Source organism: Lathyrus oleraceus, chromosome 1 (genome assembly GCF_024323335.1).
Source record: "Lathyrus oleraceus cultivar Zhongwan6 chromosome 1, CAAS_Psat_ZW6_1.0, whole genome shotgun sequence".
Classification (NCBI taxonomy): Eukaryota; Viridiplantae; Streptophyta; class Magnoliopsida; order Fabales; family Fabaceae; genus Lathyrus; species Lathyrus oleraceus.
Window position 1 is genome coordinate 236,504,849 of NC_066579.1, and position 72,089 is coordinate 236,576,937.

General features: G+C 37.2%; 1 protein-coding gene and 2 pseudogenes across 1 annotated transcript; all 3 read left to right on the top strand.

Moving 5' to 3' along the window:
* The first annotated feature begins 30,158 nt into the window (after nt 1-30,158).
* On the top strand, nt 30,159-31,557 carry LOC127101428 (pentatricopeptide repeat-containing protein At2g03380, mitochondrial-like; annotated as a pseudogene).
* Nucleotides 31,558-38,808: 7,251 nt separating this feature from the next.
* On the top strand, nt 38,809-39,984 carry LOC127101436 (uncharacterized). The gene has a single exon (XM_051038870.1). It carries the CDS (start codon nt 38,809-38,811, stop codon nt 39,982-39,984), a length of 1,176 nt encoding a protein of 391 aa, XP_050894827.1.
* A 1,780-nt stretch (nt 39,985-41,764) lies between these two features.
* LOC127101446 (pentatricopeptide repeat-containing protein At2g03380, mitochondrial-like) lies at nt 41,765-51,374 on the top strand (annotated as a pseudogene).
* The last annotated feature ends 20,715 nt before the right edge of the window (nt 51,375-72,089 follow it).

Sequence of the window (72,089 nt, forward strand, 5' to 3'; positions counted from 1 at the left end):
CTTTTTTTTCACCTCAGGTGCATTGGATGGGCCTTCGATATTGGTCTCGTTTTTTGTTTTCGTTTCACCTACAACAAAAATATAGATGAAGTCGAAGGGATAAAGAAAGGGGGAGGTATGAAAATAGTAATTGATTGATATGTACTTTCTTTCTTCTTAGGATTTCCTTTTAAGTTGGAGAAGGCGGTCGATAGTCTCTTTCGAAAGTTTTCTTCAAAGAGGCTACTTTGAAAATGGTTCGACCACCAATTATCAAACTCCACCATGGAGTAAAAGGAAGGTTTGAATTGGAAGGTGGACAGTTCAAGAGTTTCTTGGCGAACGAACACCATGCAATCTTTGTATTTTTTAGAATAAAACTTCCTTTCCAACCAACAAATATCGTTCTCCCAGGTATAAAGAGAAGTTGGCAGCATTTAGCTGAAACCAAATTGCCTTGCCACTAGATTGGGTTGGTAGCCGATGAATCCAAAGCTAACAATCCCCATCTCGATACGTGTGGAAAGGAGTTTAGGAGTTAGAAACGATGCCCAACAAAATTCGACATTGCATCTGCAATGGGAGTCACGCCAGGAAACCTGTTTCGAAACCAGGTTGGGCCAACACATCTATCCACAAAGGGGACCATGGTCAAAATAAAGGTTTTTTATTTAAGGAGCAGGTTAAGATGCTTCATGAAATTTATTTCAAAAGAAGCATCATATGGGGGTAGTTAGGGAAAATATAGTGCCTTAGATGCTCCTATAATCATCCTCTATCGTCAAATCTTTTGACATGGTTATCTATAACTTTGGTTTGAATGTGGCATTCAACCAAAGCTATAAAAGCCACAAAGGGCCAGAAAGAAGGTATTTTTTGTTGATTTTGATGACGTGTTTCAGTTTATAAGAAGCATTACCTATAGATTGATATAAAGTGGCTAAGAGTAACTTTCCAAGAGAGATATTTCGACCTTCATGGAGTTAGACCACTAAGGGGACATATTGTTTTGGCTATTTGTAAAGAACTAGAACAAAAGAAAAATTAAGAAAGCCAAAGAGTCAGAAACGCTATAATTTCTTGGTCGGAGACCTCTTCGGGTTTTTTCTTATGATGGTCGGTGATGTAGTTTCTAAAGCTGAGATGTTTGAAGTCAAACTCGTTTACAGTTTCCATTATGGGGGTGAAGGTTTCACATGTAGGTCAAAGTCCTGTGATGGCTGCTACATCGAACAATGTGGCACAGGCATTCCACAAGGAAATTTAAATGTGTTGGTCGAACCTTCCCAAAAGAATATCAACGCAAATAACATGGCAGGGTTATACCTAAGGCCAATTCTAGATAATTGGATTACGTCAAAGATACCTAGGCTTTCCCATTGTTTTTTCCTACTGTTTTGGACCTTGTTGAGTCAGGTTATATACTCCTTAATTTGAGATGGGGGGGGGGGGGGGGCTGATCGCAAAACACGCATAGGAGTTTCCATGAAGTTTAGGTCTAGGGAGCGTTCTTTGAATGCAAAAGGCATAGCGACAAGATATCATGGGAAAAAGTTTGTCACCTTTCCAGTGTGTGACTTGGTCGTTGGAAATGGACCTTAGAATGCCAAGAGTTTATCAGAGAGGGACACATGAATGAGTACCACTTTAGCCCAGATAACAACTTTTTCTTCGGCCAGTGATGGTTCAGGTATGAACTTTCTCCCCTTGTCATCTTTTGATGATAGAATCATGAAAACCAAATGATTTTTTCCAGTATCCATTTTGAGAGTTGAAGTGGAAATTGCCACTTTTTAGTTTTGGTAAGCTTGACGCAAGAGAGAAAGAGTTCTTCTGTGTGTAATTTTTTTTTACTGTGAAGCAAGAGTGAAGAAGATTGAAAGAGAGTGTAAAATGGGTATTTATAGAAGTGGTTTCCCTCCAAGGGTGAAACACATGGCGACTGCCTGTTGGACTGAGACGCTTCACTTTCTCAGGAAGGGGGAGAGTTGATGGAAGTTAATGAATTCGTGCAAACCCACGATCTCCAAGAAAATAGGAGTAATGATGAATTTTTGAAGAAATCCACGGGAAATGACAATTTGCATTAAAGTTGTAATCATGACACTGATGTCAGCGGAAAGATTTGAACAGTGTCAAAAATAATGTAAAAAATGCCACTTTCTCCTTTTGATGAAAAAGAAAGTCAAAACATGGATTTTTTTTTGGGGGGGGGGGGGGGGGGGGGGGAGGGGGTAAAAATGCCACTTTCCCCTGCAGATGTTCCTTTTATTCTCTGGCTGAGTCTTTCCATTGATTTATTTTCATGGAATCCCTCGTGTCCCCCAACAGTTTTAAAGTCGTAGCCTGGCCTACGCACGACCTTTTTATCCCCTAGAGTCTCTGTCTCCCTAGTGACTTTTCTTTACGGAATGCATTACACTCCTGCGGACTTTCATTCTCTTCAGATTCTTTTCCTTTGTGGCAACATTTTCCCCACGAATATTATTTTTACATTCATATCATATGCATTATGAGGTCTCTTAGGGACCAAAATTTGTTTCTATATGTTGTTATTTAAGTCCATTCTACTGAGTCGATACAAAGATTTTAACATTCATCTCCTCAATTAGAACGTCCTTAAATAGGGGTACCTGTAAGACCCTAATTTTGACCCTAAGATCCCTCATGTTATTTCTCATCATATGCATTAGAATTGAGATCACACCTTGGTATCCTCCTTACCCCTCATCCATTTGGTTTGCATTGGGAGAGATCACCAAGCATCATTTGACTGTATCATACTTCATTTTTCATTGTTTACTAACCAAAATACCAAAAATATGCCATTGTATAGTTTAACTCTTTTGTAGGTAGTGCACATGCTCACCTATGCTCTATCAAGCTCACATCTAAGGTTTAAGACCCTCATTGCAAGGATCTCAATAAATAAGTGGTTTACTATGGCTCTAAGTATCATATATTAATACCCAAGATCTTCACATGTTATTTTGATCAAGAAATCATCAAGAGTTTGGAGTTGGTTTGCCTTGGAAACCCTAATTCATCTGGGTATTTTGTGTGACTTCTTCAACAATTTTTCTTCACCAATTGATCAAATATTTCAAGGGATAGTTCACATTTCATCATATTATGCATATATAATCCTCCATGAGTCCCAAAAGTCAAGAGAATGTAAAGCTAGCAAGTTGGTTCATGGGGGTTGACCAAAAGAAGTCAACTGATCAAAATTGGGGTTCCCTAGACCCTGTCTCCTACAATTTTTGTCATATGAAAATGATTCCAAGAGAACAAATTCTCTAAATTACATTCCAAACAACTTTCATGTTTAGGTCTAAAGCTAGTTTTGCTTGTAAAGTCATATTTTATGGTGAAAGATTATAGGTCATTTTGTCTAAACCCTAATTTGGAGGTCAACTTGTCAAGACCATAACTTTCTCAATTTTAATGAGATGAAATCTATTCCAGTTTCATGATCAAATTCAAGATGTCTACTTAAACTTTTATGTTTGGAGGAATTTCAAATTCAACTTTTAAATGCATGTGATATGAGGAAACATTATAGGTCATTTTGGGCCAATACCATTGAACAAGTGATTTTCATGAACTTATAAAATGCATAACTCCTTCTTTCTAAATCCAAATGAGGTCAAATTTGTGACCAATTTGAAGGAATTTGAGAGAGATACAACTTTGGTGAAGGAACGTTTCTCATTTGAAATCCATAGAAAAAGTTACTCAAGGTGGAAGAAGTGAACATATGGCTTGATACTTATAATTTTTTTTTATATGTTTGATTTTCCAAACTTCCACCTCAAAATTCATCATGATCCAAGCTTCAAATGAAAAAGTGATAAACATGAAAGTTGTTCCTCTTGATCTAACCTTTCCAAAAAGTCCAAATTCATCCCATTTGGACAAATAATGAATGATTTGCACATGGCTTAAAGTTGAAGGACCATTTGGAAGATTTGAAGTTCCATTTCTCACACACAAACGCATGGACTTTCCACATGACTTCAATATTGCTTATACTAATTTTTAGACCTGAATGCATCATTACATGGGCCTATCACACGCCCATGCATCCATGTAAAGGCAAATTTCTATTTTTGGAATTTTGAAAGAAGTGTGCAATTATCAACCACTTGTCCTATAAATAGAACCCTCCATGCTCAAAATTATGGACCCTGGCGCGCAAGCTTTGAATCAGCAACCCTAAACCCTCACATTCAAAGGGTAAGCTTGGTGATTTTCATTAAAAATCGTGTTTGAAATCTCCCATTGTTTTGAGATTCAAACTCCAAGAGTCCTTCTTCTTCCTTGATCCATTTCCACTCCATCAAGCATCTGAAGCAAGGCCAAGCCTAATTAAGAGCAAGATCGTGTCCATTTGAATCTGCATTAAAGGTGAATTTCTGAATTTTTCATCTCTTAGATTCTCACTCAACTCTCCACTATTCTTGTTGATTTTTGTTTGTCTGAAGTCCTACCAATGTAGGCAACAAGATCGAGTTGCTTAGAGGTCAAATCGAAGCAACTCAGATCATGATCCTCAAAATTCAACTCCCTGTATCTTCCTATATACTTGGACTTAGGACTTAGGTAAAATTGAGGCCAGATTCGAGCTCCTGAGCATTTTTACTTTAAATTCATGTCCTCTTTTTTTATTTTTGGGGATGGTTGAAGGTGGACCAGTCCGGTGAGGTCCACCGGAGAAGAAGACCGGAGCTCTGGCTCCGACGATGTGTTGGCATGTCTTCAGACCACATGATCCTTCTATTTTGTTTTAATCTTGAGCATCCAAATTGATTACCACGCGTGTGGAACATTGACTAAGGTTCACCATGGATAGCGCGCTCTAATCCACTTGATCTACCACCTCAATTAATGGGGGAGATCAAGTGGTCCACGTTTTTTTGTATTTTCTGATTTATGTTTTAATTGCTTTATTTTCATTAATTCATATTAATTTTAATATTGATCCAAAAAATATGGGACTTTCACGAAAAAAATTCAAATATTTTTCTCTTTCATTTTCTGAATTAAAATTATTTTTTGAATCAATATTAATATTTGTCATGATTTAATTGTTTTTGTGCATATTTTTAGTTGTTTAAAAATACTTTTAGGTTTCCAAAAATTATGAATTTTTTCTCCAAGGTCCTATGACCTTGTTTGACCTATGATAAATCTCTTGGTCATTTATTTGGTGTTTTGAAGAGGCTTTAGGATTTTGATTAACCATAATTTAATTTAATGCATTTTAATTGATTTTTAATTGTTTAATTGTAAATAAATTGTGTTGAGCCATTTGTGTTGACTTATTGAGTTTGAGTATGTTGTTTGGGCCTTGGTCAAGGTTGATTTGACTTTGTTAGATTAAAATCATTGGATTTAGGGGATTGATGAAATGTATATTTCATCTCCCAAAATGAATGAATGATTTTAATTTGATAAAAGTCCTCCCATGACCAATTTGTGTTTGTCTCATTTCCCCTCCCTCTTCACCTTCAATCCCTTTCTATCCCATCCATTTCATTGACCTATGATATCTCTATATCCTAAGGCAAATTAGTTCATAAACCAAAATAAGTATGAATGAGATTAGGTCCACCCTTTTGCCATTTTCTTTTAAGTGTGGTATGTTTTAGTAGTATGGTTCATTATACTATATCTCTAATACACATTAACACTAAAATTTCTATTGCCCGACCTCAAATAGTTGTGACTTCTGCATAAGTCCAATTACGATTGCTTAATATAGCGCTAAATTTTGACCCAAAAGCATAGAATTCTAGTAAGTGAGATTGTAAGTCTCCCCCCTTTCATGGTATTGTGTGGAAACTTGGACTTTTTTCCTTCCTTTGGAAGATGTCTTGGTTCAAGGATCCATGCTTGTGAATAGAGGGTTGAGTGTTCTCCAAAGAATGACTTAAATTATTGAAAAGCAAAAGCAATACTAACTTCTAATTATCTAACATTTGACTAACTTTTAATTTCAAGTTATTTACTTTATGCACTTTAAATTAATGTTTTTATCATTTACCATTATTCATACCATTTAACTTGTTTATTTTAACGCCATTTTCACTTTGCTCACTTGAGCCATATCTTGTGATTATGTTGTGATTGTATATACTTGTTTGTGTATTTTATTTGTGTTTGTGCTCTTTTGACCTTAATGTACATAATAACAACAAAAACCCTAAAAAAGAATTTGTATGGACTGTTGGATTTGATCTGAGACATTGGACTTAGAATTAGGCAACATTCCCTATGCAAAAAGGACTTGGCCAATGCCAACTTTTCTAAAGCCAGTCATTATGAATTGAATTTTCATCTGAAGCAAGTATTGAGATCCCACTTGAGTTCATCTGCTACATGGTCTTGATGCAAATGTTATTTTGAACCTGTGTTTAATGCCTTATTCTGAGCCATTTAAGGAGTATGTCATCTGATGCATGGGAGATTATGAAGAAAACTATGAAGTTGCTAGCTTGGATGAGGCTATCTTTATTTGATGGCCTGCTCTTCACCTTGCTGTTTGTGTATTGATATTGCTTGATTTCTAAAGTCCAAGGGAAAATTAGGTTTCTATATGACATTCTTGTCTATTGGATTGCATCCCATTGGTCATATCTTTTCAACTCTTAACTTTTAAATTTTTTCTTAGGACTAGTCTCTTCATCTCCTCCCACTTCTTTAATTTCAAATCCCTCCTTCCTTTTCAAAATCTTATTTGCTTGTGATTTCTAAACTTAGACTCTTTATTGCAAATTAGAAACGTTGCCCTTATGCCATTTCATTTTCAAACTCTTTTTCTTAATCAAATTTATAAATGAACTTAACCATACGTGACTTAAAATTTCAAAAGTAAAAAAGAACTAACACTCATTCAAACTCTTTTAGGCCTTTTGTGCCTCTTTTAAACTCAATTTTTTGTTAAAAGCAATCCACTCACTTTGAAATTGTTACCACGAACTACGAGGTTTTGATCCCTCATTTCATGTTGGTACGTAGGCACAAGTCCGAAGGTATTGTCAAACACAAATATATAATTAATGAATTCTTTTCTCATCCCCACACTCTATTTATTGCAAACATCTTTTTTGCCAAAACACATACACACATAAAAAAGGGCTCCATAGGAGTACCTAGGACACTTTGGGTGCTAACACCTTCCCTCTGTGTAACAAACCCCCTTACCTGTAATCTCTGGCATTTTATTAGTTTTGATTTGGAAACTTCTTATCTTTGGGTTTTGTTCGTACTTTTCCCTTTTTCCTTGGAAACAATAAAAGCGCGGTGGCGACTCTGGTTTTATTGACGTTAAGTTTATCCATAGCTTAATGGTCATGAATTTACCGCTACAACATGTAACAATGCAATAACAACAACATAACAAATGAATACAACCCCCTACTTGAATTTAAACAATCATGTAATAACAACATCATAACAATGAATACAACCCTAATTCTGATTGTAACCAATCATGCATTTAATGTATCTCCAGTAGTCATCACTCTGAACTACTCATCTTATCAATTCATCAGCAAGCATGTACAATAATTAAAATAATTATACATGAATTTCACTCATATATTCACACATTGAACATAAATCCACGCATCAATCTATCCCATAAGGCACTACGAAAAGGTAGCTATGCATGTTAGATTTCCAACGCTTCAAACGACATCTCATTTAGACTTAAGGAACTAAAGTTATGGCAAAAAATAATCGGGTAAAAATATGACTCAGTTTCAGCAATTTTTCAAAAATTTACTAGCATCAACTGATTAACATAGGATGTCAATCGATTGACATAGGATGTCAATCGATTTACATCAATCCCTTTCACATTCCGCCTGTCCAAATTTTCAAGATTTGGCTGCAATCAATCAATTGATTTATGGAATAAATCGATCGTCATAGTTCAATTTTTTCACTTTTTTTCACGCGTGCAATCGATTGACACAAGTTGTCAATCATTTGACATCAGCTCGAAATCCAAAAATCCTAATTTTCATAATAACTTCACCTTCCCCATTCCTTATCCCTCATGCGTAATGCCAACTCTCATTATAACATTCAAATACATCAAATAATATCACCAAACAACATCACCACATATTAGCATGTTATTTCTCATCAGTTTAACATGTTATTCCATCAATGATTTACAAAAATCAAATTTATAATACTACCATAAATTCCCTCAATTTCAACACAAACATCATCTTTATACCAATCTCTTCATGAACAACAAATCACACACAAATTAAGTACAAATTTTCTATTAATTCATGGCATAAAAGAAGATGCACATCCATTTAACTCATCAAACAATCAATCAAAAGAGAAGGAAGTAAACCCTATTGGAGGTTAAGGGAAACCTCTATACTCTTTCATGATTAAGGCACCCTTAGATGAATAATACCCCCTCCCCCTTTACCTTGTAATTCCAGCAAAAGTAACAAGCAACCTTCTAAGTGATCTCCTTCCCAAAGCCCTATCTCTTGCTCTCTATTATTCTCTTTTCACGTTACTGTCAAAATGCTCTAAAAATATTATTTCTTTTAATTTTCTAAACATATAGTAACTTAATTAAATTCCTCATAGTTATAATTTTGGCCCAACTAAACATAAATTTTTCTCCACTAACCACCTAATTCTCTTAATTTACAAAATCCGCCCAACTCTTCATATTCTACCAATTTCTAATTGTTTAATTAATTATAATCCACCAAAAACCTAATTAATCACACACAATTCAAAATAAGTGTCGTTGTCGGTAAAACACGTCATAAATCATATAAATCAATATTTAAATAAATCAATTAATAAATATGTAAATGACTAATTAAGTCAGGGTGCGACAACTATCCCACGCTTAAAGAATTTTCGCCCTTGAAAATTACCTAACGAGAAAAAGCTATGGATAAGACTCTCTCATCCTGCTCATGAGCTCCCACGTCGTACTTCCATCAGTAAGACCTCCCCAAAATACCTTCACTAAAGTGATCTCCTTGCCTCACAAACGATCCTTAATTCTCAACGGCAAAGTCTCCATTATCAAGTTCTCTCTAACTTGTACATCATTCAAGTGGATTACATGAGACGTATCATGAATGTACTTTTGAAGCTGAGACACATGAAACACATCATGAAGATTCGAAAGGTATGGTGGTAACACAACTCGATAGGCCACCTCTCCTACTCGCAAGAGAATCTGATAAGGACCAGTGAAACATGTCGTAAGCTTCTTAGACTTTAACGAACGACCAACACCAGTTACTAGAGTAACTCTCTAGAACACATGACCTCCCTCTTGGAACTCAAGTGTTTTCCATCTCTTATCGTGATAGTTCTTTTAACGACTTTGTGAAGCTTTCATCTTCTGTTGAATCATCGTAATCTTCTCAGTAGTCTGCTGAACCATCTCAGGTCCTAGCACAACACTTTCACCAGAATCATACCAACACAATGTGATGAGGACATACTTATTAAGAATTATAGTGAAGCAATTCAAGGACTAGGGGGAACAATGACATGGGCACGTGCCAAGAAAACTAAGAAGGCCTTAAAACAAATAGTACAACCATTATAGAAGCAAGGCCAAAATTAGAAGACTTGGAGGGGAAAATGGTGATTTTTATTAGTCCATTGGGAGATGGATTGGGAGTATACCATGTTGCCCATCTAACTTAGTTCTATTTATTTATGAATTAAAATTTAAGAGTTTGTGTTAATAAGGCACAAACCATGCATAAGTGTGTTTTATTTTGTAAATCAATCACAAGCCTTCATCTAAATGAGGCAAGTGACTTGGAAAGTATTTAAATTTCACTTTTTAAATTAAGTAAATAAAGTTACAATTAAAAGAATGAAGATATCAAGAAAAGGGAAAAGATTTAACAAGTCAAAGAAGAAGGAGAAAAGGAGGAAATGCCATTCAATACATTGTTTCCTCCATGAATATATTGTCTCCAACAAGTAACTCCCACCATTCAAATCTACAATAATCAGCCACCCCTCAATTAATGTTTCTTTTATTCCTTTGTTTTGTAACATATTTAGTGATTAAGCTTGCATTGGATGTTTGTGCCCTTTGCCTTTAAAATTTTAGTTTTTTTGTACTTGTCGACTTTCTACATGGAAAGTAAGACAACAATTCTTTGTACAAGTCCATAGATAGAAATTCAGAAAATAAAGTAAGTTAAATTTTATTAAAATATTTCACTTTGAGAATAGTGAGTTAAGATAATCTTTGGTTTTGGATTGAACCATTATTGATCTTATCAAGAATTCACAATTCGTATGGTGTTCATCCTTCCACAAGGCTTACCTTCTACTAGGATTAGAAGAGTGATGCCTCTCTTGTCTAAAACTTTCATCCATTTCCTCTTTTGATACAAAATTCACCAATACCTAAATTCACCATTAAAAATTCAAAAATCATTAACTATTCATTCTAACATATAAGTATCTCTAAGGGAATCACGGGAACTCATAGTAAAAAAAACCTTAAATTCAAACTTAATCAAAATGACGCAATATCCCTTTTTCGGAGTCATCACAAAGGTGTCCTATACCTCCTACCATACAAAGATTCAAACTGAGACATTCCAATACAATAATGGAGAATGTTGTTGTAGGTGAACTAAACCAACGATAAGTGATGATTTGCGGCAAGTGTACCTATAATGTCGCAGTAATAAAAAGATCGAATCCATAGGGACTACTATTTAACAAGACAAAATTGTGCAATGCTTAGAAAATAGTAAACAGGGGGGTTCAAGTTCAAATGCGAAAATAAAACAAAGTGTTCGGACAAAATTATGAAAGCGGTCAGGTTGTGTATATAATCCTCTATTTCTCTATTGTTGATGTTTGATGCATTACATGAATGATATTGACATTATAATCCCACGACAAATTAACAAAAATGTTATAACCCATCCCTTGCGATATAGCTCACCAATCACTAATCAGAGTTTTCAATCCTTAGTCCACCAGCATAAGCAGGATTAGGCAATGCAACAGAACATTAATTCACTAGCCACTACTCAGGGTATCCTATACCTATTCAACAAGTGTAAGAACAACAATTTCCCTAGGTCCAACACATAGACTAATGGTCAATATTCCCTATATGCCCAAAATCAGATTAAAAGAGTGTCTCACATAAAAAGTATTACGAACAAGAAGCAATTGAATAGAATTATAAGTCAAAATACTCATGCAACATCAAACATATGTCCCCAAAACAATTAAGAAGAATTGCATATGAGATCCCTTGAAGGATTGGCCTCAAATGGATTCAAATGCTCTCAAAAATCTCTTATGGTGCTGTAAAACTCGTACATGTTGTGCCAAATTTCGTAACCCCTGAAAAAGTGAAAAAAATCCCCTTTAAAAACCCTTTCAGAATGGACCAGAACACACTAGAAAATCCCAGAAAAATGGTTCATCGCGCACGTGATGACCTATATCGCAGGCATGATGTAGCTGGTTCATCTCTATTGCACGCGCAATACCACGTGTGATTATTCCAGCAGCTGCACCCTTTTGCTCCCTTTTCACCTTATTTTTCACTAAGTCATATTTCTTTACACTTAGCTATTTTTTCCTCATTATTTGGTCTTTCTTGTTCATTTTTTCTCCTCTTTAACTTGTTTTGATTCGTTTTTTTGACCTAATTAATGCACTAACGGATTGTTATCACACCCCCCAAACTTGAATTGTTGCTTGTCCTCAATTATCTTGCATGCAACTGCACATTTCACCAGAAAACAAGTTGCACAATAAAAATTGAACATCACCATATAATTTTTCCTTACCTGACCATCGTTCTAGCTTCCAACTTCCATCCGGAAAATTTGGAAAACATCCTCAAACATTGCCAAGTACTCAACATGTCTCTCATCTCACCTTGATTCACTCAATGGATAAGGTAATCTTTCAATCAACATGCAAAACAATTTATGCTTATCTTGATCATGTTCTAATATAATTCATCAAAGAAATCAAAAAACACACATTTGAGGGTTTTTCCGACTGTATCTTGGCTTATGTTCGGGTAGGATATTTTTGGGAAAGTAGGTTTAAACCTTTGGAGTTAGATGCCTAGTTCTCCTTCTATTATCATACCCCTTTGTTCCTTCTTTATGGTACTATAGATATTTCAATTGTGGTCCTTAATATGCATTCTTTTACTCTTTTTTTTTGAGAAGTCTCTTTTTCTCAGTTCTTTTTTTCTCAAATTTTTGAATTTTGGAACAATTTTCTCGAGTACCCCAACCCAAAGTTAAAACTTTTCTCACTTCCAAGAGAAAACCCTAAACTTAATCTTTTCCATACAACATAAGAACTACAATTATACCTAACTCCAAAGAGAGAGTGGAAAGATAAGATCTTTCAAGTCATACGGCTAAAAATAAGGCTAAGTCGCCGAAAGAAAGGCTAAGCTCAAAGTGGTTAGCAACGGATATACCTATTACTATAGGGTAGCTAAAAAGGCTCAAAGTTATAAACAAACAACTTCCTCAGAAAATGTGTTAATCAATCAAGACAAATTTAATCAGAAGTAGTTCAAACCAGATAAAACAATAACACATGGATATACTCAATAAGAAATAATAGTGAACAATGGAATTTATTTGGCTCAAACCATATTAGATGAGGTATCTGAAGGTTGAGTACAAGTCCTTTGATTATTTTCTCATCCTTTGCCTTCAAGTTGTAAGTTGCTTTCTTGATGATCAAGTTTTCTATTTATTCATTTGTTCAATGCTAAAAGGTGCAAATTTGTAAATTTGAAAGGATTACAACAACTACAATTGTTCATTAAGGACATCATAGATAGTAATGGAAGGGCATGCTTGAGTGCTTAATTCTTCTTATGGAAGGTCTCGAATAACATAATGTAAATTTTGCAAAACAAAAAAAATTGGTTATAACTTATGGGTTACCTCTCATCCAACGCTTATTTTTCGTTATTACCTTGACGGTTGGAATTAGGGGTCCGACAGTATTATGGAGGCTTTTTCACTTGGAATCTACCCTTTATAATAATGCTTTAGATGTTATCCACTCACTTTAAATATCCTCATATCATCAGGAACTTAAATTTGAATAGCACCGCTCTGGCAAACTTCGGTGACCATAAATGGTTCTGACCACTTGGAAACAATCTCAACCTTCAATTGAACAATAATACTTCTTCGCAAACTTTTTACGAGCTTTTTGTCATGATATCTTTTGGTCCATTCCTTATAAATTAACGCATTTTCAAACACAGACAACCGCATCTCCTCCAATTTATCCAATTTTAATAATCTCATCCTCCCACCTAACTTTTCGTTAAAATTTAGGAATTTTACCGCCCAATACGCTTTATGCTCTAATTCAACAAGGAGATGACATGATTTAACATACACAAGTTGATACGGAGAGAAACCCAAATGTGTTTTGAAAGTTGTTATGTATGCACACAGGGCGTCATCCAATTTTGTTGACCAATTCATTTGGGATGTTGCCACAATTTTCTCCAGAATTTGCTTTAGTTGTCTGTTCGATACTTTAACTGGGTTGCAGGTCTGCAAATGATATGATATTGACACCTTATGTTTAACATTATATTTTTTTAAAAGTCTTTCCAAATACATATTGCAAAAATGTGTCCATCCATCATTGATTAATACTCTGGGCACATCGAACCTGGTAAAAATATTATTTTTCAAAAAATTAGTAACAGTTTGGGCGTCATTAGCACTGCGAGCAATTGCTTCCACCCATTTAGTAACATAATAAACACATACAAGAATATAAAGATATGTATTTCATTAGGGAAATGGACCCATGAAATCAATTCTCGAACAATCAAATGGTTCTACTTCAAGCATAATATTTAAAGGTATCTTGTCTCGTTTTGAGATGTTACTAGTTTTGTTGCGTTCAGGGCATGTAGACACATATAACTTACATTCATTAAATAGAGTAGGCCACCAAAACCCACTTTGCAGTACTTTAGTTACAGTTCTCTCGCCGCTATGGTATGTCTCTATAATACTTTGCTTATTTTTCGTCACTGCACCATTTTCTAACCTAGAGAGGTGATCTGTTACCATAATTTCTACTCCTTTCTTTTATTTAATTTTCCAGATCAAAGTCTTGCAACAGAAGTACCCATTGTAGCAAACTTGGTTTGGAGTCACTTTTATTGAATAAATACTTCAAAGCTGCATGATCTGTAAAAATAATAACCTTTGAACCAATTAAATAAGGGATAAATTTTCCAAAGCAAATACTACTACTATCAATTATTTTTCAGTGGTGGTGTAGTTAACTTGATTTTCTTTTAAAAATTTGTTGGCATAATAAATTACATGGAAAAAATTACATGATTGTACTGTTGGCCAAGTATTACACAAACAGTATAATCATTGGTATCACACATAATTTCAAAAGAAAGATCCCAATTTGGTGACACAATTACTGGAGCAGTTGTCAATTTATGTTTTATGACAGAAAAAGAGTGTAGGCAATCTTTATCAAAGTTGAATTCATTTTCTTTGATGAGCAGATTACATAACGGTTTTGAAAAATTTGAAAAGTCTTTAAAAAATCTCTTGTAAAAATCAGCATGACCTAAAAAACTCCTTACTCCTTTAACACAGGAGGTGGAAGTTTTTGTATCACTTCAATTTTTGCTTGATCAACCGCTATGCCTTTAGCAGATATTTTGTGGCCAAGAACAATGCCTTCAGTTGCCATAAAATGACATTTTTCCCGATTTAACACCACTTTTGTCTCGACACATCTCTTAAGGACATTATTCAATTGAATAAGGCAATCATCAATCGATTTAACCAATATAGAAAAATCATCAATAAATACCTCTATTGACTTTTCAATCATGTAAAAAAAATAGAAAGCATGCACCTTTGGAATGTTGCTGACGTATTATATAGCCCGAAAGGCATCCTTCGATACAAAAAAACTCCAAATGGGCATGTGAATGTGGTTTTCTCTTGATCAGCGGGACCTACATCAATTTAGTTGTATCCCGAGTATCCATCCAGAAAATAGTAGTAGGCGTGTCCGGCTAATATTTAAAGAATTTAATCCATGAATGGTAATGGAAAATGATCCTTTTGCGTGGCTAGATATAACGTGCGATAATCAATACACATTCTCCATCCTGTAACAATACCAGTTGAGATTTATTCTTTTTCTATTACGAATGATAGAGGTGCCCCTTTTCCTAGAACTACATGCATTGGGATTACCCACAAACTATCATAAATAAGATAAATCATACCTACTTCAAGTAATTTAAGGACTTCTTTTCTTACCACTTCTTTTATTGTTGGATTTAAGAGCCGTTGAGGTTGAACAACCGGTTTGAATTCTTCTACCAACTTTATTTTATGCATGCAGTATGCTGGACTAATCCCCTTCAAGTCTGATACTTTCCATCCCAATGCTTCTTTATTTTCTCTTAGTACTCATAACAACTTCTCTTCTTCAAATTTTGAAAAAGTGCTACTAATAATTGCAGGGTGCCTATTTCCTTGACTTAGAAAGCCATATTTCAAATGCTTAAGCAGTTCTTTTAGTTTGGGCTCCATTAATTTCTCCTCACTACTTCCTCCTAATTCTTCAAAAAGTTTATATAAGCAAGATCCCTCTACGCTGCTTGCAATTGTAGTACCAACTCATTTACCTCAACATTATCGTCTTCTTCATCTGTTTCCTCGATGGATTGCACTAAAACCTTTTCTATTGGAGATGATGGATTTTATTCTCACGAAATTTTTTCTATCAATTCATCAATCAAATAAATTTGGTAAAATTTCAAATCCTCGTGAGCATGTTCCATGGCTTCAAACACATTAAATATTACATTCTCTTTATTAAACCGGAGAATCAGTTCTCTCTTTCCACATCAATCAAAGCTCTGTTCATTGCAAGGAAAGGTCTCCCTAAAAATAATGGTGTTTCGGCATATCCAAAATGAAAAAATCATTGGGAAACAATAAATCATCAACCTTTACCAATGCATCCTCCAGTACTCCATAGGGATAAGTGACAAATTGGCCTGGTCAGAGTAAAAGTCATTTTTATAGGTTTTGGCTCCCCACAATTTAATTTCTTCATCATAGACAATGAAATCAAATTGATGCTCGCCCCTAAATCACATAGTGCTTGGCTAATTTTTAATGAAACTATAGAGCAAGGAATAGTAAACTACACGGATCTATTACTTTAGGTGGTAATTTTCATTGAATGACGGCACTACATTCCTCCGCTAAAGCAACATTTTCACCATCCTTCAATTTGCATTTACCGTTCAAAATTTGTTTCATGAATTTGGCATAGATGAGCATATTCTCTAAGGCATCACAAAACGGAATATTTACTTGTAACATTGTGAGCATCTCCATGAACTTTTTAAACTGTCCTACCTCCATTTCTATATTCAACTTCTTCTAATTCAAAGGATAAGGTGGTTTGTGTAATCCTGTAAATTAGGGATTTTTTTTTGTTCTCCTAAAAGGTGAATCTTTATCAATGAATTTATTAGGTGTTTCTCCCTTTTCAAGAGTCTCGCGTGAAACCCCATCTTCTGTTGGTGTGGAATTTGGTTCCTCATATTTTTCATTTCTCTATTCCACTATTTTTTTCTGTTTGTTTCCACTGAGAGCTGAGGGAATTCTGTGATTTCTCAACTCTATTACGTCACAATTTCCTCTTTCCTGTGCTAATGATGTGATTTGTTGGGATAGGTTAGACATTTTCCCTTCTAGTCTTCTCATTAACTCCTCATGTTTTTTGTTCAACGAGTTATGTAATATGTTAACCTTCAAAAATTCATTTTGTGTTACTGTAGCGGTAAATACATGACCACTGAGCTATTGGTTAGCTCAACACCAATAAAACAAGAGTTGTTACCACGCTTTTATTGATTCCAAAGGAAAAGGGAAAAAGTACGAACAAAACCCAAAGATAAGAAGGTTTCAAATTAAAACTAATAAAATGTCAGAGATTACAGGTAAGGGGGTTGGTTACACAGAGGGGAGGTATTAGCACCCAAAGTGTCCTAGGTACTCCTAGGGAGCCCCTTTTTGTGTGTAAGTGTTTTGGTTGAAAAAGATGTTTTGCTAAAAATAAAGAATGAGGGGATGAGAAAAGAATTCATTATTTATAATTTTGTGTTTGACAAGAACTTTGGTCTTATGCCTACATACCAACATAAAAATGAGGGATCAAAACCTCGTAGTTCGTGGTAAAAATTTCAAAGATGGGTGAATTGATTTTAACAAAAGCTTAAAGATCTTTTGTTATCAATGGGAGAATACTCAACCAAACATCTACCGATAATAAGGGCTTTACAACATTTAAGTGGGAGGGATCCAACTTGGATTCAATCAACAAGTATGCCACTAACCCCTAATAAATGGAAATTCTTACAATCAATATATCATGGAATGGGAGAATTATATCTCCACCAAAGATAACTCGAATCTAAATGCTCTCTTTTGAAAATTTAAAAGGAAAAGGCACAAAGTGGCCAAAATGATTAGATGAGGTTGTTAGTTCTTTTTGTCTTTTTGAAAAATAAGGTCAATATGATTAAGCTCATTTACAAGTTTGATTAAGAAAATATTTTGAAAATCAATGGCATAAGGCCAAGGTTTCTACTCATTAAAACTAGTCTAAGTTGAAAAACACAAGCAAAGAAGTTTTGAAAATGAGAGGGAGAGATTTTGAAATTAAAGAAGGGGGAGGAGATGAAGGGACTATCCTAGACAAGATTTAAAAGTTTACAGTTGAAAAGATCTAACCAATGGGAAGCATCCACAAGATAATAGTGTCAGATAGAAACCCATTTCCTTTGGATTGTTAAATCAATTAATAAGAAGACCAATGGTATCAAATAAAGATAACCAAACATCCAAGCAAGCACTCCAAATCAAGCAATCTTCAATGTCCTTTAGATGTATAATATGAAAGTCCCTTTTGAAACATACTCAAAGAGAAAGCATCAAATGTTGTTAATAAGATCAAAATAACAATTCAGACAAAGAAAAGAATGAGTATCACAAATAAACCAAAGGAGTCTCTCAAGGTTTGTATCAGATGAATGGAATTGGTCAAGAAATAGTCTCAAATCAATGGCATTGGCCAAGTCTTTTCATAGCTCAGGGATGTTGCCTACTCTAAGTCCATAGGTCCAAATCAATTCACAGATAGAGGTCCAACAATCCACCAATATAATTTTTAGGATTTTTGTTTTTATTAAGTGTTTTAAGGTCCTGAGACCACAAACAAAACAAAATCAAAAGCACAAAATATATCACAAGCACAAATACAATGTCTCAAGTGAGCAAAGTGAAAATGACTTAAACATAAACAATTTGCATGAAATGTAAATGACAATGAATGATAAAGTGCAAGAAATTAAATTGCATTAAAGTAAATGAAACTAAAATAAAGTCAATAAAAAGAGATGTTAGTGGAAGAAGAAAAGATTGTTTAAGTCATTTTTTGGAGAACACTCAACCATCCACTCACAAGCATGAAGATATGAACCTAGACATCATTCATAAGAAGGGCTCCAACTACAAATAAAATCAACAAGTATGCCACTAGCTCTCAAGAATGGAAAATAGGCAAAATCTTCACATAATACCATGAGGAATAGGAGTCTTACAATCTCACTTACAAAAATGTTATTGCTTTTGGGACAACTTTAGCGCTATGTTAAGCAATCGTAATTGGACTTATGTAGAAGTCACAACTATCTGAGGTCGATCAATAATAATATTGGTGTTAATGCATACTATAAACAAGGTATCAAGACCAAGCTCCTAAAGCATACTACACGCAAAAATAAGAGGGGATGGGCCTATCTCAATCAAGCTCATGTTCATTCATTTGACACAAGGTCATTGATGAATCAACTAGCATTTTAATCTATAAGAAATCATTGGCCATGAAAGGATTGGGGAAGAAGTGATATGAAGATGAAGAGATGAAGTGAAAGAGATCCCAAATTGATCAAGGGATGAATCTCACTTGATCAATACCATTCATTCATCTTGAGGGATGAAGTTCAAACTTCATCAACCCCCTAAATCCAATGGTATTGACCAAGTCAAGGTCCAATTCAAGCAAGACCAAGGGCAAACAGAAGTTGAGTCCATAAAAAGTCAATAAAATAGCTCGACCAAATATTAAAGCAACTAGAAAAAAAATTAAATCAATTTTTAAAATGAAGAAAATACATTTTAAAAGGTCAAAAACATAAAATACCTTCAAATTACCAAAGAAATGGCCAAGGGATTTATCATAGGTCAAAAAAGGTCAAACGACCAATGACTATTTTTTTTGGCATTTTTTGAAAGTCAGAAGTATTTAAAAATCAATTAAAACAAATCCAAAATCACAAAATTCACTAAAAATATTAAACTCAATCCAAAAATTAATTTTAATTCAGAAATGGGAAGAGGAAATTATTTGTGAAATTTTGGTGGTAGTCTCATAATTTTTGGATTAAAAATAAAATTATAATGAATTTAATAAGAAAATTCTATTTAAAAATTAATTTGGAAAAATAAACTAAATTTGAAAAACAAAGGCCTTCATATCTCCCTCATTAATTAAGGTGGCAGATCTGATGGCCACGCACGCGCTATTCACCATGGGCCTTAGTCAAAGCATCCGCAAAAGTGGTAATTAAAATGGATGGACCAGATTAGAACATAACCATAGGATCAGATGGTCTGAACCATGCCAACACACCACCGGAGCCCTAGCTCCAGTCATCTTCTCCGGCCAACTCACCAGACTGGTCCAACCAAAAATTTCGCGAAAATGAGTGGATCATATACCATTTTGAAGAGAAAAACACGAGGATTCCGAATATCACCTCCAAATCTACCAACTCTCACTCTATAATGAGAAATATGGAGTTGAAAGTTGAGGTATCAAAACTGAATCGCTTCGATTCAATCTCAAAGCAACTCAACATCAATGCCTACATTGGTAGGGCTTCAATCATACACAAATCAAGCCAAGATCTTAAGAATTGAGTGAGAATCTAAGAGTTGAAATTTGAGAAAGCTCACTTTCGGGTAGCAAGTTTGAAGCTCGATCTTTATGCAATTCCACTTGGTTCTTCTTCCTCTTGCTTGCAGGAGTTGATTGGAGTGAAAAAGGTGATGAATCCTTGGAGTTCTAGTTCACAAATAGAAGTTGAACTAGAAGCTCAATTTCAAAGAAATCCTCAAGGTATTCTCTCAAGTGTGGCTATGGGATTGCTTCGCAGAGCTTGGGCAGGGGTCCTCCTTCATTCTGAGGCAATTCTCTTCATTTTATAGGCAATGGAATTGATTTCTACACCATTTCAAATTTGAAAAAAATATTAATTTCATGTGCATGGGTGCATGTGCATGTGTTCAGGCCCAAATGGTCATTTCAATCCACTCAAATTCGTGCACAAATGCAACTGATGTCATAACATGAAGCCATGCAAAGTTCTGTAACAATTGAGTTCAAAAGTTGCCAAATCAAGCCATGAGAAGAACCTATGCACAAGTCCCTCAATTCTTGTCCAAATGGCGTGATCTTGGACTCTTTGAAAAGCTACCATCATGGGGAACAACTTTTATGTTGGGACTTTTTCCATTTGAATATTGGAACATGGTGAATTTTGGCCTTTAAGTTGGAATAATCAAACATACTTGAAAAGTTTCTATGTTAAAAGTCAAATGACCCCTTTTTCCACCTTGAAATTTTTTTCTATGAGCTTCAAATGACTCTATTTCCTTCTACAAAGTTGTAAATATTTCAATTATATTTAATTTTGTAACCAATTTGACACCATTTGTATCTTGCATGAGGGTGTTATGGATTTTAGAAGTTGAGGAATATTGATTGTTCAATGATGAGGACCAAAATGGACCTTTAATGTTTCCTCATGGAACATACTCTTGCAAGTGGAATTTGACCTTTATCAAAGAAGAAAAGTTGAATAATACATTTTTAAATTAATCATGAAACTTGGATCATCTTTATATCATGAAAATTGAGGAAGTTATGGTTCTTGGAAGTTGACCTTCTATCTAGGGCACAAACAAAATGACCTATAATCTTTCACCATAAAAAATGACTTTCCAAGAAAAATTAGCTCTTGATGCAAACATAAAAGTTGTTTGGAATGTCATAAAGAGTAACCTTTATCTTGGAAAAAATTTCATATGACAAAAAGTGTAGGAGATAGGGTCTAGGGAACCCTAGATTTGACTAGTTGACTTTTCTGGTCAACCTCCTTGAACCAACTTGCAAACTTGAAGTTCTTTTGTGCTTTGGGGCTCGTGGAGGATCATATATGCTTATGATGAAGTAAAATTGAGTATCCATTGATATCTTTGACCAAATGTTTAAGAAACTTAATAAGGAAGGCACACAAGATACCCAGATGAATTATGGCTTCCTTGACAAACAAGCTTCAAAATCTTGATGAATTCTTGATCAAAATGACAAATAAAGAACATGGGGATACATATATGATGACTAGAACCAATATGGACCCTTGATAACTTGATATCTTGCATTGAGGGTCTCAAACCCTAGTGGTGAGCTTGATGAGGCACAGGTGGACACACACACTACCTACAAAAGAAACAAAGTTACACATAGACATATTTTTGGATTTTGGTTAGTAAAAAAATAAAGTATGATACAATCAAATATGCTTGGTGATCTCTCCTAATACAAACCCAATGAATGATAGGTGAGGAGGATACCAAGGTGTGATCCCAATGCTAATGCAAAGCTATGAGATGACATGAGGGGTCTTAGGGGTCAAAATTGGGGTCTCACAACTTCCCCTATTTAAGGTCATTCTATCTGGGGATGTGAAGGTTAAAATATTGGTATCAACGTGGTAGAATGGACTTAAATAACAACAACAAGAAACAAATTTTGGTCCCTAAGAGACCTCATGATGCATATGATATGAATGCAAAAATAATCTTTGTGGAGGATATATTGCCATAAATGAAAAGAATCGGGGAGAAACTGAAAGTCCACAGGAGCACAATGCATTCCATGAGGAAAACTCATTGAGGGGAAAAAGACTTTGGGGATAAAAAGCTTTGTGTAGGCCAGGATACGACTTAAAAACTATTGGAGACACGAGGGGATCTCCATGAAAATAACTCAATGGAAAGACTTGGATTGGGGAAAAAAGAATCTGCATGTATTGGAATACAACCAATACAGCAGGAAACATCCATTGGGGAAGGCGTAAATAAGAACGAAGCTGAAATACCCAAACAATCAAAAGGAAATTCGATTTCACAAAGAAATACGAATCCAGACTCAACGGAGGAATAAAAACTTCAACACGGGAGTAAAAGAGATATATTATCTACGACCTGTTACTAGGTAGGAAGATAATACACTCGGGCAGAGGGACATCCGTTACCGGTTAAGGTAAGCATATCAAGGATGACTCGCTGAGGAAAAATGAGGAATATCTATTACCGGACACTGGGTAAGAATAACCTACTAGGGAAAATGAAGAAATAGGATTTACAACTACCTGTTACTGGGCAGAAGACCAGAGGAAGAATATCTATTACCGGTTAAGGTAAACATATCAAGGATAAATTGTTGGGGAAAATGGGATTTACAACTACCAGTTATTGGGCAGAAGGCCGAGGGAAGAATATCCGTTACCGGTTAAGGTAAACATATCAAGGATAAACTACCACAAAGAATATCCATTATTAGTTAAGGTAAACATATCAATGATAGACTCGTAAAAAGACAGGACTTACAACTACCAGTTACTGGGTAGAAGATCGAAGGAAGAATATCCGTCACTGGTTAAGGTAAACATATCACTGATGAACTACCAAAAAGAATAGGATTTACAACTACCAGTTGCGGGGTAGAAGACTAAAGGAGGAATATGCATTACCGGTTAAGGTTAACATATCAAGGATAAATTGTCGCAAAGAATATCCATTACCGGTTAAGGTAAACATATCAAAGATAGACTCATAAAAAGATAGGATTTACAACTACCGGTTACTGGGTAGAAGACCAAAGGAAGAATATCTGTTACCGGTTACGATAAACATATAAAGGATAAACTAGCGCAAAGAATATCCGTTACCGGTTAGGGGAAACAAAAGTAAATTCTGTCGGGAAATCAAAGAGGTAAATTACCTTTTACTGATTACTGGGTACTCAACATCAAGAAGGATATTACCAATAAATGGGTAATAAACTCTTGGGGGACCAAAAGATCTATCTAGGAAAGAACTAGAAAGAAACGGTCAAACAAGACTCAATCCAATAAGGATATAACTCAAGGGGAGTGGTTCCATCCAGATAATGAACTGGGGAGGAGACAAAAATAATAATCTTCCATGAGGAAATAACTCGGTGGGGAAGAAGAAAGGATAAACTCTTTCTGCTTAAGGGGCTGGCACTCTATATTAAAGGAGGACATACACACCAAATCTTCATGGGGATATGATATCACCAAAGCAGGGGATCAGAAAAATTAGGTCAATGTGTAAAATGCATAATGAAATATCTGATGTTATAATTATGCATGTATAGGCATGAGTATGTATATGATTATGCTGACAAACGAGCACAAAGGATACAAACATGAAGATACAATCATCACAACAAGATACTCGGCTAATCTCAATAATATGGGAGCACCAACTGGAGAACCTGCTAGGGATGAAAATAAATTCCCGAGGATATAAATCCTATCTTCAAATATTCAATTCCCTGGGGACATCACACAACCATGCACTCAAGGAAGATTGGGGATATTACAATCCAAATCAAATGCTCAAACTCTGGTTGGGGAAAGACATGGAGAAAATGCATTCAACCAAAAATTGTTGAAGAATCAGCGCTCAGAGGAAATGAAGAGTACATACATATCAGTAGCAGTCACAGAGATTAAAACAAATCCAACTTCAAAACTGGATTCTCAAGAGAGGAGGAAATAACTTCTAGGGGATAAGCAATGTTTGACAAAGATCTTGCTTAAAGCTCAAACTCTTTGGGAGAGGAGAAAATACAGCTTGGCAACTCCGTTGGGGAACGAAAGCACTGCTGAGGATATCAACCGACATGCTGAGGATAAGAGAGACTTGATGAGGATAAGAGAGACTTGCTAAGGATCCATATCTTCCAGCTAAGGGATATATATATATATATATATATATATATATATATATATATATATATATATATATATATATATATATATATATATATATATATATATATATACTTCAAAGCAACAAGTCAACACTGTGGGGAATTTTAGGTCAACACCATATCAAATGGGAGACAACCTTATAGGGGACGACTATATATATATATATATATATATATATATATATATATATATATATATATATATATATATATATATATATATATATATATATATACTTCAAAGCAACAAGTCAACACTGTGGGGAATTTTAGGTCAACACCATATCAAATGGGAGACAACCTTACAGGGGACGACTACATCAATATTGCTCAGAATCAAATACTGTCTGAATGAGGAGATCTTTCATCAAAAGAGGAAACTCCGTGGGAAATCCACGTCATAACAAGAGGCAAAACTCTGAGTGGGGGACTAGGCTACTTACTGGGGATTCCATCAATTAATATCAACTTCGTGGAGACTTCACTGGGGACTAAAAATTTGTTAGGACAAATCATGCGCCACACGAGGATGCAATCAACAACATATTCCTTAAGAGTTGATACAACAGTCACAAAACTCTTCTTGGAGATTGAGAAATAAACCAATTCCAAGGTACCAAAAATATCAATCGGCCTACAGGAACTCACAAAGGGGAAATACTGCCATGGCTATGTAACAATCAAATGAAGGTGTCGGGGATCTGAAAACCAAATAAAGGTTTCACTGGAGATCCAGGGTTCAATCACAAAAATGCAAACTAATAATGAAAATTCACAAAGGCCTCAGCTGGGAAAAGATGATGAACTACAAGGAGAACAACACATCATCCATGTTAGGGATAAATGGAGAACTGTTTGGGGGGAAAATACCTCCAATCATCTGCTTGGGGACGACAACAATGCTTCACACGTCAAAACTAACTGTTCTCAGATTGTTGTTGACATTCCTTTTCGAATCTAAAGTTCTTAAAGTAAATGCCTTACTATTTCATAAAAATGTTTATTCATTGATTTATTTATTTCAAAATTATCATCATAAAAATACAGTTTTATTAAACGAAAACAAATAAGAATAGCAAATAATTGGATAAAGCCTCAACTTTATTTAATAGAATGGTAGTCCGCGAATGGAAGGACTCCATGGATCTTTACAAAGTTTGAAAATGGTAATTTACATGGAAAAGGGCTACATTGAATACAATGACCACTACTCTCCCTACCAACTCTAAAATCCATTATGCTTTTGTCCTTGGATGAGAATGATGAATCAGAACCAAACTGACTAGCGATGCTGCTTCAGCGATCAGGTCTAGCCGGATGCAGTTACTTGCCATAATCCCTAATTTTTGCCTAGATTTCCCCAAGGTGGGGTACTAAATCTACTAGGATGATTTTTCTATTTTATGTCACTAACTTTTTCCTGGATCACCCTTTCGGGTTTTCAATCCACTGAGACACTCATTTTTGCCTAAGCCGCCCTTTCGGGTTTTCAACTTAGCGAGTTGTTCTTTTCTCTTTTAGGAAAAGTATTTCTTAACTGCATTGACGATCACGGGGCGAGTGGACTCTTCACCACCCGTAGTTGTAAGAATCAATGCACCGCCTGGGAAGACTCTCTTAACAACATATGGGCCTTCATAATTAGAAGTTCATTTTCCCCTAGAATCAGGTTTGAAAGATAATATCTTCTTGAGAACGAGGTCACCTTCTCGGAACACACAAGGCTTGACCCTCTTATTAAAAGATTTCTTCATTCTTTATTGGTATAACTGACCATGACACATGGCGGTCAATCTCTTCTCTTCAGTTAAATTTAACTGACCATATCTGCTCTAACACCATTCAATTTTGGTTAACTTGGCTTCCATCAGCACACACATTGATAAGATCTCAACCTCTATAGGGAGCACAACTTCCATGCCATAAACAAGAGAGAAATGGGTTGCCCTTGTTGAAGTGTGGATGGATGTACGGTACCCATGTAAAGCAAATGGGAGCATCTCATGCCAATCTTTGTATGTCACAACCATCTTCTAGATAATCTTCTTGATATTCTTGTTCGTAGCTTCAATAACCCCATTCATCTTGGGTCTGTAAGGAGAATAGTTATGGTGTGCTATCTTCATGTCTTTGTAGAGATCTTCCACCACATTATTATTCAAGTTCGATCCACTATCAGTAATGACCTTACTTGGCACACCATATCGATATATGATCTGATTCTTAATAAACCTTACAACAACTTGCTTAGTCACATTTGCATACGATGTTGTTTCAACCCACTTTGTGAAGTAGTCAATAGCCACTAAAATGAAACGATGTCCATTTGATGCCTTGGGCTTAATCATGCCAATCATATCAATTCCCCACATGGAGAAAGGCCATGGAGATGAAATGACATTCAAAAGTGTCAGGGGAACATGAATCTTATCCGTATAGATTTGAAACTTGTGGCATTTCTTCACATACTTGCAACAGTCAGATTCCATTGTCAGCCAATAGTAACCTGCTCTCAACATCTTCTTTGCCATAGAATGTCCATTGGAATGAGTACCAAAGGAACCTGACTTCTATCATCAATAGGTCTGCTTCGTGTCTATCCATGCATCTGAGAAAAACCATATCAAAATTTCTCTTGTAAAGCACATCACCATTCAGGTAGAAGTTGCCAGCTAATCTTCTCAAACTCTTCTTATCTTTCAAAGTTGCCCCAAGCGGGTAAGTCTGACTTTGGAGGAAACATTTGATATCATGGTACCATGGCTTATCATACTTGATCTCTTCAACAACAAATACATGAGCTGGCCTATCAAGGCGCATCACAACCAAATTAGGAACTTCATTCCAATACTTCACGACAATCATGGAAGCCAATGTTGCAAGAGCATCTGCCATCCGGTTTTCATCTTGAGGAATATGATGAAACTCAACCTTTGTAAAGAAAGTTGATACGCTCCTCTCATAATCTCTATATGGTATCAAACCGGGTTGATTCGTCTCCCATTCACCTTTGATCTGATTAACAACCAAATTGAATCTCCGTAGACGTCAAGATATTTGATTCTAAGATCAATGGCTTATTCGAGCCCCATAATGAAAGCTTCATACTCAACCATATTATTCGTACATTTAAAGGTCAATCTAGATGTAAATGGAAAATGAGTGCCTTGAGGAGTAATAATCACTGCCCCAATGACATTACCATATGAATTAACAGCTCAATCAAATACCATGCCCCAACAGGAACTAGGTTCTGGCCCTTCTTCAAGCAATGTTTCATCACAATCTTTCATATTCAAATACAATATCTCTTCATCATGGAAATCAAATTGCACTGACTGATAATCATTAATAGGTTGGTGAGCCAAATGGTCAGCCAAGACAATACCTTTAATTACTTTCTGAGCTCGATATTCAATATCATACTCAGATAACAACATCTGCCAACGGGAAATCCTCCCAGTTAAAGCAGGCTTTTCAAATATGTACTTGATTGGATCCATTTTGGATATCAACTAAGTAGTATGATTTAACATATACTAGCGCAGACGCTTAGCAGCCCAAGCCAAAGCACATCATGTCTTCTCAAGCATAGAATACCGATACTCACAATTGGTGAACTTCTTACTGAGGTAGTAAATAACATATTCTTTCTTACCAGATTCATCTTGCTGACCAAGAACACAGCCCATACTCTCTTCAAGCACAATCAAATACATGATCAAAGGTCTTCCTTCAACAGGCGGAGACAGAATCATAGGCTCAAGCAGATATTCTTTAATACTGTCAAAAGCTTTCTGGCAATCCTCAGTCCAATCCCAAGACTGACTTTCCGAAGGATCTTTAGTATTGGAGCACATGTGTCATTCATATGCGATATAAATCATGAAATATAGTTCAAGCAGTCGAGAAAACCTCTGACTTGCTTCTCAGTTTTGGGCGCATGCATTTCTTGTATAGTTTTGACCTTGGAAAAATCAACTTCAATACCCTTCTCATTGACAATAAAGCCCAACAACTTACTAGATTGAACACCAAATGTACACTTATTGGGATTCAAGCGGAGTTTGTAATTCCTCAAATGCTGGAATAGCTTCAATAAATGCTCAACATGCTCATCTTTAGATCTTGATTTGGCAGTCGTATCATCAACATAGACCTCAATCTCTTTATGCATCATATCATGGAAAAGAGTGGTCATGGATCTTTGGTACGTTGCACCAGCATTCTTCAAGACGAAATACATCACTCTATAGTAGAATGTTCCCCAAGGCGTAATGAATGTGGTCTTCTCCATATCTTCGGGTGCCATCTTTATCAGATTATAACCAGAAAATCCATCCTTAAAAGAGAAGACATTGAACTTAGCTGTATTGTCTACCAAAATATCAATGTGTGGCAGAGGAAAATCATCTTTAGGACTGGCTTTATTCAAATCTCTATAATCAACACACATGCGGACTTTTCCATCCTTCGTAGGAATATGCACAATATTGGCCACCCACTGTGGATACTCGGAGGTAACAAGGAAACCAATATCAATATGCTTTTGCACTTCTTCCTTGATCTTCACTACCATGTCAGGATGACTTATTCTCAACTTCTGCTTGACTGGCAGACATTCTGGCTTCAACGGTAATCTATGCTCCACAATATCAGTATCAAGACCTGGAATATCTTGATAAGACCAAGCAAACACATCAGAGTATTCTTGGAGAAGCTCAACCAACCCCTTCTTAATCTCTAGTAGAAGTTGTGACCCAATCTTGACCTTCTTGATATCATCTTCGGAACCCAAATTGACCAACTCAATATGTTCTTCAAACGGCTGAATGGTTTTTTCCTCGTGCTCAAGCAAACAGAATAACTCATCAGAAGCGTCTTCATCATCATTCTATTCCTCGGCCACGAATACATGGAAATCAAAGTTCGGAGAGGGAGCAGGGTCATTATTTTCAATGGGTTTGAGAAGTAACCTGCATAATGATTTGATATTTTGATTTTAGAAATATGAAGTGCAAAAAAATATTATGCATATATGGGAAAAATTATTGTTTATTTATGTTTTTTGTGATTACCATTTTCAGAAAAAGAAAAAAGTAAAAATAATATAAATGTGGATGAATAAAATTGCATTTTATTGATGATAATTTGAAAATGCCTGACAATGTTTTCACTTCTCCCTTAGGCATAGGAGAAAGATTTTTCCTAGAAATAATAAGACATATTACTTTGAATAATTGTCATACCCCGATTTTGGCCCTGAATTTTTTTCCCATCAATCGGTCATTTGCATTTCTCTTCATGACCATTTCATGTTTAAACTCTTCACTTCATATTGAAAGATCTTTTATTCATGTTACAATCATTTCATTCATGCATGGTTAAAATAATTTTCCACATGTCTTCTGTTCAACTACGCCTTTGATGGCCTTAGAGCAACGTCGGGAAGTGCAACATCTAAGACATGAGAAATTTTACCAACTAGTGGTCTCAAGGACGGTGAAAGAAGCACGCGAGCTTAATATGACTAAGAATGATGATTTTGTTGGGCTGGAAGAAAATGGACAATTTGGATATACATCAATTCATGGAGAGTTACCCAAGTTTGATTTAAAAAGGAATAAAACTTCCTCGGTTTACTCAGCCGCATCAAATAGGCCTCGGGAAACCATATTTTGTGGGTCATCACATGTCTAAACTCTACATTCTAGCTGCTGCATGTGGGCATGGCACTTAATGGTAACTGTTTGTATGCTTATAGCTTAAGCAGCACGAGAATGGGCAACCAATGTATCGGAGAGGACTCCACGCTTTAAAATTTTGCCAGTTGCTTAAAGTTATATATGTTTCTTTGGTATCTCTTGGATGAAAATTTTGACAATAGCAAATGTGGTTGACCGACGAAATTGGTGGCGCTGCATGAGGGCCGTGCGATTCATGGTTACGCTGTTAGGAGAGAAATTGGTTTGTGTGATGACGTTTTTGAGACAACCCTTTTGGATATGTATTATAAATGTGGTGGTATTGGGTTAGCTGCCTCGGTTTTTGCCAAGATGGATGCTCGAAAAACAACAAATGTCGGTTCTTGGAACACTTTGATAGCTGCTTATCTTCAAAATGGACAGGCTTTTGAAGCTTTCGACCTTTTTCGTCAAATGATATGTAGAAATGTTTTTCCTGATTTGGTAACATTGGCCAATGTTATTCTGTGTTGTGCTGAATTGAATTATTTTCGTCGAGGGATGAGTATTCATGGATACATGATCACGATGGGGGCAGAACTTGATTTGGTGGCTTCCACTGCTTTGGTTGATCTATACTGTAAAATTGATGTAACCAAAGCTAGGAAACTGTTTGAAAGATTGGGGAATAAGGATGTTGTTGTATATAATGTTATGATGACTGGTTATCTCGAAAATGAGTTACCTGCGGATGCGGTAAACGTTTTTCGTGAAAAGCTCAAGACGAAGGTTAGTCCAAATGTGGCTTTGTTTCTTAATTTGATTCCCGCTGTATTAAATTTGAGAGACATTATATTAGTCAGGTCTATACATGGTTATGCATTGAGGCATACGCACATATCACATGTGGAGATTGCAAATCAAATTATTCATACATATGCAAAATATGGGTATGTAGTGGATGCAAGGGTCGTCTTCCATAGGATGAGAACAAGGGATTTGGTTTCATGGACTTCGATGATGACAGGTTATATTTATCACGGCCACATTGACGAAGCCATAAATTTGTTTCGTATGCTGCAAACAGAAAATCTAAATATTGACTCTGTTACTCTAATTGGTCTCATTCAGGCATTATCCCAGCTTGGATGTCTAAGTTTTGTTAAGGAAGTTCCCTGTTTCAGTTATCGATTTTTTCCATGGTAATGAGCTCTCTGTAAATAATTCTCTTATTACTACGTATGCTAAGTCTGGAAAACTACATATGGCTAGAAGCATATTTGAGCAAATGACAGAACTGTGTCTCACATCATGGAATGCAATGATAGGTGCATATGCGATGCATGGAAACTATACAGATGTGTTAGAGCTCTTTGATCATATGAAAATTGCTAAAGTTACACCTGATGAAGTGACTTTCACTTCAATCCTCACTGCTTGCAGCCACTCAGGATTGGTAGAAGAGGGTCTACAAATTTTTGGGACAATGATGAAGGAATATGTATTAGTTCCAAGCGAAGTTCATTATAGTTGTATAGTAGATTTATTAAGCCGAGCTGGCCAACTTAAGGAGGCATACAATCTGGTCAAAAGCGAGCCGGTAACACCGAAGAAGTAATGGCCATTGTCCATGATAAAATCACCAAGAATTTGGTTAATCTCATAGCAGACCAAGGAGAGATGCAGCGCCAGCATAAGCTTCTCATACTGTATGCAACTCAAACCGGCAATGCATTGGATGCTGCTGAATGCCTTGCTCGTGAAACCGAACTTCCAACCATCCAACGAATTTCACCAAAGTTACAACCTGTGACCTGCACAAGAAAAACCAAAACAGCAAACACCAGGAGTTAAGCCAAGTGTTGTCATGATTGAGGATCACATATTTGAAGAATATGAAGAGCCTCCCGTCTTTGGAAAAAAAGAGTATATTTGTGGTACGATCTAATGGGACAAATGAGCACAACAGCAGCAACATCAACTTCTTGTTCAACAGCAGCAACAGTTCAGGCGACCTGCAATGCAAGAAATGGGTCAGATGCAAGGGCAACATCAGATGCAATTTTCTTCACAATTTGAACATAGAAAAAAAAGCAGTTGGAGACGATAGTCGTGCATATGATCACTCAAGGATTGGTCAATCTAATGATAAAACAATGAAGAGTTTCAATGGGGAAAATATCACCTCTACGGGCTCCAGGAATTTTGGCTGTTTAGTATCCGGGAAAAATAACAGTGACAAAGATCAAACACAGTTTGGCTCCCTGCTCGTCAAAATGAGAAAAGATATGAGAAATAAGGGTGAGGTGCATCTGCAAGAAAGCCTTAGTAGACAGAAAACAGTAATGTCTGTCGAAAGCATATTGACAGGAGAAATTATTGTTAGTTCAGTGAGGCAAGCCAAGAATATTTCAGATGAAGAGGATCAGAATGATGCTTGCTTACAGCAGGAACCTCAAACCTAAGTCGTGTATTTGGTAGTAACTCCCATGTTTCAAGCAGCTGGATGCCTTCCTTGCGACGAATTTCTTCAACCAAATAACAGATAGTATTTTGGAGGAGTCCCTTAGAGCTTGTTTCTAATAATCTTGCTGCAATCAACACACCAGCAACCATGTCCAATAACAGCCTGCAGACCACAAAATACGTACACCAATCCATCATAAACCTTGCACACAAAAAAATCATCTTTGGTTCACACACTAAACAACCATATTCGCAACAAGGTAAAACTGATGTCGAATTGTTACCAAACCTGTCAAGCCGATGAACAAGATACAACATCATCAATCCATAACAGGATGCTCAAAACCATGTTACTCAGGCTTTCTCCAAATTTCACTACAGTAAAAGCAAATTAGTCAAGGCAATTAAAATTCAAAAAGAATACCCAAAATAGAGTTAAGACAAAAGCGAAGAAGAAAGCTTGAGTTCAGAATACCATTTTCGGTTTTAGCATTAAACAGGCCGATCCAAATTGAGCACATCAAAGAGGATTTTGTAGGATGCTCCTTTGAACACCAAAGACACCATTTGAAACCCTAATCAGCAGAGCATAAATAGGAGAGAGCGAATCAGTGTGAGACACGGACGAAAAAATTAACGGCGAAAAAGATACCACACAAACCCTAATCCCAAAATCGAAGCAAGAAACCAGTATTTGAAGATTCAAGGACTACCTGAGCTCACCGTCACCGTCAAAGGTGAGCCATCCTATCCAACTTTCTCTTGGGAACCATGGTTTCTTTATCTTTTCGCGCTTTGATTGAGATATGACGACTGAGGTGAGAGCGATGGAGAGATGTTGAGAGTTGAGGGAGAGTGGTGATAAGCGATTTTGAGAGCAGAGAGAGATTTCGTTTGAGAGAGTTTTGAGGTAGAGAGATCCTGGGTTTGAGATTTGGGAAGAGGACGATGAGATTCTGGATTTGAGATTTGAGATTCTGCGTTCTCCTTTTTTTAATTACTATCATTTGCTCTTTAATTGAACAGACCATTTAACTCCATTTAAGTGACCCTTTAGTGTTCCCAGTAGACATTAACGTTGGTGTTTAACATGATTCCATTTTTCTTTACTATTCCCAATTCACTAGCCTCTAGAACCCAACAGCCAGGCGGCTGGGTTTAATTATGGTAGTCCAATAGATTTTCTTTTTTATTAGTTTTTTTATTTTAATTCTAATTTTTAATTTACCTTGGTTTATTTATCCAAATTAGCATTAAAATGATAACTAATCATAAGTGGCCTGGTGGAGAGGGGGTGGTTTTCATGGTCTGTAGTGGAGTGGGTTCGATACCTATATGAAGCACTTTATTTCTCTTAGCATTCATTTTGTTCTTTATGCTTATGCTTTATTATACTCATAGTTTCATTATTGTTTGATAGCACAAATTTGATTTCTTTTTAATTTCATCATTCATTCAAAACCATTTTAAACTATTAAAATCATACTTTTCTCGATTTAATGTCGAGCCCATTTCCATACCCTTGTAAGTCGATTGCTTTTAAGCATCGCCATCAACCTCACATAGCTTACTCTTGGGCTTTCTTACAATGAGCCGGTTCTCTTGCACTTACACTCATACTTTGCATTATTCGTTTGTTTGGGCCCGATTTAATTATTTCATGATTTTGAATCCCCATTCGACAAAATATACCCCACTTCCCCGATGTGTAATAATTTTGTACTGTTTTATTTCTTTATTTTGTTTGACTGTTTAGTTAGATACTAACACAAGAGTAAAATCAACAATTTCAAAAAAATCAAAAAAATAATGACTCGATCCAACGTCGAGTATTTTCTCAATAAACAAATCAATTCATTTTCCCTCCTATTCTATTCCATTTCTTTCAAACTTTCATCAAACGCTTGATTCAACGTCAAGCCATTTTTTCTAATAAAAACTCAAAAAATATTAATTCATAGTTAAGACCTTTTCAAAAAAAGATGGAAGTGGAACGTGGTGTATACCGCGCACTCCTGAGACTAGGATTCGAGATGTATATCTCGCCAATCCTAGTTCTCGCCATCATCCAAACTTATCCACTTTGTTTTTCTCTCAAACATTTATCCAAATTTCTCTTAAACGTCCATCAATACTTGATATAGTGTCAAGTCATTTTTCACAACAAAACTCAAAATACTTAATTCTTATTTAACCCTTCTCAATAAAGGTGGAAATGGAACATGGTGTATACCATGCACTCCTGAGACTAGGATTCGAGACGTATGCCTCGCCTATCTTAGTTCTCGCCATCATCTAAAACTGTCAATGCGGTTTCTTCAAACCCTTTCTCAATCAAATTCCAAAATACCTAATTCCTATCTTAACCCCTTTCAATAAAGATGGAAATGGAACATGGTGTATACCGTGCACTCCTGAAACTAGGATTCGAGATGTATATCTCGCTCATCCAAGTTCTCGCCATCACCCAAAAAACATCAAACCAACAAAACTCTTTTTCTCGCCGTCGTGCGATTAATCAAAAACCTTTTTCGTAAATGAAAGGTATCTTGTCTTAAGAGATATAAAACAATGTTTCGGCCACGATTGTTGAGTCGAGATAAGTGACGCTTTTCCGAATGTAGATTTATAAATCCGTTCGATGTGTGGTATGCGTCCATTCCTCATCTGTTTTGGGTAAAACAATGTTTTCGTCGATTAATACAATATAGCTTTCGCTAAAATCGACCAACAAACAAACATTTTTCTACCCAGAACTACGTAAGCCTTGATTTCTCTTTTGAGATACGTAGGAGCAGGATTCGTTAATCTTGTCAGGCCCACTAATAAAAAACTTAGGTTTAGTCCTTCGTTGAAAATCCAAAAACATCTCTTCTCATCCTTTCTTTCTTTCTCACCTAATAATTCGAAAAGCCTAATATTTTAATTAACACTAACGCACACAACTAACCTAATGGTTCCCGTTGAGTACAACGGACGTGAGGGGTGCTAATACCTTCCTCTTGCGTGATCGACTCCCGAACCCTGATATTGGTTGCGATGACCATATCTTATCCTTTCTTTTGTCTTGGGTTTTATCGATATTTCCCCTTTCCTTTTTAGGAATAAATAAAGTTCGGTGGCGACTCTGTTCAGTCCATCATTGCGAGCGTGCGATCGCGCTTCGCTTTGAAGTCGTATCCCCATTTTTTCGAGGTGCGACAGATGGCGACTCTGCTGGGGACAGTCGTTCCCTAAGTGAGTCAAGCCTAGTTAGGACGTTTGTGTGCCTTTGTTTGTTTAATTTTGTGGCTTTTCCCTTATTTGTTGCTTTTTAATATCTTTATTGTTATATTGATATTTGTTGTATATTGGTTCCACCGTGTTGGGTACTTGGATTTTGATTGCAAACCATGTGGGAAAGACTCTACACCCGAGTCTAGAGTGAAAAAACATAAGATAAGATGATGGTTGAGTAGTACAGACTCCCGAGGTGTATACTTCGGAAGAGTCGGTACGAGAACCTCACTTAGAGTAGATCCTTTTGCAAATATTGTCGCCCGAGGTGTATACCTCGTAAGCTTCATTGTTTCAAAGGGGTCCATGACTCTAAGAACCTTTTAGAACATTGAACCTTTGGCCAACTAGGAATGGTGGTTGCATAGTATGGATTCCCGAGGTGGATACTTCGTAAGAATCGATACGAGAACCTCGCTCAGAATAGATTCTCTAGATGGAGTTGACGACCGGAAAGTATTTTCCGTAAGCGTCAAACAGTCTTTTGAATCCATGACTCTGAGTACCCTGTCTAGAACCCAGTCGATGGTTGCGTAGTACGGACTTCCGAGGTGAATACTTCGTAAGGGTCGGTACGAGAACCTCACCCAGAATAGATTCCCTTGATGGAGTTGACGACCGGAAAGTATTTCCCGTAAGCGTCAAACATTCTTGTGAATCAATGACTCTGGGGATCCTTTGTAACAAAGCCCTAGATCATACCCGGTGAGAACCCCGTTTTGGAAAAGCAATCAAATTTATCCATACCTCCGACCTTTGAACCTATCCAAAGAAAAAAAACAAAAAACATTGCATCCATCCATTCATTGCATATGCATAAAAAGCAAAACTCTTAGTTGTTTCGCATTATTTCAGGAATCCGAGACTTGTTAGCAAGATAAATCCTGAGAGAAGAGGCACTTTTCAGTTCAAATACAAGAACGTGGACCTTACCAATCTACAGAAGTTGAGTGCCAAAGTAACACCCCTCAAACTCAACAGCTTTGTACAAAACTATGGAAGAATTCTGGACATCCTAAATGAGAAGATGGACATGATGACCGCAGTGACTATTGCTCAGTTCTATGATCCACCTCTACGTTGTTTCACGTTTTCTGACTTCCAGTTGGCTCCTACCTTGGAGGAGGTTGAGAGGATCATAGGCCGGAACTTGAAGGATCATAATCCATTTCCTAAGCTCGATGAAGATATTCCTCCCAAGAGGATAGCTTCAGCTTTGGGTCTAAAAGTTTCTAAAGTCGTGGACAATTGGGATGTGAAAGGACCTTTCAGTGGTTTTTCTAGGAAGTTCTTGGAAGATCAGGCCAAGAAGATGGAAAAAGAAGGGAATTGGGAAGCCTTTTATGCTGTGTTAGCCGTGTTGGTATATGGGATAGTTCTCTTCCCAAATATTGACCATTTTGTGGACCACCTGGCGGTGAGAATTTTCCTCTCTGGTAACCCTGTACCGTTCCTCTTGGCAGATCTCTACTACACTCTCCATGATCGTCATGAGAAGAAGGGAGGAATCGTCTTATGTTGTGCACAGTTGTTGCATGCCTGGTTTAGATCCCATATGCCCGAAGAAGGTCCTTTTGTCTCAAAGGAACTCAAGCCCTTCCATAAGTTAGCTTCCCTCACCTCCAGTCATGTTAAGTGGTATATCAGGGATTGGGAAACCGAGAATGTGATTGTCAGCATTGGAGACTTCCCCAATGTGCCGTTGATAGGAACCAAGGGTTGCATCAACTATAACCCCATGTTATCTCTAAGGCAGCATGGGTACCCTATGAATGGCCCTCCAAAAGTTGAAGCTCTAGAGCCTTTCATCTTACATGGTGTTGAAGTAGATCATCCCATGGTGAAAAAGATCAAGAGGTCTTGGCAAGCAGTTATCAGGAAAGGTAAGGAGTTGGGTAAGAGAAATGTCATTGCCCAAGAGCCTTACACTTGTTGGGTTAGAGAGAGGGTTCAGATGATTAAACTCCCTTATCCATTTGATCCTTCTATCTATCCATTGGTTTCGGAGCCAGAACCCATATTACCTGAAGATGTAGAGAAGCTCAATGCACGTATCAAGGAGTTGGAGTTGGAAAATACTGATTTGAGAATCAAGCTTGGCCGAGTCTCGATAGAGAATGGGAACTTGAAAGACGATCAACAAAAGAAGGACAAAGAGCTTGAAGTCTCCAACAAAAGAGCTAGAGAGTCTGAAGCAAGGAGGGAGAAGTTTGGACAAGCGCTCTATAGCACTAAATCGGTGTTCAAATCAAAGGAAGAGGAGTTGGATAGAGCTTTACTCCGGATTCAAAAACTCAACAAGACTCTGGAACTGACCCTTGAGATGAAAAGAGAAGCACGGTTGATTTCTGAGATTCGTACTCGTGAACTGGAGAATACCATTCAGAAATACAAGGATACCCTGGAACGCGAGAAGCTGAAGACTGAAGAGTCAGAAAGAGTTTGCACACGGTTGAAACATCATTTGGATCGAGCCGATGCTAGAATCCAAGCACTTGAAGGTGGGGATCAGGATGCTGCCTATATGGTGTTGCTAGGTGAGTGCAGATATTGGAGAAACCTCTATAGGGACATAGAGGTGACCAAGGTTGAAGACGTGCGCATTATCCAAGATCTCCAAGGGCTTTACACTGAGTGGAAGGGAAAATTTCTGAAGTTGTCCGGATTTGCGAGTTCCATCATGCGAGAGCTACCTGAGAAGCTGCAAGAAGCTGATTGGTGCATGTGTCCAGAGAACACCCTGCATCAAGTCTTTAATTTCATTAAGTTTTGTAAGGCAATGCTAGAAGGGCTGACTACCGACCTTGCTACGGTTCGGAAAGCCCATAAGCCATGAGCATGTTGTTTGTATTTGAACTTGGATATGAGATTAATGAAAAAATCGCTTTTGAGATTCATTTTTATTGTGTTTCATTTCCTTATTACTTTAAATATTTGCGAACAAGTATTGTGGTGTTTCTGAAATGAATGATTGAAACTAACCAAGAGTTTTGCAAACAAATGCATCCATACATGCATTCATACATTTTCAAAAAAAAAAGGAGAGTCTCACTCCTCCCTTTCTTCCTCCAGTTTCACGCTGAATTTTCAACACCAGTATAATACTCGCACCAGAGCAAGACAGAGAATGGCTGAACAAGAACAAGAGAGCGCCCGAGTTAGAGTTGAACTAGATGAAATCAAGGGAGGCATGTCCCAGATGCGAGAGATGATGCAAGCTTTAACCTTCAGGTTTGAGATTCCGCAAGCGACCGTGATTTCAGAGACCACGGGCCCAACAGTAGAAGTCCCACCTCAGAGGACGTTACCCTCAACCATTCCTCCGTATGGGCTACCTTATGACTTCGTCCCCCGAGCGGAGGTGGTGCACGAAATGGGGCAATCTGTCCAACAAGCTGTGCCATTACCGGTTTACACTGATGCACGTTCGGTCATCCATACTGTGGTTCCACCAGCTGCCTATACTAGACATGTTCCTCATTATGAAGATCAAAACCACATGTATCAGACTGTTGACTCAACCGTTGCTGGTGACGAAGTAAGGTTTGAGGACTTCAGAGAAGTAAAGGAGAACATGCAGCTCCTCGAGAAGAAATTTCGAGATTTAGAAGGAGACCACGTCTTTGGATCTGCTGCCAAAGAAATGTGCCTTGTATCCGGGTTAGTGATTCCAGCAAAATTCAAAACTCCAGACTTCGACAAATACAAGGGGCATACTTGTCCAAAAATCCATCTCATCATGTATTACCGCAAAATGGCTGCACACGTGGAGGACGACAAGCTGATGATCCACTGTTTTCAGGACAGCTTGAGTGGGGCTCCTTCCAAATGGTATCTAAGTCTGGATCAGAACAGGATCAGGTGTTTCCAAGACCTGTCAGACGCGTTCATAAAGCACTATAAATACAACATGGACATGGCGCCTGACAGAAGACAGTTACAGAGCATGTTCCAGCAGGACAAGGAGTCCTTCAAAGAGTACGCTCAGAGATGGAGGGAACTAGCTTCTCAGGTTGAACCACCTCTTGCTGAAAAAGAATTGGCTGAATTGTTTATCGACACTGTCCAACCCCAATTCTACGAGAAGATGGTTGGAAGTGCTTCTTTGGGATTCTCCGAGCTTGTTGCTATAGGAGCTCGTGTTGAATATGGTGTAAGGAATGGCAAACTGGTGGCTGTAGCTGGAACTTCAAATGCTAATCCAAAGAAGTTCTCTGGAGGGTTTCCTAGAAAGAAGGAAGGGGAAACAAATGATGTGACTGCTGGTCAAGGAAGAGCTCCTCCAAGAAGGAGACCACAATAATATCCACCTCAGCAGTATGTTCAACAACCAATTCCCTATCAACAACCCATGTATCCCGTCCAGTATGCTCCGCAACCATACGTGGCTTCCGTGACGCCCGCATTCAATCAACAGCCTGCTCAGGCTTATCAAGCGCCTCCAGCTTATCGACCGGCTCCAGTTCAACAACGTGCTGCGGCTCCGCCAACTTATCAACAAGCACCAGCAACTCCTGTTTATCAACAACCGAGAGCTCAAGCGCCGAGGTAGAATGCTCAGAACCAAAATAGGAGACAAGGGGAGAGGGCGACCTTCAATCCAATCCCAATGTCGTACACTGAGCTTTATCCCTCCTTGTTGCAAAAGGGTTTGGTGGTTCCCAGACCTATGGGACCTCCACCTGATCGTCTGCCTCCGTGGTACAACCCTAATGCACACTGCCCTTTTCATGAAGGTGCCCCCGGGCATGACTTAGAGGGTTGTTACGCTCTGAAGCATAGGGTTCGGGAATTGATTGAAAGCAAGATCTTATCTTTTAAGGACATGGGACCGAATGTGAAGAACAATCCTCTTCCTCCCCATGGAGATCCTATGGTGAACGCCATTGAAGATGCATCCACTGTTGTTACGGTTGAGAAGGTTGAGGATGTTAAGACTCCTTTGGAAGCATTCCATGCCCGATTGGTGGAAGCTGGCCTGATCAATGTTAATCATGACAATTGTGAAGAGTGTGCCACATACCCAAGAGGATGTCAGGTGGTACGAGACAATATCCAAAACTTGATGGATGAAGGAGTGCTTCAAATATCCAGTGCTGTGAAGAACGAAGACGTGTTGGTAATTGAACCTTGTTTCAATTTACCCGAACCAGTGGAAATCCCTTACTATAGCAGAAAGATGGCTCCTGAGAATAGTCATCCGTCGCCTGTGGAAATATGTATGCCCACACCTTTTCCCTACGAGAGCACCAAGGTTGTGCCTTGGAAATATGAGATTACCGCTGTGGATAAGGTTGTTGAAGGAAGTGCAGACGCTGAAGTGACAGAAGCTGTAAGTGAAGACGTCACAAATATTGCAGGAATAAGCAGAATGACCCGTAGTGGTCGAATCTATACGCCTGAATTCAATGTAACTCCTCAAGGGCCAAATAAGGAATCAACGGTTGCAGCTCCCACTAAAGAACCCGAAGTGGTCTAATCCGAAGATGCTGTTGAATTCTTGAAGTTGATCAAGAAAAGTGACTACAAGGTTGTGGACCAGTTGCATCAAACACCATCTAAGATCTCTATTCTGTCTCTTCTATTGAACTCCCAAGCCCATAGGGAAGCTTTGTTGAAGGTGCTTGCTCAAGCTCATGTAACGCAAAGCATAACAATTGACCAATTTGATGGAGTAGTTGCAAACATCACAACTTGTAATACTTTGAGCTTCAGCGGAGAAGAATTACCTGAGGATGGACAAAATCACAACCGTGCTCTCCATATCTCGGTGAAATGCAAAGATGATGCTTGGGCAAGAGTGTTGGTCGATACCAGATCTTCTCTGAATGTTATGCCAAAGAGAACACTCGCCAAGTTATCTTATCAAGGACCAGCTATGAAGCCTAGTGCCTTGGTAGTGAAAGCTTTTGATGGTTCTAGGAGAACCGTGATTGGAGAGGTGGAACTGCCCATATTGATTGGCCCTCATGTATTCCCGATTAATTTCCCAAGTCATGGATATTAATCCAGCATATAGCTGCTTGCTGGGACGTCCTTGGATTCATGCTGCAGGGGCAGTTACCTCCACCTTACATCAAAAAATGAAGTTTGTGGTGGACAATCAACTAATCATCATTTCTGGAGAAGAGGACTTTGTGGTCAGTCACCTTTCATCCTTCAGATACATCGAGGCTGATGAGGACGCTTTGGAAAGTTCTTTCCAAGCTCTTGAAATAGCCAATGCCACTTTTGTGGAGATGAAGGACCCTATTGGGAAAGCTTGTTCATCTTTCGCTTCTCTGAAAAGCGCAAAGTCTAGCATTGAAGGAGGAAAACCTGAAGGTTGGGGTCAGCTTATCGATATTCGTGAGAAGCATGATCGCTTTGGTCTAGGATATGAGCCTTCCGCTGTGAAAGGAGCCCGAGTCCCTACAAAGGACAACACCCGAAGCATCCAGGAAGTATTCCTTAGCACCGGATTCATCCATGGAGATCAGGTCAATGCAATTGAAGACAACACCGAAAATGATGATGAGCCATGTTTGGTTTACCGGTGTGAGACAGCTTTGAACAACTGGAAGGCGGTTGAGATCCCCGAAATTTTTCCTTTGTCAAAGTAATAATTGTTGTCTTTTTCCTTTCAAATCCTTAGCTCTGCCCAAGGCTAATGGATCATGTTGTGGGGCCCCTTTTCATTTTTCAAATAATCGTTATCAATGAATGAAAGGCATTTTGTTAAATTCTTCTTATTCATTTATTTTGCTTTCTCTTAAGAAAATGGCAATCTTTTCAAAAAAAAAAAAAAAAACTTTTCATTTATACATCTTTTATTTTTAATTTTCTAAAAGAAATCAATCATTCGAACATGCAAAATAAATGATAACCCGGTTGAATCCAATGACTTTACTACCTCTCATAACTTTGACTCCCCTATCTACCAAGCCGAAGAAGAGGGCGAAGAAGATTGTTACATCTCCGACGAATTGGCAAGGCTGCTCGAGCACGAGTCCAAAGCCCTTCAGCCACATGAAGAACCGGTGGAAACAATCAACCTTGGCACAGAGGAAGAGAAGAAAGAAGTCAAAATCGGTACCACGCTTGAAGCAAGCATCAAAGAGAGATTAGTCAAGCTGCTACAAGAATATGTGGATGTTTTGTATGGTCATACCAAGATATGCCAGGTCTAGACACCGACGTCGTTGAGCACAAGCTGCCACTTCAGCCAGATTGCCCGCCAGTAAAACAAAAACTTCGAAGAACAAGACCGGATATGGCTCTGAAGATTCCTGAAGAAGTCAAACGACAATTTGACGCTGGTTTTCTCGCAGTGGCGAAGTACCCACAATGGGTAGGTAATATTGTACCTGTGCCCAAAAAGGATGGAAAGGTGAGGATGTGCGTTGACTATAGGGATCTGAATAGAGCTAGTCCAAAGGACGATTTCCCTCTACCCCACATTGATACTCTGGTAGATAACGCTGCAAGATTTGCTGTCTTCTCCTTTATGGATGGTTTTTCTGGATACAATTAAATCAAGATGGATCCAGATGACATGGAGAAGACCACTTTTATTACCCCTTGGGGCACTTTTTGCTACAAGGTAATGCCTTTCGGTCTCAAAAATGCTGGGGCAACTTACCAAAGAGTTATGGTCACTCTTTTCCATGATATGATGCACAAGGAGATAGAGGTCTATGTTGATGACATGATCGCTAAATCTCAGAATGAAGAAGATCATATGAGCCATCTGAAGAAGCTGTTTGAACGCCTCAGAAAGTTTAGATTACGATTAAACCCTGCAAAATGCACATTTGGTGTCCGTTCGGGGAAGTTGCTTGGCTTCATCGTTAGTCAACGAGGAATTGAGGTAGACCCTGACAAGGTCCGAGCTATACAAGAAATGCCTGCTCCACGCACCGAGCGAGAAGTCAGAGGTTTCCTTGGACGTTTGAATTACATCTCAAGGTTTATCTCACATATGACGGCTACGTGTGAGCCTATCTTCAAATTGCTTCGAAAAGATCAAGCTGTTGAATGGAATTCTGATTGTCAAAATGCTTTTGAGAAGGTTCGTCAATACTTGCAAGAGCCTCCTATTTTGATTCCTCCTGTCCCAGGAAAGCCATTAATCATGTACATGGCTGTGCTTGAAGGGTCAATGGGATGCGTGCTGGGGCAACATGACGAAACTGGTCGGAAAGAACATGCTATTTACTATCTGAGTAAAAAGTTTACTGATTGTGAAAGTCGATATTCGCTTTTGGAGAAAACTTGTTGCGCTCTAGCATGGGCCGCTCGTCGTTTAAGGCAGTACATGGTTTGCCATACTACTTTGTTAATCTCGAAGATGGATCCAATAAAGTATATCTTTGAGAAACCTGCCTTGACTGGAAGACTTGCCCGTTGGCAGATGCTTTTATCAGAGTACGATATCCAGTACGTAACCCAGAAGGCAATCAAAGGAAGTGTGTTAGCAGATTATCTTGCTCACCAGCCAGTTGAAGACTATCAGCCATTGAAGTTTGATTTCCCCGATGAGGATATAATGGTGATAAAGGATTGTGAGATCCCCGACCCAGATGAAGGACCGGAACCAGGACCTCGATGGAAGTTCGCGTTCGATGGCTCTTCCAATTACAGTGGTAATGGTGTGGGAGCTGTTTTGATGAATCCAAATGGTGGCTTTACCCCTTTCACAGCAAGGTTGTGCTTTGATTGTACAAATAATGTCGCCGAATATGAAGCTTGTATCCTTGGTCTTGAAGCTGCAATTGATCTCCGAATCAAGATCCTTGAGGTGTATGGAGATTCAACCTTGGTGATCTATCAAGTCAAAGGGGAATGGGAAACCCGTGATGCGAAGCTGATCCCGTATCGTGCTCATGTTGTGAAGATGATAGAATACTTCGATGATATCACTTTCCATCACATCCCAAGGGTAGAAAATCAAGTGGCTGGCGCTTTGGCAACATTAGCATCAATGTACCAAGTCAGATTCCATAATGAAGCTCCACTTATTCGAATCGAGCGAAAAGATGAGCCTGCCTACTGTCAGCTGATTGAAGAAGAAACTGATGGTAAACCATGGTTTCATGACATCAAGCGATATCTTCTAAGTCAAGAGTATCCAGAAGATGCTACATTGTTGGATAAGAAAACTCTGAGGAGGTTATCATCCAAATTCTTTCTGAGCAATGATGTGCTTTACAAGAGAAACCATGACATGGTTCTGCTCAGATGCGTGGATAGACACAAAGCATACATGTTAATCAAGGAGATTCATGAAGGATCCTTTGGAACCCATGCTAATGGACATGCCATGGCGAAGAAGATTTTGAGAGCTGGCTATTATTGGTTGACCATGGAGTCTGATTGTTTCAGCTATGCAAGGAAATGTCATAAATGCCAAATTTATGCTGATAAGGTGCATGTACCGCCAACACTATTGAATGTTTTAACACCACCTTGGCCTTTCTCAATGTGGGGCATCGACATGATTGGTGCTATAGAGCCTAAAGCTTCCAATGGTCACCGCTTCATCCTGGTTGCCATCGATTACTTTACTAAATGGGTAGAGGCTGCTTCCTACACCAATATGACGAGACATGTGGTTGCTCGCTTTATCAAGAAGGAGATTATCTGCCGCTATGGAATCCCAAGCAAGATCATCACCGACAACGGTTCAAACTTGAACAACAAGACAATGACAGAATTATGTGAGAGTTTCAAGATTGACCACCATAATTCCTCTCCATACCGTCCAAAGATGAATGGTGTTGTTGAAGCTGCCAACAAAAATATCAAGAAGATCCTGCAAAAGATGGTGAAGACTTATAAGGATTGGCACGAGATGTTACCTTTTGCTTTGCATGGATACCGGACCTCAGTCCACACTTCAACAGGGGCAACCCCATTCTCCTTAGTATATGGGATGGACGTAGTTCTCCCAATCGAAGTAGAGATACCTTCCACGAGAATATTGATGGAAGCCAAGCTGGATGAAGCTGAATGGATCCAGAACAACTATGATCAACTTAACCTCATCGATGAGAAGCGCATGACCGCTCTGTGCCATGGACAATTGTACCAGCAACGAATCAAGAAGGCGTTTGAAAAAAAGGTCCGTCCTCGAGAGTTCAAGGAAGGAGATCTCGTGCTCAAGAAGATCTTGCCAGTACACAAAGATTCACGTGGGAAGTGGACTCCCAACTATGAAGGCCCATACGTTGTAAAGAGAGCATACTTTGGAGGTGCTCTATTTCTCACAACTATGGATGGCGAAGAGCTCAGTCACCCTGTGAACTCTGATGCAGTCAAAAGATACTATGCCTGACAAATCCCGGTGGACTGAAAACCCGAAAGGGCGGTCCAGGCAAAATTTAGGGATAAAAAAAAATAAAAAATAAAAAATAGTAGCTCGCTAAGTTGAAAACCTGAAAGGGCGACTTATGCAAAAAGGAGCGTCCTGGTGGATTGAAAACCCGAAAGGGCGATCCAGGCAAAAATTAGGGACAAAAGGCATAGACTGCATCAGTTCATCACTGATCAACACAGAAGAGCTAAAAAAGGAAGATCAATCTAGTTACTCCCTTCAGAAGCGAGGTCCTGTGGAGTCATTGTTATTAGGGATGGTAGTAGTCATTGTGATTCAATGTAAACCTTTCCCTATTGCCATTTTCAAATTTGTAACATTCCATGGAGCTACGCCATTTGTGTGCTACCATTCTTGAATAAATACAAGTTTGCCTATCAAATTCTATCATTTTCTATTTTTCTCTGATTTACTTTGTTATGCAAAATGTCATTTATTTGTTAATAATGAATTTTGAACTCAAAAAAGAATTTTTCAACATATTGAGAAACACAATTTTGCTTTGACATGTGGAAATATTAAAAGGAAATCTGTCGTCTTTCCCCGCAAGTCTCAAGTTGCAAGACGCCCCTTGGATGATCAACATCTATCTCTAGAGAGCATAAATTTATCATTCTCTGGAAGGATTATTGGGCCAGTTGTAACTGTTCAGCTTGATAGAGCCTCCTTTGATGCATTTACTCACTCCTTTGGTTGAGTTATTAGTGTTGAGGATTCAGTACCTCCTTAAAGCTTTCCCTAATTGCCAGCCTGTATATTGTCAGCATTTTCATTTCATGATCATTCATACATCATGCATATAAGCAAAATCCAAACCATGCATAGCCCGAAGTGCTTCACGCTCATTTGCATAATCTCAGGCCTCGTTGTTGACCTCTGAGACCAGTGGTTACTGGCATTGTCTGTTAAGTCTGGTTGTCACCAGTGTCTTTGACCAAATCCAGTTGTAACTGGTATCCTTTAAGGTCGGGTTGTAACCAATATTTATTTTAAACCCAATTGTCGTTGGCATCACTGTCAGTCTGTTTGTAAATACATTCGTGATTGATATCTGAAGTTTGGTTGTCGCCAACATCATTTCAAGTTCAGTTGTTGCTGGCAAACTCCGTTGTAGCCGGTAATGGTTTACTATTGGTTTCCATCAAGTCCAATTGTTGTTGGCAAACTCCGTTAAAAGTTGGTTGTAGTCCATTACTTACAGTTAAAAGTCCAATTGTTGTTGGCACGTACAGAGAGTTTAATTACCCTATCTTTCCTGATGGTTCCGTGAAAGTCATGTATGACTTATCATCTTGAGGAATTTCCAGAAGCTTGGAGGTTTTTCGTGTTAGAAAACTCCAATGATGTTGCTTTGTATGTTTTCCAATATCAGCAGGTCATGTATGAATCTGTTGTTGAAGTTTTCTTTGGGTTTTTGTTCAGTGCTATTCAGGTCATGTATGAACCTATTGTTGAACTTTCATTCCAGTATTGTCAGGTCATGTATGAACCTGTTAATTGAATACTCTTTGAATAGTCAAGTGTTGTCAGGTCATGTATGAACCTGTTATTGAAAATTCTTTGAATGTTCCTGTTTCGTCAGGTCATGTATGAACCTGTTGTTGAAAAGTCTTTGAATAGTCAAGTGTTGTCAGGTCATGTATGAACCTGTTGTTGAAAATTCTTTGAATGTTCCTATTTTCTCAGGTCATGTATGAACCTGTTGCTGAACTTTTTGTTCCAATGTTGTCAAGTCATGTATGAACTTGTTATGGAAATTTTCTCAAAAAAGTTCAAGTTTGTCATCAGGTCATGTATGAACCTGTTGATATACCCTTTTGGAATTTTTCTGAGTTTGTCAGGTCACGTATGAACCTGCTGTCAAAAATTCTTTGAATGTTCCAGCATTGTCAGGTCATGTATGAACCCGTTGCTGTTGAGCCTTTATTCCAGTATTACCAGGTCATGTATGAACCTGTGGCTGGACCTTTTATTCCAGTGTCGGCAAGTCATGTATGAACTTGTTGTGGAATTGTTCTTAAAGTATTCAAGTTTATTATCAGGTCATGTATGAACCTGTTGATATACTCTTTTGGAATTTTTCTGAGTTTGTTAGGTCATGTCTGAACCTTCCGTCAGAACATCTTTATATTCTCTAGCATTGTTAGGTCATGTATGAACCCGTTGCTGTTAAGGCTTTATTCAAGTATTACCAGGTCATGTATGAACCTGTTTTGGAAGAATCTTTTTCTTTGATTATTCCAGTGTTGTCAGGTCATGTATGAACCTGTTGTTGAACCTTTTGTTCCAATATCATCAAGTCATGTATGAACTTGTTGTGGAAATTTTCTCAAAGTATTCAAGTTTGTCATCAGGTCATGTATGAACCTGTTGATATAATCTTTTGAATTTTTCTGAGTTTACCTGCTGTCAGAAATTCTTGATATTCCCCAACATTGTCAGGTCATGTATGAACCTGTTGTTGAGTTTTCTTTCCAGTATTACCAGGTCATGTATGAACCTGTTTTGAAGAATCTTTCTCTATCTTTATTTCAGTGTTGTCAGGTCATGTATGAACTTGTTGATACACTCTATTTGATTTTTTTTTCTGTTTATTGACAAGTCATGTTTGAACTTGCTGTCAGAACCGTTCTTGGTATTCCCCAGCATTGTCAGGTCATGTATGAACCTGTTGTTGAGCTTTTATTCCAGCATTACCAGGTCATGTATGAACTTGTTTTGAAGAATTTTTCTCTATGATTGTTTCAGTGTTATCAGGTCATGTATGAACCTGTTGTAGAAAAGTTTTCTTATTCGGGTTTAGTAAGTCATGTGTGAACTTACTACCGAAATCCCTTGTATTCTAAGCGTCGTTTATCAAATTTCACTTTGAGTACTCCCCAGTGTGCGTCTGATTCTCCAGCAGTTTTGTTTTCCCCAGCGAGTTGTTTCTTACCATTTGTCTGTCTTCCTGTGGACCATCAGCATTCCCCACAGCTTGGTCTGTCTAGTAGCATCTCCTGTCAAGGGTCCACCATATCCCTAGCAGGGAAGAAAATTAAAAGAAAAAGAATCATGCATCCATGCATATCATATCATATCATATCATATCATATCATATCATATCATATCATATCATATCATATCATATCATATCATATCATATCATATCACATCATGTCATAGGGATTCAGGATCAAAATCCGGGTCTTCTTAGTATTTAACCATCTCCCACTATGATCATATGAAGAGTGTCTTGCTTCACATTCTCTAGTTGAAGATACTTAAATAGGGGCAACTGTCATACCCCAATTTTGGCCCTGAATTTTTTTCCCATCAATCGGTCATTTGCATTTCTCTTCATGACCATTTCATGTTTAAACTCTTCACTTCAGATTGAAAGATCTTTTATTCATGTTACAATCATTTCATTCATGCATGGTTAAAATAATTTTCCACATGTCTTCTGTTCAACTACGCCTTTGATGGCCTTAGAGCAACGTCGGGAAGTGCAACATCTAAGACATGAGAAATTTTACCAACTAGTGGTCTCAAGGACGGTGAAAGAAGCACGCGAGCTTAATATGACTAAGAATGATGATTTTGTTGGGCTGGAAGAAAATGGACAATTTGGATATACATCAATTCATGGAGAGTTACCCAAGTTTGATTTAAAAAGGAATAAAACTTCCTCGGTTTACTCAGCCGCATCAAATAGGCCTCGGGAAACCATATTTTGTGGGTCATCACATGTCTAAACTCTACATTTTAGCTGCTGCATGTGGGCATGGCACTTAATGGTAACTGTTTGTATGCTTATAGCTTAAGCAGCACGAGAATGGGCAACCAATGTACCGGAGAGGACTCCACGCTTTAAAATTTTGCCAGTTGCTTAAAGTTATATATGTTTCTTTGGTATCTCTTGGATGAAAATTTTGACAATAGCAAATGTGGTTGACCGACGAAATTGGTGGCGCTGCATGAGGGCCGTGCGATTCATGGTTACGCTGTTAGGAGAGAAATTGGTTTGTGTGATGACGTTTTTGAGACAACCCTTTTGGATATGTATTATAAATGTGGTGGTATTGGGTTAGCTGCCTCGGTTTTTGCCAAGATGGATGCTCGAAAAACAACAAATGTCGGTTCTTGGAACACTTTGATAGCTGCTTATCTTCAAAATGGACAGGCTTTTGAAGCTTTCGACCTTTTTCGTCAAATGATATGTAGAAATGTTTTGCCTGATTTGGTAACATTGGCCAATGCTATTCTGTGTTATGGTGAATTGAATTATTTTCGTCGAGGGATGAGTATTCATGGATACATGATCACGATGGGGGCAGAACTTGATTTGGTGGCTTCCACTGCTTTGGTTGATCTATACTGTAAAATTGATGTAACCAAAGCTAGGAAACTGTTTGAAAGATTGGGGAATAAGGATGCTGTTGTATATAATGTTATGATGACTGGTTATCTCGAAAATGAGTTACCTGCGGATGCGGTAAACGTTTTTCGTGAAAAGCTCAAGACGAACGTTAGTCCAAATGTGGCTTTGTTTCTTAATTTGATTCCCGCTGTATTAAATTTGAGAGACATTATATTAGTCAGGTCTATACATGGTTATGCATTGAGGCATACACACATATCACATGTGGAGATTGCAAATCAAATTATTCATACATATGCAAAATATGGGTATGTAGTGGATGCAAGGGTAGTCTTCCATAGGATGAGAACAAGGGATTTGGTTTCATGGACTTCGATGATGACAAGTTATATTTATCACGGCCACATTGACGAAGCCATAAATTTGTTTCGTATGCTGCAAAAAGAAAATCTAAATATTGACTCTGTTACTCTAATTGGTCTCATTCAGGCATTATCCCAGCTTGGATGTCTAAGTTTTGTTAAGGAAGTTCCCTGTTTCAGTTATCGATTTTTTCCATGGTAATGAGCTCTCTGTAAATAATTCTCTTATTACTACGTATGCTAAGTCTGGAAAACTACATATGGCTAGAAGCATATTTGAGCAAATGACAGAACTGTGTCTCACATCATGGAATGCAATGATAGGTGCATATGCGATGCATGGAAACTATACAGATGTGTTAGAGCTCTTTGATCATATGAAAATTGCTAAAGTTACACCTGATGAAGTGACTTTCACTTCAATCCTCACTGCTTGCAGCCACTCAGGATTGGTAGAAGAGGGTCTACAAATTTTTGGGACAATGATGAAGGAATATGCATTAGTTCCAAGCGAAGTTCATTATAGTTGTATAGTAGATTTATTAAGCCGAGCTGGCCAACTTAAGGAGGCATACAATCTGGTCAAAAGCGAGTCGGTAACACCGAAGAAGTAATGGCCATTGTCCATGATTTAATCACCAAGAATTTGGTTAATCTCATAGCAGACCAAGGAGAGATGCAGCGCCAGCATAAGCTTCTCATACTGTATGCAACTCAAACCGGCAATGCATTGGATGCTGCTGAACGCCTTGCTCGTGAAACCGAACTTCCAACCATCCAACGAATTTCACCAAAGTTACAACCTGTGACCTGAACAAGAAAAACCAAAACAGCAAACACCAGGAGTTAAGCCAAGTGTTGTCATGATTGAGGATCACATATTTGAAGAATATGAAGAGCCTCCCGTCTTTGGAAAAAAAGAGTATATTTGTGGTACGATCTAATGTGATAAATGAGCACAACAGCAGCAACATCAACTTCTTGTTCAACAGCAGCAACAGTTCAGGCGACCTGCAATGCAAGAAATGGGTCAGATGCAAGGGCAACATCAGATGCAATTTTCTTCACAATTTGAACATAGAAAAAAAAGCAGATGGAGACGATAGTCGTGCATATGATCACTCAAGGATTGGTCAATCTAATGATAAAACAATGAAGAGTTTCAATGGGGAAAATATCACCTCCACGGGCTCCAGGAATTTTGGCTGTTTAGTATCCGGGAAAAATGACAGTGACAAAGATCAAACACAGTTTGGCTCCCTGCTCGTCAAAATGAGAAAAGATATGAGAAATAAGGGTGAGGTGCATCTGCAAGAAAGCCTTAGTAGACAGAAAACAGTAATGTCTATCGAAAGCATATTGACAGGAGAAATTATTGTTAGTTCAGTGAGGCAAGCCGAGAATATTTCAGATGAAGAGGATCAGAATGATGCTTGCTTACAGCAGGAACCTCAAACCTAAGTCATGTATTTGGTAGTAACTCCCATGTTTCAAGCAGCTGGATGCCTTCCTTGCGACGAATTTCTTCAACCAAATAACAGATAGTATTTTGGAGGAGTCCCTTAGAGCTTGTTTCTAATAATCTTGCTGCAATCAACACACCAGCAACCATGTCCAATAACAGCCTGCAGACCACAAAATACGTACACCAATCCATCATAAACCTTGCACACAAAAAAATCATCTTTGGTTCACACACTAAACAACCATATTCGCAACAAGGTAAAACTGATGTCAAATTGTTACCAAACCTGTCAAGCCGATAAACAAGATACAACATCATCAATCCATAACAGGATGCTCAAAACCATGAAGTCTGTGAACCGAATGTTACTCAGGCTTTCTCCAAATTTCACTACAGTAAAAGCAAATTAGTCAAGGCAATTAAAATTCAAAAAGAATACCCAAAATAGAGTTAAGACAAAAGCGAAGAAGAAAGCTTGAGTTCAGAATACCGTTTTCGGTTTTAGCATTAAACAGGTCGATCCAAACTGAGCACATCAAAGAGGATTTTGCAGGATGCTCCTTTGAACACCAAAGACACCATTTGAAACCCTAATCAGCAGAGTATAAATAGGAGAGAGCGAATCAGTGTGAGACACGGACGAAAAAATTAACGGCGAAAAAGATGCCACACAAACCCTAATCCCAAAATCGAAGCAAGAAACCAGTATTTGAAGATTCAAGGACTACCTGAGCTCGCCGTCACCGTCAAAGGTGAGCCATCCTATCCAACTTTCTCTTGGGAACCATGGTTTCTTTATCTTTTCGCGCTTTGATTGAGAGATGACGACTGAGGTGAGAGCGATGGAGAGATGTTGAGAGTTGAGGGAGAGTGGTGATAAGCGATTTTGAGAGCAGAGAGAGATTTTGTTTGAGAGAGTTTTGAGGTAGAGAGATCCTGGGTGTGAGATTTGGGAAGAGGACGATGAGATTCTGGGTTTGAGATTTGAGATTCTGCGTTCTCCTTTTTTTTATTGCTATCATTTGCTCTTTAATTGAACAGACCATTTAACTCCATTTAAGTGACCCTTTAGTGTTCCCAGTAGACATTAACGTTGGTGTTTAACATGATTCCATTTTTCTTTACTATTCCCAATTCACTAGCCTCTAGAACCCAACAGCCAGGCGGCTGGGTTTAATTATGGTAGTCCAACAGATTTTCTTTTTTATTAGTTTTTTTATTTTAATTCTAATTTCTAATTTACCTTGGTTTATTTATCCAAATTAGCATTAAAATGATAACTAATCATAAGTGGCTTGGTGGAGAGGGGGTGGTTTTCATGGTCTGTAGTGGAGTGGGTTCGATACCTATATGAAGCACTTTATTTCTCTTAGCATTCATTTTGTTCTTTATGTTTATGCTTTATTATACTCATAGTTTCATTATTGTTTGATAGCACAAATTTGATTTCTTTTTAATTTCATCATTCATTCAAAACCATTTTAAACTATTAAAATCACACTTTTCTCGATTTAATGTCGAGCCCATTTCCATACCCTTGTAAGTCGATTGCTTTTAAGCATCACCATCAACCTCACATAGCTCACTCTTGGGCTTTCTTACAATGAGCCGGTTCTCTTGCACTTACACTCATACTTTGCATTATTCGTTTGTTTGGGCCCGATTTAATTATTTCATGATTTTGAATCCCCATTCGACAAAATGTACCCCACTTCCCCGATGTGTAATAATTTTGTACTATTTTATTTCTTTATTTTGTTTGACTGTTTAGTTAGATACTAACACAAGAGTAAAATCAACAATTTCAAAAAAATCAAAAAAATAATGACTCGATCCAACATCGAGTATTTTCTCAATAAACAAATCAATTCATTTTTCCCTCCTATTCTATTCCATTTCTTTCAAACTTTCATCAAACGCTTGATTCAACGTCAAGCCATTTTTTCTAATAAAAACTCAAAAAATATTAATTCATAGTTAAGACCTTTTCAAAAAAAGATGGAAGTGGAACGTGGTGTATACCGCGCACTCCTGAGACTAGGATTCGAGATGTATATCTCGCCAATCCTAGTTCTCGCCATCATCCAAACTTATCCACTTTGTTTTTCTCTCAAACATTTATCCAAATTTCTCTTAAACGTCCATCAATACTTGATCTAGTGTCAAGTCATTTTTCACAACAAAACTCAAAATACTTAAATCTTATTTAACCCTTCTCAATAAAGGTGGAAATGGAACATGGTGTATACCATGCACTCCTGAGACTAGGATTCGAGACGTATGCCTCGCCTATCTTAGTTCTCGCCATCATCTAAAATTGCCAATGCGGTTTCTTCAAACCCTTTCTCAATCAAATTCCAAAATACCTAATTCCTATCTTAACCCCTTTCAATAAAGATGGAAATGGAACATGGTGTATACCGTGCACTCCTGAAACTAGGATTCGAGATGTATATCTCGCTCATCCAAGTTCTCGCCATCACCCAAAAAACATCAAACCAACAAAACTCTTTTTCTCGCCGTCGTGCGATTAATCAAAAACCTTTTTCGTAAATGAAAGGTATCTTGTCTTAAGAGATATAAAACAATGTTTCGGCCACGATTGTTGAGTCGAGATAAGTGACGCTTTTCCGAATGTAGATTTATAAATCCGTTCGATGTGTGGTATGCGTCCATTCCTCATCTGTTTTGGGTAAAACAATGTTTTCGTCGATTAATACAATATAGCTTTCGCTAAAATCGACCAACAAACAAACATTTTTCTACCCAGAACTACATAAGCCTTGATTTCTCTTTTGAGATACGTAGGAGCAGGATTCGTTAATCTTATCAGGCCCACTAATAAAAAACTTAGGTTTAGTCCTTCGTTGAAAATCCAAAAACATCTCTTCTCATCCTTTCTTTCTTTCCCACCTAATAATTCGAAAAGCCTAATATTTTAATTAACACTAACGCACACAACTAACCTAATGGTTCCCGTTGAGTACAACGGACGTGAGGGGTGCTAATATCTTTCCCTTGCGTAATCGACTCCCGAACCCTGATATTGGTTGTGATGACCATATCTTATCCTTTCTTTTGTCTTGGGTTTTATCGATATTTCCCCTTTCCTTTTTAGGAATAAATAAAGTTCGGTGGCGACTCTGTTCAGTCCATCATTGCGAGCGTGCGATCGCGCTTCGCTTTGAAGTCGTATCCCCATTTTTTCGAGGTGCGACAATAATGAACTACAACAGGAACATCAACAACAACCCAATTATTGCAAATTCGTCCATGCGTTACAAAGTTAGCACTATCTCCTTCATATTCGTCTTAAATGACTGCAGGTGAGTGTTATTCTTCTTTGGGAATAAACTCTCCACTGTGGAAAAATTATTGCATAGCTTTGACTTCTTTAAACGGTCCTTGCTGAAATCCCATACCAGCTTTGTTCTTGTTTTCAACGACTTCCACGATGCGGCCCCACTTGTCTGTGCCACCAACCTGAACAATTTCTCGTGCATCTTTCAAAGAAGACATGGATTCCCTAGTATTCTGAACCTCATTAGCTACAGATAAAGCTTCGGACGGAGTTCCAACAACTTCTTCAGCTTCAACATAAGTGAAAGATGACAAGTGGATTACCAATAACTATAAGACCCCAATTTTGACCCTAAGATCCCTTATGCTATCTCATCATATGCATTGGCTTTGGGATCACACCTTGGCATCCTCCTTACCCCTCATTCATTGGGTTTGCATTGGGAGAGATCACCAAGCACATTTGATTGTATCATAATTTTTTTTTCATTTATTACTAACCAAAATACCAAAAATATGTCAATGTATAGTTTGTTGCTTTTATAGGTAGTGTGTGTGTCCAACCATGCTTCATCAAGCTCATATCTAGGGTTTGAGACCCTCAATGCAAGGAGATCAATCAAGAGATGGTTCACATTGACTTTAGGCATCATATATAGGTCCGCATGGAGATCAATCAAGGGGTTGTCGAAGCTGCAAACAAGAACATTAAGAAGATCATTCAGAAGATGGTGGTAACCTACAAAAATTGGCCTAAGATGCTCCCATTTGCTTTGCACGGGTACCGTACATCCATCTGCACTTCAACAGGAGCAACCCCTTTCTCTCTCGTTTATGGAATGGAAGTTGTGCTCTCGGTAGAGTTTGAGATCCCATCATTATATGTTTTGATGGAAGCCAAGTTGACAGAAGTTGAATGGTGTCAGACTAGATATAACCAACTGAATTTGATTGAAGAAAAGAGATTGACTGCCATTTGTCATGGTTAGTTATATCAGCAAAGAATGAAGAAGGCTTATGATAGGAAGGTTAGGCCTCGTGTGTTCCGAGAAGGCTACCTTGTGCTCAAGAAGATTCTATCTTTCAAACCAGATGCTAGGGGAAAATGGACTCCTAATTATGAAGGCCCATATGTTGTTAGAAGAGCTTTCTCAGGCGGTGCTTTAATTCTTACAACTATGGATGGTGAAGAGTTCACTCATCCTGTGAATGTCGATACAGTCAAGAAATACTTCACCTGAAAAGGAAAGAACAACTCGCTAAGTTGAAAACCCGAAAGGGCGACTTAGGCAAAAATGAGCGTCTCAATGGATTGAAAACCCGAAAGGGCTATCCAGGCAAAAGTTAGAGACATAAAACAGAAAATTTATCCCGATAAATTGATTACCCCACCTTGGGGCAATCTAGGCAAAAATTAGGGATTATTGCAAGTAACTGCAGTTGGTTGATTCCTAGACATTGGAGCAGTTTTGAGCAAATCAGTCAGTTCTGAATCATCATTCTCAACCGAAGCCAAGAGCGTAGCGAATATTAAAGTTGGTAGAAGGATTACTGATCATTGTATTCAATGTAGCCCTTTTCCATGTAAATTACCATTTTTCAACTTTTATAAAAGATCTACGGAGTCTTGTCATTTACAAACTATCATTCTATTAAATAAAGTTGAGCTTTTTATCCAATTGTTTCTACTCTTATTTATTTTTCAGCTAAATAGAATTGAATTTTATGATGATAATTTTAAAATTGAATATCAACAGCAGTCTGAGAACAGGTAAGTCCTAAAGTGCGAAGCATTGTTGGTCTTCCCCAAGCAGTTGGTTTGGTAACTTTTTCCTCCCCAACAACAACTCAGATTTCTCCAGCTGAGTTTGTAATCACCTCCCCAACTGAGTTGTAGGCTCACATCCTCAACAGTTTACTCAGACCCCGTACAGAGTTTTATCTCCTATAGTCCCTGGTAGAATTCATTTCTGATTCCCAACAATGTTGATCCTGGGGAGTGTTTGATTTAGTCCCCTGCAAGGTTGTCTCCACTTCGATATGGAGTTGATCTAAAATTCCCCGCAGAATGTAGACCCTCCGCAGATATTTTCTCCTTCCCCAACTAGGGTTGAGATATTCAAAGCCAGGTGATTGGCATCCATCCCCCATCATGTTTCTCTGGTTGGTGTTTCCATCTTGTCGAGATCAGCCGAGTGTTGTAAGGATGATTCAAATCAGTGACATTTGTATCCTTTGCAATCGTTTGTTAGCATAATCATCAATCATGTACATACATACTCATGCATCCGATATTTCATTATGCAGTTGCTATTTCATTTAATTCCTTATTTCTGATCCCCTGCTATGGTGACATTGTTTCTCCGTGCAGATTTGGTGTGTTTGTCCTCTTTCAATTGTAGAGTGTCATCCCCTTAGGCAGAAAGAGTTTAACCTTTCTCATTCCCCTGTGAGTTATTTCCTCATGGATGATTATTATTTCAGTCTCCTCCGCAGCTAATTATCTGGATGGAACCACTCCCTATGAGTTATATCCTAATGGGGTTGAGTCTTTGTTTGACCGTTTCTTTCTAGCTCTTACCTAGATAGATACTTTTGGTCCCTCGGGAGTTTATTGCCTAGTAACTACTAATATTCTTCTCTATTTTTGAGTACTTTACTTTTTCCCAATACCCGATAGAAGTAATTTACTTCCTTCGTTTTCCCCAGTGGATTCATTTTCACATTTCCCCAAGCAGTATATCCCTGATATGTTCATCTTAATTGATGACGGGTTTCTACCTTTGTGGTTTTCTACCCAGTAAAAAGGTAGTTGTAATCCCTACTTTTCATTCCCCAGAGAGTTAATCCTTGATATGTTCATCTTAACTGATGACAGATTTTCTTCTTTTTGCGGTGTTCTGCCCAGTAATCGATAGTTATAAATCCTGCTTCCCCCTTTTGAGTTTATCCTTGATATGTTCATCTTAATCGATGAGAGATATTCTCTCTCTTTGGTATTCTATCCAGTAATCGATAGATATAATTCCTACTTTTTCCAAGTGGTCTATCCTTGATATGTCCATCTTAACTGATGAATATTCTTTCTCTGAGTTTATTCTTGATATGTTCACTTTAACCAGTGACGGGTATTCTCTTTCTTTGGTCTTCTGCCCAGCAACCGGTAGTTGTAAACCCTATTTGATATTTTTCTAGTAGGTCATTCTTACCCAGTAACTGCTAATGAATACACCTCTTTTTCCCTAGCGAGTCATCCTTGATATGTTTACCCTAATTGGTAACGGATGCCTCTTTGTCAGAGTATATTATCTTCCTACCGAGTAACCGGTAGTAGATGATAAACTTCTTGTACTCCTATGTTGAAGTTTATTCTTCCCTAGTTGAGTTTGGGTGCGTATTTCCTCAATGAAGTCGCCAATCCCCTGTTTGGTTCAGGTATTTCAGCTTTGTTTTAGTTTACCCGTTTTCCTCTGCAGATTTTTCTGGTTCCCCAACTGAGTCCTTCCATTGATTTATTTTCATGGAAAATCCCCTCGTGTCTCCAGCAGTTTTTAAGTTGTAGCTTGGCCTACACACAGCTGTTATTCCCTAGAGTCTCTGTCTCCCCAGTGAGTTTTCCTTATGGCATGCATTATGCTCCTATGGACTTTCAGTCTCTCCGGATTCTTTCCTTTTATGGAAATATTTTCCCCACAGAGATTCTTTTTAACATTCATATCATATGCATCACGAGGTCTCTTAGGGACCAAAATTTATTTCTATATGTTGTTATTTAAGTCCATTCTACTGAGTCGATACAAAGATTTTAACCTTCACATCCTTAGTTAGAATATCCTTAAATAGGGGCAGTTGTAAGACCCCAATTTTGACATAAAGATCCCTCATGCTATCTCATCATATGCATTGGCTTTGGGATCATACCTTGGCATCCTCCTTACCCCATATTCATTGGGTTTGCATTGGGAGAGATCATCAAGCACATTTGATTGTATCATACTTTGTTTTTCATTTATTACTAACCAAAATACCAAAAATATGTCAATGTATAGTTTGTTGCTTTTGTAGGTAGTGTGTGTGTCCACCCATGCTTCATCTAGGTCATATCTAGGGTTTGAGACCCTCAATGCAAGGAGATCAATCAAGAGATAGTTCACATTAACTTTAGGCATCATATATGGGTCCCCATGATCTTCACATATCATTTTGATCACGAAATCATCAAGAGTTTGAAGCTTGTTTGCCTTGGAAACCCTAATTCATCTGGGTATCTTGTGTGGCTTTTTCAAAAAGTTTCATCATCAATTGATAAAATATTTCAAGGGATACTTCATTAGTCCTAAAAATCAAGAGAATAATAAGTTAGCAAGATGGTTCATGGTGGTTGACCAGAGAAAGTCAATTGGTCAAAACTGGGGTTCCCTAGACCCTATCTCCTACACTTTTTGTCATATGAAAATGATTCCAAGAGAAACTATACTCATAATTACATTCCAAACAACTTTCATGTAAAAGTCTAGAGCTCTTTTTACTTGGAAAGTCATTTTTAACGGTGAAAGGTTATAGGTCATTTTGTTTGAACCCTAGTTAGGAGGTATACTTCCCAAGACCATAACTTGCTCATTTTTTTTTGAGATGAAAGCCATTAAAATTCCATGATCAAATTCAGGATGTCTACTTCAACGTTTATGTTTGGAGGAAGTTCAAATTCAACTTACAAATGCATGTGCCAAGAGGAAACATTATAGGTCATTTTGGGCCATTACCATTGAACAAGTGATTTTCCTCAACTTCTAAAATGCATAACTCCCTTATGCCAAATCCAAATCAGGTCAAATTTGTTACTAAATTGAAGAGGTTTGAAAGAGAGAAAACTTTGATGAAGGAAATTTTTCCTTTTGAAGCCCATAGCAAAAGTTATTCAAGGAGGAAGAAGTGAACATTTGACTTGATACTTAGAAAATTTTCAAGCATGTTTGATTTTCCAAACTTCCACCTTAAAATTCATCATGATCTAAGATTCAAATGTAAAAGTGTTCAACATGAAAGTTGTTCCCCTTGATCTCAACTTTCCAAAAACTCCAAGATCATCTCATTTGGCCAAAGAATGAAGGACTTGTGCATGGGTTCTTTTGAAAGGATCAATTGGATGAATTTCACCTTCACATTTTAAACACAAATGCATGGCCACATGACATGATTTCAGCATGATTCTCAAGCATTTTTGGACCCGATAGCATCACTTGATGGGCCTATCACACGCCCATGCAAGCATGCATTGAAAATTGCTAAAAATGGCAAAATTTGGAAGTTTGTGGAAATGAATCTCATGGCTTATAAATACAACCCCTCATGCTCAAAATTGAGGACCTCATGCCTAAGCTTTGAACCTGTAATCCAAACCCTCACCATTAAAGAATAATCTTGAAGGTTTTTATTTGAAAATCAAGCTTCAAATCTCATTCTATTTTGAGATTGAAACTCCAAGAGTCCAAGCCATTTTCTGATCTTAATCACTTCCTACAAGCTTCTGAAACAAAGCCACGCACAATTCGGGGATGTGTTAGCAATGGCCTGAACCATCAAATATTCCTCATATCTTCTAATCTTAGCCATCTATTTTAATTACCACGTGTTGAATGAAGCGTTGGTGGACTGCGCGTTTCTGGCCATCAGATCTGCCACCTCAATTAATGAGGGAGATCTGATGGCCCTTGTTTTTTTGTATTTTCTGATTTTTCATTTAATTGCTTTATTTTGTTTAATTCATAATAATTTCATTTTTAATCCAAAAAAATGGGACTTTCACCAAAAATCTTTAAATATTTTTCTCTTTCATTTTCTGAATAAAAATATTTTTTGGATTAATTTTGATATTTTTCATGAATTAAATGTTTTTGTGCATATTTTTAATTGTGTAAAAATACTTCTGACTTTTCAAAACTAATGATTTTTTTTGTCTAAGGTCCTTTGACCTAGTTTGACCTAGAATAAATCTCTTGGCTATTTAATTGGTGTTTTGAAGAGGTTTTAGGTTTTGACCAAACTAATTTGTATTTTAATGCATTTTTAAATTGATTAATTATGTAAAAATTGTGTTGAGCCATTTTTATGGTCTTGTGATGTTTGATATTTGTTTGGCCCTTGGTCAAGGTTGATTTGACTTTTGTTGGATTAAAATAATTGGATTTAGGGGATTGATGAAATATACATTCCATATCCCAAAATGAATGAATGATTTTAATTGGATAAAATTCCTCCCATGACCAATTTGTGTTTCTCTCATTCCCCTCCCCCTCCATCTTCATTCCCATTCTTTCCCATCCCTTTCATTGACTAATGAAATTTCAATATCCTAAGACTATTGGGTCATCAATAACCATGTGTTAGAGGAACCAATACAAGTATGAATGAGATAGGTCCATCCTTTTGATCTTTTCTTTTAGTGTGTGGTATGTTTTAGGAGTTTGGTTCATTATACCAAATCTCTAACATGCATTAGCACCTAAATTTTTATTGCCCGATGTCAGATAGTTGTGACTTCTACATAGAGCTAGGGAAATTTAGCTTTCTATATGACATTCTTGTCTATTGGATTGCATCCCATTGGTCAGATCTTTTCAACTCTTAACTTTTAATTTTATGCTTAGGATTAGTCTCTTCATCTCCTCCCACTTCATAAATTTCAAAATCTATCCCCCTTTTCAAAAACCTTCTTCTCTTTTGATTTCAAACTTAGACATATCTCAAATAGAAACTTTGGCCTTATGCCATTGCATTTTTTACCTCCTTTTCTTAGTGTGTAACTTCCTCAACAAACTTCTTCAATATTTGATAAAGTATTTCAAGGGATACTTCATTATACATCATATTATTCCTATTTGATTCTCCATGAGTTCAAAAGATCAAGAGAACTTCAAGTTTTCAAGTTGGTTCAAGGTGGTTGACCAGAGAAAGTCAACTAGTCAAAATCGGGGTTCACTAGACCCTATCTCCTACAATTTTTGTCATATGAAAATGATTCCAAGATAAAAATTACTCCTTATGACATTCCAAACAACTTTCATGTTTAAGTCAAGAGCTAGTTTTCCTTGGAAAGTCATTTTTCATGATGAAAGATTATAGGTCATTTTGTCTGTGCCCTATTTAGGAGGTCAACTTCCAAGGACCATAACTTGCTCAATTTTTATACGATGAATTCCATCCAAGTTGCATGATCAATTTCACGATGTCCTCTACAAATTTTATTCTTTCATAAACTTCAAATTCAACTTTTAAAGGCATGTTCCAAGAGGAAACATTATAGGTCATTTTGGGCCATTACCGTTGAACAAGAAATTTTCCTCAACTTATAAAATGCATAACTCCTTCATGCCAAATCTAAATGAGGTCAAATTTCTGACCAAATTAAATAGGTTTGAAAGAGATACAACTCTGATGAAGGAACGTTTTCCATTTGAAGCACATAGCAAACGTTATTCAAGGTGGAAGAAGTGAACATTTGACTTGGTACTTAGAAAAATTTCAATTATGTTTGATTTTCCAAACTTCCACCTTAAAATGCATCATGATCCAAGCTTCAAATAGAAAAGTATTCAACATGAAAGTTGTTCCCCTTGATCCCACCTTTACAAAAAGTCCAGAATCACTTCATTTGGCCAAGGTTTGAATGACTTGCGCATGACTTTTCTTCAAGGTTCCATTTGGATGAATCTCATGATCACTCCTCAATTTAAAATGCATGGCTTCATGTCACCCTTTCAACATCACTCATGATTATCTTTGGACCTTTCGACATCACTTCATGGGCCTATCACACGCTTATGCAAGCATGCATACTTAAATTGCTATTTTTGGCATTTGAATGGGAGTGTGTGGAAATAAATTCCCTAGCCTATAAATACATTGCCTCATGCTCAGAATTGGGGACACCTTCACCATTAGCGGATAAACTTGAAGGTTTTCAATTAAAAATCGAGTTTCAATTTCACTTCTATTTTGAAGTTGAAACTCCAAGAATCCAAGCCCTTCTTTGATCTAATTCACTTCTTGGAAGCTTATGAAGTCAAGCCAAGGCCAATTAGAAGCAAGATCAAGCTACTCGAAGGTGATTTTTCAGAAACTTTCTCTCTTCGATTCTCTCTCAATTCTTCACCATTCTCTTTGATTTTTGGTTGGCTGAAGTCCTACCAATGTAGGCAACAAGATTGAGTTGATTTAAGGTCAAATCAAAGCAACTCATTTCATGAACCACAAATTTCAAATCCATGTATCTTTCAATATACTTGGAATTGGAAGAAATGGAGGTCAAATTCGAGCTCCTGGGAATTTTTCCTTTGAAGTAATGTCCTTGTTTTTCATTTTTCATTGAGTTGAGGGTGGACCAGTCCGGTGAGGTCCACCAGAGAAGATGACCGGAGCTAGGGCTCCGGTGGTGAGTTGGCTTCCTCTCATCCATCTGATGTCCAAGGATCTAATCTCAGCCTTTGGTTTGCAGTACCATAGTTCCCACGCGTTGACTAGAGACCATGGTGGATAGCATGCACGTGGCCATCAGATCTGCCACCTCAATTAATGCGGGAGATCTGATGGCCCTTGTTATTTTGAATTTCTTTTTATTTTCTGATTTTTCATTTAATCCCTTTATTTTGTTTAATTCATAGAAAATTCATTTTTAATCCAAAAAATATGAGACTTTCACCAAAAATCTTTAAATATTTTGCTCTTTTATATTCAGAATTAAAATTATTTTTTGGATAAATTTTGATATTTTTCATGAATTAAATGTTTTTGTGTATATTTTTAATTGTTTAAAAATACTTCTGACTTTTCAAAAATAGTGAGAAAAAAATTCTAAGGTCCTTTGACCTTTTTTGATCTAGGATAAATCCCTTGGCCATTTATTTGGTGTTTTGAAGGGATTTTAGGTTTTGACCAAATAAAAATGTATTTTAATTCATTTTTTAATTGATTCAATGTTTAAAAATATTATTGAGCCATTTTTATGGTCTTATGATGTTTGACTTTCTGTTTGGGCCTTGGTCAAGGTTGATTTAACTTTTGTTGGATCAAAACCATTGGATTTAGGGGGTTGGTGAAATGTATATTTCACCTCCCAAAATGAATGAATGGTCTTGATTTGATGAAATTCCTCCCATGATCAATTTGTGCTTCTATCTTCCCCTCCCTCTTCATCTCCCTCCATATTCTTTCCCATTCCCTCATTTGACCAATGAAATCTCTAATGTCTAAAGGCTAATTGATTCATCAATGACCTTGTGTCAGATGAATCAATACAAGTATGATTGAGATAGGTCCCTCCCTCTTGATCTTTTTCTTTTAGTGTGTGGTATGTTTTAGGAGTTGGTTCTTCATACCAAATCTCTAACATGCATTAAAACCTAAATTTTTATTGCCCGACCTTAGATAGTCGTGACTTCTACATAAGTCCAATTACGATTGCTTAACATAGAGCTAAATTTGACCCTCAAGGAATATCATGCTAGTAAATGAGATTGTAAGTCTCCCATTCTTCATGGCATTGTATGGAGACTTGACCTTTTTTTCTTTCATAGGAGCTAGTGGTATACTTGTTGAATTATCCAAGTTAGAGCCCTTCTCATGGTAGATGTCTTGGTTTAAGGATTCATACTTGTGAATGAATGGTTGAGTGTTCTCCAAAGAATGGCTCAATCAATTAAAAATCACCATTAACACTTGACTAACCTTTGACTAGCTTTTGTTAATATTGTTTTTACTTTCAAGTCATTTACTTCGTGCAATTTAAATTTCAGTCATTTATCATTGATTGCCATTTACATTTCATATAACTTGTTTATGTTTATGTCATTTTCACTTTGCTCCTTTGAGTCATATCTTGTGATTGTATCTATATTGTTTATGCATTTTCGTTTTATTTCTGATCCTAGGACCTTAAAATACCTAATAACAACAAAAACCCTAAAAAAACATCGGGTGGGTTGTTGAACTTGATCTGAACTTTTGGACTTAGGATTAGGGAACATTCCCTGTGCAAAAAGGACTTGGCCAATGCCAACATTCTGAGACTGAGCTATTATGAACTAAGCCTTCATCTAATACAAGATTTGGGATTTGTTTGAATTCATCTGCTACCTTGTCTTAGTGCTTAACTGTTATTTTGATTTTGTATCTGATGCTTTGCTTTGAGTTAATCAAGGAATATTTCATCTGATACATGGAAAGACAATGAAGACTATTATCTATGGGAATTGCATGCTTGGATGTGGCTATCTTTATTTGATGCCTTGATCTTCATGATGTATGGATATTGCTCATTGATTATTGATTATTGCTTGATAAAAGTCCATAGGAAATGGGTTTCTATATGACATTCTTGTCTGTTGGATTGCATCTTATTGGTAAGATCTTTTCAACTCTTAACTTTTTAATTTATGCTTAGGATAGCCTCTTCATCTCCTCCCAGTTCTTAAATTTCAAAAGCTCTCCCCCTTTTCAAAAACTTTATTTGCTTGTGGTTTCAAACTTAGACTTTGGTTTAATAATTAGAAACTTTGGCCTTATGCCATTTAATTTTCAAACTCTTTCTTAAATCAAATTTGTAAATAAACTTAATCATATTGAGTTAAAATTTCAAAAGACAAAAAGAACTAACAACTCCATTCAAATATTTGGCCTTTTATGCCATTTTCATTTAAACCTGTGTTAAAAGAAATTCACCAACTTCTTTGAAATTTTTACCACGAAAATATAATCAACGAATTATTTTCTCATCCCCATACTCTACTTTTATCAAACATCTTTTATACCAAAAACACATGCACACATAAAAAAGGGCTCCCTAGGAGTACCTAGGACACTTTGGGTGCTAACACCTTCCCTCTGTGTGTAAGACCCCAATTTTGTCCCTAAGATCCCTCATAACATCATAACATTTCATTTGCATAGCCTCAAGGATCATTAGCATCTTGGTTCCCTTTGCCTTTGGGTGGGACCTTCTGTGAGTTGGTTTAAGATCACCAAGCATGCTTGAATTATATATCATTGCTTTTCTCATTTTGTTTACTAACCAAAAGCACAAAATATGTCACTAACATTTTTGTTTGTAGCTTGAGCAATCACAAGGTCCAAAGCTTCTAGGAGATCATTGGTACAAAGACATGGTCAAGAGGAGATGATAGAAAGCATGGTAATGGTTCCCAAATATCTCATCCATCAAATATGCCTCCCTAGTACCTCAATTCATCATTTTGATCAAAGCAAGTCAAAGGGCTTGAGGTCCTGTTCTTCAAGAAAACCCTAATTCATCTGTGCATCACAATGCCTTGCTCATGAAGCAACCTCAGCCCATGGTCAAATACAATCAAGGTAACTTCTTTAATTCATCATTTCATGCATATTTGAACTTATTTGAGTGTCCTCAATCATCAATTCATCAAGATATGAGTTGTGGACTTGAGAAGTTCATCAGTCAATTCATCTGACTATTTTGAAATGCATTAAGACCTAACGTTTTATGTGTTGGTCAAATGGAGATGGTTTCAAAATCAAATATTCTCTTAAGGACAATATGAACAACTTTCGTGTTCATCAAAAATTTATTTGAATCTTGGAACGCCATCTTCCATTCCAATACATTATAGGTCATTTTAACTGAAACCCTAATTGTGGGTCAACTTCCCAAGCACATAACTCATTCATTTTTTATGATTTTGAGGTGGGATTAAATGCATTAGAAATCTTAAGATGTCTACTTCAAATGTTATGTTGAACAAAATTTCAAAGTCTCAAAGTAAATACATGTGATAATGCAAGACATTATAGGTCCTTTTTGACCAAATGCATTAAAAGTCAAAAAAGTCCAAATTCAAGTGCCCATAACTCTTTCATAAAAAATCCAAATGATGCAAAATATCAGTCCATTTTGATCGTCTTGAAAAGATATACAACTTTCGTGTTGGAGGTTTTTCCATTTGAAGCTTGCATCATAAAAAAAGAGGGGCTTGAAAATTGGCCAATTTTAGAAACTTTGCCTTGACATGTCATACACCTTGCACTTTAAACTCAAATTTCATAAATTTCCACACTTCAAATGGATTTTTGCTCAACATAACAATTGTTCCTTACATCAAGGCCTTTCCAACCATTACTCACATGATCATGTTTGGATTTTTTTCATTGGGACTTTCGAAGAGATGAATGTTTAGGTACAAATGAGAAATTCACTTAAAATCTTGGTACATAAGCAATTGCCTTGCAAGTCACACGTCCAATTCCATTTGGCTGATGCTCAAAATTCATTTGGCATTGTTTTTGGGCCTTGTGCATGATCATGCAAGCCCATGCAATGAAGGTCCACATGCCATGCACACAGATTGATCACATTCTCCTTGCCACTTCCTCTATAAATAGAGACCTCATTCCATTCATTTCACACGCCTAATTCAACTTGAAATGCTGCAGAATTCTTTCCATAGCCATCACTAAAGAAGCAATTCCATTTTTCTCAAATTTTTCAGATCTAAAATTCAACTTCATCTGGTTGAATTCTTAGATCTAATGCTTCTAAACCTTCACCATTCATCTCATTGAACTTTTGTTTTAGCAAAGCAAGCAAGGCATCAAGCTCAAGCTACCAGAATTCAAGCTTACATTCCAACTGGTATTTTCTTCGATTCTCATCATCCATGGACCTTTTTGCTTGGATCTAATGTTTTCTGAAGTCCTCACTTGAGAGGCAAGCTAGTGGTAGCTTCAATTTTGCTTTTCCTTGATCTGTATTTTGCATACCTGAATCTTCCACCTCAGATTTCTCAATTTATAGGAACCTTGAGTGTGATTCAAGGTTACAGGGGTGATGTACATCACCCCAGCTTCATTTTGGTATAAGGATCGTGAATTTCCATGAAGGTTTGAAAACCTACAAAATTGACCGGAATCTGCAGGCTCACCGGAGAAGAAGGTGGCTCCGGTGGCCGTCTGTTGCCAGTTTGAATGCTGGCCGTTGGATGTGATTCCCAGATCGAATCCTGACCATTGCTTGTTATGACTTTTATTTGTTTTCCATGTGGTTGCATTGACCGTGGCTTATCATGAGCGCGCGCCTCTAGATCCTTGGATCTACCAGCTCAATTAATGAGCTCAGATCCAAGGGCTCTCGTTTTTTCCAATTTCTATTTTCTGTTTTAATTCCATTTTATTTTCTTAAATTCAATTTTATTTCAAAAATCAATATCTCTTTCATTTTTTATCCAAAAATTATGGGACCAATTGCATTATTTCCCAAATAATTTCTAGTTTCTATTTTTTTTTTTTTATTTTTTTTATTTTGTCATTTGATATTTTTCATGAATTTTCTCTTTTCTGGTTATTTTTAATTCATTTTAAATAGTTTTTGATATTCAAAAAATACAAAAATATTTTCCTAGCCTATTTGAATGATGATGAATCTATGAAAAATATTCTCATCAATTTTTAGATTGATTTGAGATTTATTTGAGATTTTAATTCAATTAGGTTATTTTTATTCATTTTTAATTGGTTAAAAATAGTTTCTGACTTTTAAAAATGCTGAATTTTTTTGTCAAACTTTGTTTGACCTTGTTGAACTTAGGATAAATTACTTGGACCTTTCAAGGTTGATTTGAAGTAATTTTGAAGTTTGACCTTTCCATTTATTTTTAATTCAAGTTTATTTTAAATATTAAAAAATGCCAAAAATAGTTTATTCATTTCTTGACTCCCAATCTTCATCTCACTTCTATTTTTGATTGTTTGACCTTGACTTTCAATGTTATTGGTCAACATATGAGGATTGGTACATTGTATTTCATATAATGCACTTTAATTTTGCCATTTCCATTTCTCTTATCCATCTTCTCCTTCTTCTTCTTCTATTTCTTTTCTTCTTGATCAATGAGTTGAAGGTTGATAAGTTAGCATTGGTTAGGGAGATTTAATCTTCTTTGATTCAAATCTAATTCATCTTGATCAATTGATCAAGTGAATGGCTTTGCATTAAGGATAGGTTGTCTTTTAAATCATGCAAAAGGCTTAAACCAATACATAATCAATTCTCATTTTCTTTTTTTGGCATGGCAAGTTTTTGGGACTTGGTTCACTAATCAAGACTCCTAACTTGTGTTTGTTGCCTACATTATTATTGATCGGCCTCAGATAGTTGTGACTTCTACATAAGTCCAATTACGATTGCTTAACATAGCGCTAAATTTTCCTTATGGCACACTAACTACTAACACTAACTATTGACAATTAACATTTACTTTATGCAATTTACTTTTATGCAATTTACTATTCTTGCACATATTATCCATTTGCTTTTCTCTTTGCTCATTTGAGCACATGTTTATGTTAATGCCATTTGCCTTTTGCTCACTTGAGCACATAATTGTGTATATATTATTGTGCTTGTGTTTTTGTTTTGATTGTTGTGGACCAAATGCAAAGAAATGGACTTAGTTTCTAGGACCTCCCCTATGCAAAAAAAATGGAGAATTGGACTTAGATTCTAGGACCTTCCTTATGCAAAATTGGCGTAAAAGGATCTTAATGATGAAGATGGATTGGAAGGACCAAATTTCTAAACTCACTCTTGTTCATTCTTGTTTTACTTCATGGAACTTTTGATGTGTGTGCTTTTGTGCTAGGAGTTTCCATTTGAGCTTAATTGGAGGACCATTGCCATGTGCATCCAAGTGGAAGATACAGGATACATTGAGGATCTCTTATGAGACTTATTTGATTGCTTATTCTTTGTGGTTGCTTATTCCAAAGGATGGGAGCTACTTGGATCATCAATATGATCTCTAGAGAGGAACTCCTTTTGTGGTTTTGATTCTTCATCCCTCATCTTTTTGTTTTACTTAGGACTTAGCCCTTATTCTTCATCTCTCCACTCTAACCCAAGCCAAAACCTTTTGTGCAAATATTTAACCTTTGCTTTCAAACATTAGAAACCTAAGCCTTATGCTTTTGATTTTCAAACTTTCTTTTCACAATACTTATTTTGAATTGAATCTTTAAGTCAACTTTGACTATTTTGTACATACTTCTAATTGGTAAATATTACCTATGCAAATTTCTTTTTGTGGTTCCAATAGCCACTTCTTAATCCAATTTTCCATAACCTTTAGCTATTAGGTTTGAGTTATCTTTGTGGTAGATGTAATACTCACCTATGTCCTTAGTGATGGACAATGAGTCTTCCATGCTTATTATAGGGTTAACCCCTCACTAGCATGTTGAAGCTATCCTCACATGGTGGATTTGTGGTTTGGTTGAGTTTTCTCCCTTTGAAAACAAAAGACCTTAAGGCTTTTGGACCAATCAATTCACCAACTTGTTTTGAGATTTTTACCCCGAACTACGAGGTTTTGATCCTAATCTTTTCATAAGATGGTACGTAGGCAATGGGTTTATCCATCCAAACACAAAATGTAAATAACTTGTATATTCTCTTCTCATCTCTTCAATCATGTTTGCACAAACAAATTTTCACAAAACAAACAACCTTTGCAACAAGTATGAAAAGGGCTCCCTAGGAGTACCTATGATGTTTTGGGTGCCTAACACCTTCCCATTACATAACCAACCCCCTTACCCAGATCTCTGTTTCTCTTTTACTAGTTTTTGTTAAAACTTTTAGGTTTTTGTTCGCTTTCTAACCATTCCTTTGGATAAATAGAAGTGCGGTGGCGACTCGACTTTGTATGATTTACCTTTGATTTAGTCAATATCTCTAATGGTAACGAATACCCCGCTACAGAAAAGTGGCGACTCTACTGGGGACTGTATTTGCCTAGTGGGTTTTGCCAACTTTTCATGCTTGTTGTATTGTATTTGTTTTGTGACATATTTTTGTGCAATTTGGGATTACTGTATTGTATGTAATGATTGAATTGCTTGATATTAATTCCTTGTATGCTTGGTGATCTTTGTGAGATGGGTTATATACCCGGACTCGAGTGCACTTAGGATAGGAGAATGGCGTAGTCTTGTTGACTTGTGTGGAGTTATTCCTTAGCAAGTTGACTTGCAAGTCCATTCACTTGGTGGAGGTTATGTTGGGATCAATAATGTCACACAAGTAAGTTGTGGTTAGACATTACTCTTTTCAATATAGACCTTAGAAGCCAAGGACCTTAGTTTACCAAGCCCATTTTGGCCTATTCTTAGGATGTAGTGCGAAAGTCGTTCAAGTGTAAGGTTTGATACGATTGTTACGCGATACTACACCCATAAGAGTCTCTCTTGAGAATATTTTTGGAATACGAGTAGTCGCTTCTCCGATAATATCCGAAAGATGGGATGATGACTATGGGAACCTCTTGTAGAACATGTTTGGCAGGTTTAAACTCTAGTACACTCCCTTTTGGGTGGTTCTTAACCTAACTCCATGCTCGTGACTTACAACAAACCCTTGATTCATGGTTGATCCGTTCATGAATCCTTAATATCAATGGCTTGGGTGTTGATAAGGTGTAAACCATAATCCACCAAAATGGATGATTGATATTAAGGATAACATGATCCAACCCATGACCTTTGT

Bases quoted from the DNA above. Each gene is read 5' to 3' on its own strand.
- LOC127101436 (XM_051038870.1), top strand. From the start codon at position 38,809: ATGGCTGAACAAGAACAAGAGAGCGCCCGAGTTAGAGTTGAACTAGAT.